Genomic DNA, 72,089 nt, shown 5'->3' with positions numbered 1-72,089 from the left:
AACTACAGAACCGATTAAAATGAAATTTGGTACTCAGATATTCCAGAACCTGAGAAAGGACATAGGCTACTTTTTAATGCGAAAAAAGTGTTGTAAGAGCTTGAAAAGGGGGGATGAAAAGTTGTTTGGAAGTATCGTCATTTTTAGAGCTAGAAGCTTGAAACTTATTTTTTAGGCTGTTGATTCGATATAAATAAATATAACATTCAAAGTTTGTAAATGTTTTACCCTCAAGGGTGTAAAATAACAATAGGGAATATGGGATGAAAGTTTGTATGGAAATATGTAAGGTTTATGTGAATGTTTTATAAGTTTGCGACAAGAGACAAAATGTTAGAGCTATTCTGATGTAACATTTACGGAGTCATTACAAAATGTAAAACTGAAGTTAACGCGAGTAAGAAACTTGCCAAGCACCGTGCCGTACACAATGAGCGCTGTGCAGCCGCCCGGGAGGGGGGGGGGGCGGATCTTGGTGTGGTACGGCGCGGTGTAGGTGGGGAAATATGCCTAAGTGTGCTTACCCGAACGGGCAGACACGTGAGAGCAGACGATTGTGCCACACGCATGCGAATACTGATTTTTTCCGCTGCAAATTCATTATTATTCACTGCAAATTGATTACATTTAGATTTATTTAAAAAAAAAAATGTTTTTCCCATGGGCAATTCTGTGGCATGCTCACGTGTATCAAATCCGTAAAATCTTTATGTCTTGGCAAAAGATGGGAAAACAAAAAACGTAGTTTATAAAAATATACTTAAATAAAATCATATTAATACTTTATACCTTATGTACGTACTTATATACTTAAATATTTTAATAAGCTCTTTGCAGTGAAAAACTGCAAATAGCTCATAAAAGTATTTATACGTATGTGTCTTATTTGTAAAATAATTAGCATAAATAATTAAAAATGTTACCCAAAGACACAATTCCACGCGGATGAAGTCGCGGGCACAGCTAGTGGTCTATAAAACAAGATGCCTGACATGATATACTACAATATGGCTGAAAGTTCTAGTATTCAAGATGGTGGATGCGAAATGATGGACATGATTTAACTCCGATGGAGCTTTTGAGTATAATTGCCCTTCTCTGAGGAAATTTGCCCCATTTGAATATTTTGAGAGGAAAAATGGGAATTTGTCTCTCTAAGAGAAATTTTTTTTAAGACTATCTGACAGACCCGGCTTCGCACGGCTATACTAATGGAAAAAAAATTAAGCCACATCTCCCATTTACAGTAATTATAATAAAAAATTCAGTGAAAATTTATTACAATGCTGTATAATGTACCGGAGAGAAAATGAATAGCACCGATGGTTTCCCGACTCGTGCACGCAACGTACAACTGGTGTACTCGTACTTCGCTACGGCAGTCTACAGGCAGATCACTCCTGCGCCGCTCATTATACATGCCCCTCCTTGTGGGTACGCCACTGCCGCGCGATGCCCGTTGCCATGGAGACGCAGAAGGCATGAACAATGCAAAATCCTGTTCTCATGCAGACACATTACCCACTGTTGCCTGGTTTTAACCACCCATGGGATCTAATTTTCGGAAAATGTCATCCTGCGTAGCATAAGGAACATTACTGTGAAGTTTCAAGTCTGTAAAATATATATATATATGTACTTGAAAAAAAAAGGGCAATTTAAAAAGGTAGGCCTATATTTAAAGTACCCGCAAAATTTCAACGGTGATGAGGACTGCACTAACAATGAAATAGTCGTTGCCATAGAGACGAATGAAGCATCAACAAAGCAACAGCCGTTGCCATGGTGATTTCCTACCAAAAACTGGAAATTTTTATATATTACGCCCCCGAAACTCCCCTTGGTATCGGATTTCCACAGAATCCGTTCTTAGTTAGCGTCTACATCACAAAATGAGTATGCTAAATTTCAAGTCAATCGGGTATATAGTTTTAGAGATCTTGTGATGAGTGAGTCAGTGAGTGGTATTTCGCTTATATATAGGTGTATATATATATATATATATATATATATATATACACACACACACACACACACACACACTAGTCCTTGTCAGAATTGTAACGGGAGAGAAAAATTATTGATGGTCCGAAAAATGAAAATTAATTAAAAATAATAAAAATAATTATAGTAAAAAAATTAATTAAACACAGAGATAGGAAAAAAAACAATAGTTTAGGTTTGCGATTTAAAGTGATAAAAAGTATTTAAATACTAATTGAATTCTTATGAGGGTACTGATTGCTTCGTTGTTAATATCACACGGGTGGTTTTTACTTGTATGGGAAAAATTAAAAATGATAAGGCATCTAGTGAGTGGCAACAATGTTAATAGGCAATAGGAAATAAACTTCTAGCACCTGCGGCATTGTCAACACACACTTCGTACGTGTACTGCATGTAGTATCTAACCCCCTCCAACGCATTTGATTCTAAATTGGACTTTTAGTAAGGATTCCTAATGTTATTGATAATATTATATAGCCTATAGCCTTCCTCGACAAATGTACTATCAAACACTGAAAGAATATTTCAAATCGGACCAGTGGTTCCTGAGATTAGCGCGTTCAATCAAATAAACTCTTCAGCTTTATAACATTAGTATAGATTTTTTTTTTTTTAGGATTTCGGCCGAATATTTTTTCTAAATTATTAACATTGTGGCAAATTTTGACGATTATTAGACCAATTTCTTCAAAATTCTGTATATTTTTGAAGGTAAATTCAAAGGTCAAGTTCATCCAAGATGCCGCTGTGACTTCACAATTCAAGATGATCGACACCGACACCACACTGCGAAACCTGCGCCAGCTCCGGCTAATTCAAACTACATTTTCACATTCAATATTGTTTACATATTTTGTTTCCAAAGTTATCTTGTTCACGTTATTTATAATTTAGGAATAAGGATGATTGAATGTACTTTGGAACTGAATACTTTTATTCTTAAAAGAAATTATTTTGGTAGTTCAATGAATTTGATAAAATATTTTGCAAAAAACGATTATTAGGCCTATAAATTTTCGAGAGTTTAAAAGCGTGTATAATAATAAAAAATCTTAATGAAGTTTTATCCAATTTGTGAAGTAACAAGCGGCATCGCAAATAACTCCAAACAGTTAGGTTCTATATTCCAATTAATACTTCTTATTTTTACGTCCCAAAAAAGTTAAAAATCCCATTTTGGTAGCTAATCATGCAGAAAGTATGCTAAATGTTGACTATTTCATTTTTTATAGTTTACGCTTCTCAAAGGGGATACAAATGTAACTGTATTTAATGAAAATATAAACTAATGACCTTCAATTGAACAGAAATTAGTTTTAAAAAATTTTATTTACCTGCATTTTGAAGCACTTCGGTTTTAGAATAAGTAAGAAACTCATTGCACAAAAGAACGGGTCGCTTGTCGTTTGCGTGTTCGAAAGTCTAAGTAACAACCTTGTTCAAATGGTGGTGGCGCAACAGAAATGGTGGTGGCGCAACAGATCCGCTCGGGATAACGGCCCATTAAAATTATTAAAATACTCTTTCTTCAAATAAACTTAAAAGCTTATATGTGTTTTACCTTATCAGCAACCTAATTGACCTACCCCTTACTACTGCGTGTTAGGTTGCTCGGTTCCGATGTGGGTAGGCCTATATGCTTAATAGGTTCAGTTAACTGTAGGTATTATAGAACTCAAACTCTTTGGAATTATTTGCGATGTGTTATTTTTACTTTAAGTAGACCCAATTTAATTCAGAATTTTTCAATATTATTATATGTTTTTAATCACTCAACTTTTTGACGATTTTGACAGAAAAGTATAATAAAAAAATTGCATTAAAATTTAGTAATTACATTTATGCATAAATTCCGAGTAGTTGAATCGATTCATTCACGTCGATTTTCGTGCATGAACATGTAGTCTACCCAGATGATTATAAGTGAAAATAACTTAAAGGAACAATGTTAAGTCTTCGTTATTCCGTAATTGCGGAATGTTACACGCATATAACCGGATTAATTGAAGAAAATATTTCGATTAAGTTTGGGATTTAAATAGGTTCGTTATGATCAGAATCGATTCATATTGTTACGAACTTATGTGGGGAGTAATGGGTTCGTAAGGGATAGCCCAATTGAGTTTTATTAATTAGTAATATTTACATTACTAATAAATAATTGTACTTAAAAATGTCTGATCCCCAATAATTTGCACTAAAAAAAATGATTTTTCGCCCCTTACCACGCGTCTGTTCTCACACACAGTCTTGCACCACTCAGTCGCACTCTATTGATCTCGTCGCTCCTCGTTGCGCCGCTGTCGAGGGGGTCTCTCGCCCTCTTCGCCGATGTCGCACTCCCCTTCACTAGCGGAATTCTCCCAACCCTCGAAACTCCCGCGGAGGCCGGTGTCGCTGCTCAAGTACCTGAGGCGCTCTTCTCGAACCGACGAGAGCGACTGTGACATGTCGCGTCATCCCGGGCCAATCCAATGCCCGAAAAGTCCAGAAATGCGGTGTTTATTCTCGTCACTTGCGCGGCGGCTTCGGGAAACCCGCAGGATTCCCAGGCAGCTAAACGTGTCAGTGAAAATAGTCCGAGGCGTCGGTGAGCGGGGAGTGGAGAGGAATGGTTAGCCAGACCCTTGTAATCTGGCCGGGCATGCGTGGCATGTGTGACGTAGCGCCCGTTCGGGGCCACTGGCCAGACTCGCTGGAAGGCCTGCTCAGGTACCTAGCACACGTCGCGGCCTTGCCTCCTAGCACGCATGTAACAACATGTTGTTCAGGTGCCATAAATAACGCCGGTTAATGAATCGTTAAGATATCGTAGCTATTGAATATAAATAACACTGGAGTCTTGGGTGGACATGACATCCACCTCATCGCGTCCATGCAGCGGTGGTTGAGGGTTCGATTCAACCCACAGAATGATTTGAAATTTACGATCACCGAGTTCGGAGCTCACCATAATAATGGAGGTCACGTCGCTTGACGACCATGCGTTGTACGACTGTCAGTATAACTTGGAAAATCATGTGTTACTAGCAAGTAGTTGGCACATTAGTGAGGTTCTTGGGATAGCTAGGCCTCTCATTTTCAATGCGGAAAACGTATGGTAGTTCAAGACAAGAAGGGCCTACATTACAATGTTCTTTATGCCATAAAAGATAGGGTGTGTTGGAATAACAAATGCTTTTCTCCTTAAAACTAAATTTTCAAGCTATCCTGGATCTTAGATTTAGAGTAGGGGGAGCGATCTGGTTCTGGGGCACAGTAAACAATCAAACAGGTGGGTGTGGCACTCCAACAGGTGGGTGTGGCACCACGTGTCCGGGTGGGCGTAGCATCAGGTGGGTGTGGCACCACATGGCTGAGTGGGGCGTGGCCGGGAGCCATGTGGAGGGAATCCTCAGGTGGTTGTTGACATCAAGTGGGGCATCGTCTGCTCGGGCGACGGCATCTTGGTTCTAATTTAGGAAGCTAGGGAGTGCTAGTGTTGTGTGCCGCATTTATTTTTACAAGTACAAAAATGAAAGATATTGTGGTGGCAGGGTTCGATCTGTTAACCTTTGTATTGGTAGTCAGCAATGCTAACCACACAGCCACGAGGTCAGTTGGAAAGAATAATTTAAATATTTTATATATGAATATAAATAATTTTTTTATGTTGTGGAAGTTTAAAAAAACATATGTAGTCCACCATGTTAATTTTTTTTAAAGTACTAGGCGGGAAATTTGAACAAGCCGCATCGGCTGCTAGGCGGCAGCCATGTTAATCTTTTTAAAGTACAAGGTGGGAAATTTAAAATATATTGTCGGCTGCTAGGCGGCTGGCATCTTTTTTTCGTCAATATTTGAAAAAAAAGATAATTTCGGCTGCTAGGAAGTATCCAGAACAGCCAACTTTGAAAAAAAATTAATTGTATATATGACAAATTATTTCTGTAAGCCGCCATATTGTAGAATAGCATACCAGGCCGACATCTTGTAGCAGAGCATACCAGGCCACCATCTTTTTTCCCTATATAGTTAATGGTTTACAAGTTTCAATATAAAAAAAATATTTCTGCAGCCATTACTCTATGACTATAGTAGTAGGCGCCAAATTCAAAACACACACTATAGGGCAGCCATGTTTTTTTTTTATAATACTAGGTGCCAAATTCAAAATTTATTTTTTTGTAGTACTATACCAGTGTAGTCATATTATGCTTAATATGATATGTAGCATGTCTGCCATCTTGTATACCACTATAATGAAGAAACTATAGGCATTACCTATGCTTATATCAATATTTATGACTTAATAAATTACTTTTGGTATATGTAGTACTAGACAGCGAATTCAAACACCATTTTTTTTATGTGTTAAAGATGTATGTTCTTTGTAGTGATACATTTATTTTGTTTTCCAGTAATTAAATATACAGTGGCATTTACTAAAAAAAAAAGTAATATTATTCATAAAATATCATCCATTTTATTAGAAATATTCTTATTACATCACACACAGTTGTCATTATTCATTACTAAAAGAATTTTTTTAAAGGAATGTCTTGTGCATACATAGAGAGTATTATCTCTTATAGTCATTATATTAAATTTTTATATTGCCAATGCTGTGTAGGTTATCCAAGAGAGCTCTCGCTGTGTCGCGAGCCTTGCATACACGTGGCGGCGGCGGCCCCTCCTGTTTAAATAATAACTCAGACGGCCTGCCGCGTAGGGACCGCCAGTCAGCAGCGCTCGGAGCCTGTTAGCAAAGCCTTCAATTAATATTATTTAGATTAACCTCAAGTTCAAATACTTTTTCCACACTTAAAATATTACGTGTACCTGTATACAAATGTAATTTCTCCCAAGTTAAAATATTTATTCACCCGTTTAAATATTACGTGTGTATGCATTATTTCAGTTAATTTTAAAATAGTATTTCAATTTAAAAATAAAATATTATGTGTAACAAAGTTTTTTTTCACTCCATTTTAGTGGCAGGAAGTTGTGTGTGTGTTTTATTAACAGAGTTACCTGTACCGGCCATTTGTTTATTACCAGGCAAAAGTAACTTGTAATAATAATTTATTCTTTTGCGATAGTCTCGTTTACATAATGTTTCTTTTAAAAATAAAATAATGTACATATGTTTATTTCTCACATCAGTTTTTATATCTCTTACGAGTAGCGCATTATTACAAATTAGATTAAATAGTATGTGTGTTTTCCAGACAAATGTAACTTACACCAGATTTGTATCATCTAATAATCTTGTCAACACATCGATATTAGATTGTTAAAACATGCAAGACTGTTTAAAAAAAGAACAGACATGTATCCATAATGCTGCCGCCATGCTGTTTTAATTTTAAAAACAGACTTCCGTCTGCTGCCTGTCTCCGCATCTTTCGGCAACACCACCCCACCACAACGACTATGTTCTAAAAAAACCCTAAGGGTGTCTGTGGGGACCCGCGCAGCCCCTTCACACACATGAACATCTGCATTGTAGGATCTACCACATGTCACACCCAATTCCAAGGGTGTCCAGACAGCCACTTTAGAGTTTGTTAAGGCTGGTTCACTCCAAAACCACTCTATCAGTCTTCCACATCGGTTATAGATATCCATGTTTTTATTGATTCTGGGAATCCCTTCCAGCTGACTAGAAGACGTGTAGGAAGTCGCTTGTGGATTTTATTAATTAAATAAGTGTCTATATACTTCATCACTTGAATTTCTTGAGAATAATAACCACCCTTAACTTTGCAGTGTGGTGGTTATGAGATGCACCACCTTACAAACTTGCGCACGAAGACACAAAATTAAATTGAATGATTCCAGCTGGATGGAACACACAGTAGCTTCTGAGGTTGAGTTGAATCAGATCATAGGCACATTTAACACAATTATTATAGATATTTATTTCTTTAAATAAGTTAGGTAGAGTGACTTTAACGTCTTTTTAATGGCAATCACAAAACAAACAGCAGGTACATAAGTGTCCTGAAACACGCATTGCGAACTCCAAGTATTTCATTAGTATACATGTATATATACACAATTACGCTTGCTAGCTTTGTTACTCCAAAAATTATACATTAGTTTCATAGGTAAGTTACAAGCACACGCAGGTGCTGCAAATATAAAATGGCCTATTAAAACAAGTTAATTAATACAGAAAACATACAGAAAGGCGTTTCATTAAACACGACGTCGTGAGTCTACGCATTCACACATGCCTGGTCGGTTGGGCTTTGGCATATGAGACGGTGATACAAGAGCAAACATAGTTAAACTAGAAAAAATTACTTTAGAACGTCTCATACTTGCAAGACGACAAACAACAGGGATAGTACAGGGGCCGTTGCACTCTTGCAAGTTTAACTTGGCACGTTGCAAAAGGAAATCATAAGCATAGAGATTATTCAAACATGGCTAATCTCAACAAGAAAAACGCCAAGCCACGGGAAGGCAATCCCGCAGGGCCACATTGAAAAACTAATATCAGCAAATTTTATAGTCGGCAAGGTATTGGGTAGTTCCCAACGCAAGACAATGTAAAAGGTTAATCGTTAGCTCTAGAAATGGACGCACCTACAAAAATACCAAATTTACTGGGAACAGAGCCCGTTACGTTAAGTTCGCCATGCACGGCTACAACATGCAAAAATCAACGATATTTCAAATACTGACCATGACGGAGCCCAGGCGACCAGCACCCGCAGGCAGGGCAGGCGAAAGCAAAGCGACAGACCCAAGGCCTAGTGCCTCGCACCCTTATATAAAAAACATAGATGGCGCTTCAGTCGCGGCTCTGTGAAATCAGGTGGGAGAGCGCCGACATCACACAACCTGGGGGAGGGTAAATCCGAGGGGGAAGTGGGAAATCGGTGCACACGACCTAAAGAAGATGGCGCAGCCTCTTCAACTTCATTACCAGCAGATCAGACAAGTAGTATGTTCTAGGGTTAGTGTTGCATATTTTTATCACCTTAAAAATATCGTGGAACCAATTTACAGAATAACCTTTTGCAAATAAATTCTTATTTCTTGAGACCCGTACATCATCACCTACACGAGCTTTAAGTCGCCTGTGAACTATCTTTTTCACAACATTGTAAACTGTTATAAGAAGAGAATTATCTTTCACCTCGTAGGGGCTCATGCCGATAAGTAGATATATAAAGTATGTATGAGGACAGGGGAGGAGGGAGGGGGATTCGGGGATTATGTCACTTCCTTCGACCATGCACACACGAAAAAGTGTCCCGTTACGTTCATCAGCCATGTACGCACGAAAAAATGTCCCGTTACAGTAGTAGGAAAATACCGGTTCTGAGACAGGCGCAGGATCCAGGAGCCGACCTTGAAATTCGACCTTGACCTTTAACTATGACCTTGAACATTTACCTTGACCTTGAAATTATACCTTGACCTTGAAATTTGACCTTGACCTTGAAAATTGACCCTGACATTGAAATTCGACCCTGACCTTTAACCTTGCGACCCTCGATGTTGCCAACCTGATGACGTCATCTAATCCGTATGCTAATCCATATGCTAACCTAACCTAACCTAACCTAACCTAATCCATATGCTAATCTATGCTAACCTAACCTAACCTAACCTAACCTAATCCATATGCTAATCTATGCTAACCTAACCTAACCTAACCTAACCTAATCCATATGCTAATCTATGCTAACCTAACCTAACCTAACCTAATCCATATGCTAATCTATGCTAACCTAACCTAACCTAACCTAACCGTCATGTCCGCCATCTTGAAAATCAATAATTTTTATGTTAGAAAAACGGGAAAAAAATTAAAAATCATAAAAAAATAACTAATCGAATTAAATAATAAAAATTAAATAAATTATTATTTAAAACCACTGTTGAACATATCGTTATGGTCGCCATCTTGGATTATATTTAATTGTTGCTTGTTTCGTTATGCCCACCATCTCGGTTGAGTACGATGTTATCGTTACACTTTACATTATGACCGCCATATTGGATCCTATTAATGTTGCATGTTTCGTTATGGCAGCCATCTTGGAATCGTGTAATTATTTAGCTAGAAATTCGGGAAAAAATCCATAATGAATTAAATAAATCACTCATTAATTTACATATTGATTCGATCAGTTCCTGTCCTTGGTTCGATACTCGATCGATGCAATAATGTTTAATTTTATGTAAAAAATAATTTCAATAAACCATGTTCAAAATTCTTAAAGAGGCTTAAAATCCTCTACTACCATCATCTTATAAGCCATCATGTACGCCATCTTGGAAATTCGTAATTCCAATGCTAGAAATTCGTAATTTCAATGCTATAAATTCAGGAAAAAGTTCAAAACTCATTAAATAAATTTTGCAACCAATAAAATGATTAATTAGATCGACTTAGGTCCTTGGTACGATTCTGGATGCTGAAGAAAAAATAAATATAACAACAATTTAACATAATAGTGACAGGTTCGTAAATAAAACATCACAAATTCTTTCACAAAATAAATTTTATTACAAAATCTATATTTTACTACAGGATCACTTACGAAAGCCCTGCATAGGCGTGAAATGGCTAATTCTTAGCTCCAATCGGTTTATACTAGACAGAGACCAACCAGAACCTTTACAGACATAGTCCTCCTCTTCTTGACAGAGTTTCTGGATACCGTTTTTAACAGTTTGCTTCACATCGTCAGAACTGTAAATTACTGCAGCCGATGTCTTGAATGCACACTTCCTCACTTCGTCTTCGAATGGATACGGCTTTCCATATATACAGTCCAACCACAAGTTATATTTTGATGGACCGTTTGTTGCTACATCATCAGTAAGCTGATTGATTATGTCCTCTCTGATATCATCAAGAAAATTACAAATGTCTTTTGACTCACCTAACGTATTTTAGATAATAGTAATCTTTCAATTTTCCACGAAATGCAGACTGCGCCAAGTAGAACCCATTATCATTCACTTGTAATGCACCCAACACAGTATTAGGTTTATTTTCATGTCCAGACGTTATAGCAATCGGTTGCTGCACATTGGTTTTCTTGCTTGTACGCTTACGAGTCTCCAATCTAAAGCGAGGAGTCGAAATTTCTACAGGTAGTTCTTCAGTAGACACACGGACTTTACCGTTGCATTTTTTCACATGCCGTCGCAAACTATCAATACGTGTAAACCATTCATGACACTCATCACAGCGGAACTTCATGCGAGATGGATTCTTCTTGCATTTACTCCTCTCATGTCTTCGTGCTACATGAGAAAAGTGAACGACATATCGCAGTAGCTGCAAGGATACCTTGCTGATGAAGACGAGCCTTTCAGACCCGATCCAGATACTGACGTTGCCGCAGTTGCGACATCTCCAGGCATACTCTTATGAACATCGATGCATCACTGTTGCACCGAAACCTTTACTTTCTGCCGAACAGCAGGACCTTTGCATGTCTTCATGTGCGTTTTCATATTATCTTTTCTGGCAAACTGCTTATGACATTTCTCACAAACAATCATTTTACGATATAGGTTTTTGGCACATTCTCTCTTCTCATGCCGTCGAGCATTGCTGCTGTTTGAGAAAATCTTGTCACAGTAACAGCACCGATGTTCGTTAGTTGTTGTCGATTCGGCATCCATTGAAGTCTCCATTGAGGCTGAAACGAAGTTCGTCGAGTTTTCCTGCACAGCCAACACTACCGGCATTAAAGTCTCTTCTGCTGGTGGTATCGAGCCTGATGAAGTCTCCTCCAGTGTTGTCGCCGTGGTTGTCAACGGAATCTGCTCCTTCTCCGTCGTAGCTGTCGTCAAGGTTCCCGTAGACGATGGTACAACCTCCATCGAGTTCGTCGTTAAAGTCGGTAAAGATGCCATCGAGTTCGCAATAACAGGTAATTACATGATGAATGCACCAGAAGAAACAAACTAGGTGATCCTTACACCGATAACGTCAGTAAAAAACTGAGCGACCCGCTGTATAGGACTCGCTTATATACATGCACCGTATGGAATAATACGCTAGTCAAATCAAGAACCAATTACTATAATACTCGAGTCAAAACTACATTAAAAAAAGAAGCCCACTCAACGAAAAAGGCAGCACATTTGGAAGCAAATTCGACATATGAAATAGACACGCAATGCACGCACTTGCAGATTTCATCACAAAGTTAACATTTAAATTTCATTCAAGCGAAGTAGCAAGCCAATGTCACACCATCATATTAACATCCTATTGGTCATACTATCCTCAAAATTTCTCAGTATTATAAATCACACCAGTTATAGACGGACTTATGGTTTCTAACACACACAACATTTTAGTCATTTTTCTTTAATAAATTCATATTTTAAAATGCAAAATATACATGGTAAACGAAGAACCAGGTACGTAAATATTTTATATATTTATGTACACTGTAGACGTCAAGAGCTTGAAAGTACATATGTAAGAAAGATATTTAATAAAACTCATATTAAAATGTATATTTATTCCCATTAATACACATCAAATCAAAAAAGTAGGTTTTAATATATAAACCTAGAATTTCTTAGTTCATGTTTCTTTGAGGACGTATAAATTTTCAGCATTTCGCGAACCAAGTAGAAGTTTTAGTCTATTCTTCAATCATTTGGATTGTCTCTCGATGAACAATTGGCCTCATGTGCTACGGCTTCCATCTTCTTTACATATTTGTTATTATTAGTCTTAAAATCCACGCATCTGTGTCACTATCACAGACGCAAAGTTATCATCATCATCATCGTAGCTGTCATCAATATTATCATGAGCTGCATCAATATCACTCATTTTATGATATCGTTTCCGCATTTCAGTTGTCAGAGATTTACCACCATCTATGATCTTGTGAGCTTCACATTATTCTCTATTGTTTTGTAGACATGGTTAGTTCCATTCTCGTTTTCTTTATATGCCTGTGTGTCCAGTTTTATTATTTTATCCTTCAACCCATCATCTCAAACACAATTAAATCATCGTAGTATACAGAAAAAAAAAATCAACAAAGTTCCTTTCATTTAATCTTAGGAACCGCATCATCCTTTCCACCTATAGTATATATAGTTTCTTGAGCCCAAGAGTCTTTCATTATATACCATGCAGTGTTCTTCAAGAGATGTGGTATACTTCTAGTTCTACATACAAATCCATCCTATCATTGATTTGTTGACACATTAGAAAAAAAAAACCTTAAAGTTAATTTTTACGTGTTTTATTAAATTATCAATTCGGCTAAAAATAATTACCACACATAGTATGTTATTACATTTCCTTCTTCATCTGCAATGCTAAGTTCCTTGATAATAAATCCATACTGACTAGAGAAGCCTTGGAGGTTTACACATTTAGTCATGGTGTTCGAGACGAGACTAAGCCGGTAATGTACTGTCAGGTCTTAGATAATAGACGACACAATCTACCTTGTTGCAGGATGTCTCGATGATGTCCGGAGCCTCCTCGTCACAATCATTAGTGCAGTGATGACCGAAGTTGCAGACCTCTAGTTGGAAGTAACCATCCTCGGTGACGTAGTGCACACGGCGGAATCCGGGCGTTACTTCCGCGTACTTTGCAGTTGGAACGAACAGCATTTGCTTGAATTTGTAGCAGCAGCTCTATACCCACACGACTATGTGTTGACTGCTGTGTCTAGGGTGTTGACCTCAATTTATTCCGCTAGGACCACCCTCCAGTCCAGTCACATGTACCGCTGCTTCCGTTGTTGTCCCCCGCCTTGCTGGCGACCTCCAACATCCCAACACGGTGATCAACCATCCAAGCCCTAAGCATGCTAGCATTGTGTCTTGAGATCGGACCTGGACATCCAAGTTACAAAGAGTATAATATACTCTGAAATACATAATAAAGCGAAAATTGATATAAATAACATTATACTTTGCTTAATAGTTCCAGATGTAATGAACGCACTGCTTGACAAGTGACAGGTGTAACTAAATATTTAATATATTTAATATTTTATTTTCCATTACCTTTCGTGGTATTTATTAATCATTCACTCTACGAAAAACAACTCAAGACTATAAACCTGACCAACGAATTAAATACAGAACCGCTATGCCTTACATGAAAGTATAATTTTTCGATAATCTGAATAACCTATAAATCGTTCATGTACAAAGCCACACATACAGGCCAATTGTCTATGGACCATGAGACCAAGTCATGACAATATCAGACGTATAGGCTAGTCATTTCAGGACCGCAGGACCTTCTTCGTCTTTAGATAATAACAGTCATTTAGACCATCATGAAATTTTTATACATACTAAAGGACCAAGTGACCTTGAAATATATTTTAGTAACACCAAGAGGTTTTCAACTAGTAAATATTCAGTCACTACATATTTTACTACGCGAAATCAACAAAAAGGAAGCACCATCAACGAAAATGCAGCACAATCAAAAAAGGCAGCACGTTTGGAAACACCATCAACAAAATGGAAGCACATTTTGGAAGCACCATCAACGTAAAGGCAGCACATTTTGGAAGCACAATCAATAAAGGCAGCACATTTGGAAGCACCATCAACAAAAAGGAAGCACATTTGGAAACACCATCAACAAAAAGGAAGCACATTTTGAAAGCACCATCAACGTAAAGGCAGCACATTTTGGAAGCACAATCAATAAAGGCAGCACATTTGGAAGCACCATCAACAAAAAGGAAGCACATTTTGGAAGCACCATCAAACAGGCAGCACATTTGGAAACACAAGTTACGAGAACTAAGTCTTAGTTAGAAATCAGAATGCAAGAAATAAAAACATTAAATTTTTACTTTTAATATTTAATTTATTTCTTAACATTATACAAATAGAAGTAAAATAAGTCATTATTGTATGTAGCCAGCTTTCCTCAGTTCTTCGAGTATGAAGGATATTTATTTTATGCACGAAAATTTTCCTGCACAAAGCGAGCCATGTAGAAGTCTTAGCCGGTCAACCAATAAGTTTGGATCTTTCCACGATGTGTAATCAATCTCTTCTACCACCATCTCACTTGCTTGTTTATTATAAATACTTTTAATATCACAATCGTCCCAGTGATCATAATAAGCGTTTCCAGATTTATTTATTATAACACGTCGTTTCCATCGTTTTGCGGTCTCGGGTCACCGTAACATTCTTCGATCTTGTCAGCTTTAGGTGCTTCATCACAGTCTATGCTTTTGTCAACAGCCTCAGAGTCACTGTAACAATCACTGTAGAAGACATCCTCTTCACCCAGATTACCATATGAATTCGATATCGATGATGTCGAAGTGCCATTATCTTCTTCATGCTTCATTTTTAGGAGTCCATCATTTTTACAAAGTAAGAAAGATCTACTTGAATTCGGCTGGAATGTATTCTCACTTTTCACGTTAATGATTCTTTCATTGTCTTCATTCTTCCATAAATCATCATCATCCTTCAATTTAAGTTCTTCGTCGAGATCGGAAGAGCCACGAACATAACCTCTCTCAAGACAAGGAAAATTATTGTCGTAATACAGATCACTATTCCTTAGTCTAGTAGATCCATCGTTGTCCTCTGGCTTGTACGCAGGCTTAACGTTACAAGTTCAGTCATGTCTTTTTAAGCTCTCTCTCCGCGTAAACGACTTGCTACATCGAACGCAAATTATCATATTGCGTAGTGGATTTTTAACACAGTCATTCTTCTGGTGTTGTCTCCCATTCTTTCTCAAGATAAATTCTTTGCTGCAAAACTTACACCTGTGTCCTTTCGATACAGCAACAGACACCGAATCAGGATTCATATTAGTTACTGTGACTAATGTTAGATACAAACAGACAGTTTTCCAATTGGAACCATTACTTAAATATAATTTTTTTAAATATTTCTTAAGCGAGAGTTAAGTTATCTCATGCAAAGGTACTTGTTGTAAGTAGTTCTGCTTTTCAACAACAGATGACACCACATATTGCTTGCAGGTAAATATTATTTCTTTTTTTCATGCGGGATGCAGGATTCTCACTAACGATCGCAATAGAGGGATGGCATCGCTTGACTCCAAGGAGAAGGTAGTTTGTTCTTCCAGTTAGTGTTTCTCAGGGTATATATTATTATTTGACTGAATAATGATTTTTTTTTTTAAATTCCACCTAATAAAAATAAAATAGAAGCACTCAGAGAAAACCATTAGGGATGATGTCGTTTATAAACATCATAAATTACCAATTTTTTTTTAAAAATTCCAAATTTAATCCTACTTAAGCAAAGAGTTCTAGTACAAGCCCCGCTTGTGAACTCTTTGCTTAAGCAACATGAGAGTTCTAGCACAAGCCCGCTTGTGAACTCTTTGCTTAAGCAACATGAGAGTTCTAGCACAAGCCCGCTTGTGAACTCTTTGCTGAAGCAACATGAGAGTTCTAGCACAAGCCCGCTTGTGAACTCTTTGCTTAAGCAACATGAGAGTTCTAGCACAAAATATATATATATACATATATATATATAATATATACAATACATGAAACTTTTAACTGACTCTCTATGCAGATGTTCTTGGAGATTTTTGCTGGAAAAAAAAGAAGAAAAAACAATTATTTTTAACTTGTTTCAGGTCAATTATGACATGTATGTGAGATTTTTAAACATGTAGACACTAACTTGTTACATTATTTATTTTTAAATTACCATGCAAACAGAAAAAAAAAGTTGGTAAATATTTACAATCGCGGTAGATGCCAAAAAAAAAGCTAAAAATCCGAAAATACTTTTATTCTATGCTCTTTCACTTCCTCTTTTTAAATCAACCGGCGGAGATAAGAAATTCCAAATACTTTAGGAGATATGGAATTTTTAAATTTTGAACATGTAGAGTAGCGGTATTTGCGAAAAATAATTCTAAAAATCTTAAATTACTTTTATTATATGCTCTTTCACTTCCTCTTTACATTAAAACCGGCGGAGATAAGAAATTCCAAATACTTTAGGAGATATCGAATTTTTAGATTTTCATCACAATACCTGTGAATTCAGGCGGCCACCATTGTTTCTTGTTTGTCATGTTTCTGGAATATTTCATCAACATTTCATTGGACACATTGTACTCATGTCTATAAATGAAGTTTCAGATACATTTCAGCAAGATTCGTTTGGCAATATTACATTGTGGTTGATTCTGAAATGTATCTGAGACATTATATTGAAACTTCCCATCATGCTTGTTGGCACTGAAGTTTAGACATCTTTGTCTTTGTGTATTATTTCTTGTTTTGGCGCAGTATTTTGGTACTTGGATTTTTATATGTGGTGAATAAATTGTAAGTTTTAACATTATTTATTTCATGTTAGTTTACTTTTTTTTTTGTTTTTACTTTCGCACTTAAGCAAGTACTGGTATAGAAACATTCTTTTATGCGTCTTCGAAATGTGTAAAGCTGTAGGTTAAGGAATGTCTTTTTTTTGTCTGTATGCTTAACATTCCCGTGCCATATTTATATGTGCGCTGTTTTCAGTCTGATTTTTTAATTTATGTGATGCATTAACAGGATATTCGCGATTTAATAAAATTGCTAAAGCATCTAACAAGTTTTCTACTTACTGTAGCTATATATGGTCGTTGACTGTAGAACACGAATGCTAATGTGTGGGTTATTTATTATCTTTAGTTAAAAATCACACAAATATATGCTTATAGGTTCCTAAATATTTTGGTTTATATAGCATTTGATTAAACCAATTTATTTTATTCAGTTATCACCTTCGGGCTTTTATAATATACTTAAGTAAATATATTTCATAACTTATAATATGTAGTTAAGGGTAATTAATGTTTATTTACTGTGCACAACACATAAATTAATTATGTTGTGTTTATATTAATATAAATATTGAAGTGTTTAATTTGAAATAATTTACAATTCTACTGGTTAAGTAATTATTTTTATTATGTTCCACACTCTGTAGTACTTACATCGTATGTTGTAGGCCTACGTATTACTATTAACGGAAATTTAATAAAGCCTGCTATTATATCTGGCTTGTCATAAATGTAATTTATTGTAAGTGAATGCACTAGGCCTACACATATAATTAGACAGCGGTTTCATTAATTGCCATTTCGCTTAACAAAGTTATTTCTGCAATCTGGCCTTCATTTTATTGGTGGGCTGGAATTGCAGCGCAAAATAATTGAAATAAATCTTGTCCTTTACCGCAGAGAAGGTACAAGTCTTCGAGTTGTGTTGTACTAAGCATAAGTATCATTGGTTTTTCTATTTAAATTAGTTTATCTTATGCTAAATTATGGTAGTAACCAAGTATGTTTGATTTGGAGAGTTTGACATAACCTAATTCCATCCATTATATGACAATAAAGGAAACACATTAAATGATGATTTATTAGATTACATGTGTATAGTTATGTAGTGGTAGCAATTTAAATAATGAAAATAAACATTAAATGTGCACTACAAAGGATAATATTGAAAATCTGCTCAAAAAATTACAAGAAATTTTAGAGTATTATTGCACAAAAATATGGGCTGAATTGTAATGATGTAACATCACAGGCACTGTTCACACAGACACTTATTAGGAAATCATTAGGATTTAAATTTAAGTTTTCTTTTAAAACTTTGCTTAAAATGTGTTATTATACAATGTCATGGGCCTCTTTGCATTAACCAGACACCATTAAATTGATTATTAGGAATGTAAATAGCATGTTAAGAAATTCCCAGTGAAGAAGTATTCCTGCTTAATAAGTTTGAAAATAAAAAATGCATAGGTTGCAATACCAATTTGTCCATTTTAAGATGCTTTCAGTTTTGAAATTTATCATTGGCATCAGAAACTTTTTTTTTCTGTTTGCATGGTAATTTAAAAATAAATAATGTAACAACTTAGTGTCTACATGTATAAAAATCTCACATACATGTCATAATTGACCTGAAACAAGTTAAAAATAATTGTTTTTTCTTCTTTTTTTTCCAGCAAAAATCTCCAAGAACATCTGCATAGAGAGTCGGTTAAAAATTTCATGTATTGTATATATATAAATATATATATAGTTTTTTTTATTAAAGTCTACTTCTCAGACTATGTTGTTATTTGTTATTGAAAATACCCCTTTGCATCTTTGCCTCTATTGTTAAGTATTCAAATGGAAAGAACCTGGTTTGACCTGGTGTGGCTTTCTGATTATGGTTATACATGGTTCTTAACTTACTTCAGGTGCATTCTTGGCTGGTTTCATAACATAGATCATAGAAGTTACAATCCAAAACCCTATTGTCTGTTTGAATAAGTTTCTCTATCTCTAATGACTTCATTGTTGACGAGTTAGGCCAAACTAGCTACCTTCTATTTTTTACAAAGTATAACTCGCCATGCATATTATTTTAAAATTTTGTACTGCATATTACAAAATTATTTATATTATTTGTTTACAATAAATTTGTGATCTCATTTGAATATAGTTTGTGTGGAAGTACTGTTGTGTTAATATTATTTTGTGTATTTACTTTGAAAATTTGGATTTTAGACCCCCTATATACTATTGCCATATTGTATTTGTTGTTTTATCCTTAGGCTATTTAGTCAATTTGGTAGTATTAAAATACAAATATAAAACCTAGCTTAATCCACAAACTTTAGGTAGATTAACATGCTATCTATAGAAAAAATTAAGGAAACCAGATTATTTATGGACTGCCACTATTGTATCTTCAGCAAGTCACTGGCCACTCAATGTTAGTGAAGCTGGATCAATTTGAGCTCTTGTCTGATACAATAAGTCTTTCAATTAGGGAAAGTGACATTGCAATGTTAAAGAGTATTTCTCAATGCACATTTGTTTTATTCCCATTTATATTCCACTACTACACCACCATCTCACTTCATTTAGGCTGGTCAGACAAGTTTTTTGTTTAGTGAGGACAGCCGATTCTAGTCCAGTCTCATTTATGTTGAGCTTGTGTGAAATGGAAAACAATATGTCGATTATAAAGCTATATGATGAAATTGTATTAAGACTGCATTGTTTCATATTTAGACCCTCTGTAAATTAGTATATGTGTGTTTAAGAAGAAAAAGACATTAATTATAACATAAAATTGTTACATGTCTTTTGAGGGTTTTCAAGCGCACATTTTTTTCTTGCAAATGTCCAAAAAATAAGCACCAGCCATATATACTTACTATAGCATTAAATAAGGAGAAAAGTACATCACAATACGAGCACAGGTCAAGTCTCATGGCTGTTCATTATGTTAATAACGGTTTCCTGTGCAACATACAAGTAGGAATTTTCTATTATAATATGTTAGTGTATTGTATATAGGTATATTATTTTTTTATTTCTATAACATTTGTTTGAGGTTGAATGCGATTTTTTTTCTTGTGTGTATCAAGTATTTTAAGTTAATGTAATACCACATGATTATCTAGACCACTGATACCGTACACAATAATAGTGTCGTGATTTTTGAGAATGTCAACATCTCAAATGCAATAGAAAACAATACCCAAATTCTCAAGACATTGTTCAAATACAGATAAAGACATCGATGGACAAGTGCTCATTTATGATAGGTACTCAAAAACAAACTTGAAGTGGCCATAACACATTGGGTTGTGAAAATTATATTTTAAAATGCTCAGTAATCATGTCTCCTATGCAAGTGGGGTTTGGTTGTTATGGATTAAGTAAATATTAGCATACTTTCTGTGCTGAGCATAAGGAGATCACATCCAGATAGCTTGGGGAGCCTCAATTTAATTTATTCATTACAAGATGACATTGTCATTGTATTTAATAATGGAACCTTTGTGCATTAGCTTGTCCCTTTTTCCCCATGTACTGATGTAGATGCATGCCTGCCTGCCACTATATCACATTCAAATTCCCCATTAAAATAAAATGCAATGGACAGGAACCATGGACACCAATGCTGGGCTACCTATTACATTCATGTAAGTTTCATTCACTTTGCAAGCATACTGAAGACTTATTTAAATTTTACTTTTATAACCATAATTTGTTTTTAGAATAATAAAATAGTTTGTAAAATTAATGTTAGGCAAGTCTGGTACGCTGACCTGGGAAAACATCTGATGTCTTTATTAATTAAATTATTTCTTTAACTTGGTTCATATATATATATAAATTATAAATTAAGCTCAGTAGGGTGGAGAATATGGTTTCATTAATTTACCTGAATTGTTGGATTTTGTCGGCAGGCCTTTTTAATCTTACATTAGAAATTATAAGTAAATTTTTAATTATTGTACAAGCCAAATTATTAAGTAATATAATCAATTATCATTACATTAAAAACGACAAAAATTTACATTCTATGCCCTACCAGAGCACATCTTTAAAATAATTTCAAACAAAATAATATAACAATATCTATTTTTTTATATAATCAAAAAATGACACATTACTATGGACAAGCAAAACTTGACGAAAACAAGAAGATACGAACAAGATCATATCAATCCACCGATTAACACTTTCTAAGGGTGTGGTCAAGGTGCATTATGCAAAAAGTGATCAAGAGGAAGTGTACGAGGGAATGCTGTGATGAATTGGAACACAGTCACTGCACTTTACTGCAACTAGCTGACCAATGCAGCTGTAACATTATGGTATCTGTTAAAGTGCAATACTCTTTTAAATTATAAATATACCCTCAGTCATCCTAATTTCCAGAGGTATTTTGGGTCACATGATACATTTTATATGTATTTCAGAACATTTATGGAAATATTTCGGTTAAATGTTTCAGAAATATTGATGGGACATTAGTGGAAACATTTCAGAAACATTACCATTTGATGTTGCAGGGAGGTTTCATTGAAACATTTCAGAAACATTACCATTTGATGTTGCAGGGAGGTTTCATTGAAATATTTCACAGGACGGACATTTTCACGTTTCTGAAATATATCCGAGATGTTTCAGGTAGGTTGCGAAATGTTTCAAACATGTTACAATGTTTCAAAAGTTATATTTCTGAAACATATCTGTAACATTTTGTGCTGTATGGGTGCCTTTTCGTTGATGGTGCTTCCATTTTGTTGATTTCGCGTAGTAAAATATGTAGTGACTGAATATTTACTAGTTGAAAACCTCTTGGTGTTACTAAAATATATTTCAAGGTCACTTGGTCCTTTAGTATGTATAAAAATTTCATGATGGTCTAAATGACTGTTATTATCTAAAGACGAAGAAGGTCCTGCGGTCCTGAAATGACTAGCCTATACGTCTGATATTGTCATGACTCGGTCTCATGGTCCATAGACAATTGGCCTGTATGTGTGGCTTTGTACATGAACGATTTATAGGTTATTCAGATTATCGAAAAATTATACTTTCATGTAAGGCATAGCGGTTCTGTATTTAATTCTTTGGTCAGGTTTATTGTCTTGAGTTGTTTTCGTAGAGTGAATGATTAATAAATACCACGAAAGGTAATGGAAAATAAAATATTAAATATATTTAATATTTAGTTACACCGATCACTGGTCAAGCAGTGCGTTCATTACATCTGGAACTATTAAGCAAAGTATAATGTTTTTTATATCAATTTTCTCTTTATTATGTATTTCAGAGTATATTATACTCTTTGTAACTTGGATGTCTAGGTCCGATCTCATGACACAATGCTAGCATGCTAAGGGCTTGAATGGTTGATCACCGTGTTGGGATGTTGGAGGTCGCCAGCAAGGCGGGGGACAACAATGGAAGCAGCGGTACATGTGACTGGACTGGAGGGTGGTCCTAGCGGAATAAATTGAGGTCAACACCCTAGACACAGCAGTCAACACATAGTCGTGTGGGTATAGAGCTGCTGCTACAAATTCAAGCAAATGCTGTTCGTTCCAACTGCAAAGTACGCGGAAGTAACGCCCGGATTCCGCCGTGTGCACTACGTCACCGAGGATGGTTACTTCCAACTAGAGGTCTGCAACTTCGGTCATCACTGCACTAGTGATTGTGACGAGGAGGCTCCGGACATCATCGAGACATCCTGCAACAAGGTAGATTGTGTCGTCTATTATCTAAGACCTGACAGTACATTACCGGCTTAGTCTCGTCTCGAACACCATGACTAAATGTGTAAACCTCCAAGGCTTCTCTAGTCAGTATGGATTTATTATCAAGGAACTTAGCATTGCAGATGAAGAAGGAAATGTAATAACACACTATGTGTGGTAATTATTTTTAGCCGAATTGATAATTTAATAAAACACGTAAAAATTAACTTTAAGGTTTTTTTTTTCTAATGTGTCAACAAATCAATGATAGGATGGATTTGTATGTAGAACTAGAAGTATACCACATCTCTTGAAGAACACTGCATGGTATATAATAAAAGACTCTTGGGCTCAAGAAACTATATATACTATAGGTGGAAAGGATGATGCGGTTCCTAAGATTAAATGAAAGGAACTTTGTTGATTTTTTTTTTCTGTATACTACGATGATTTAATTGTGTTTGAGATGATGGGTTGAAGGATTAAATAATAAAACTGGAAACACAGGCATTTAAAGAAAACGAGAATGGAACTAACCATGTCTACAAAACAATAGAGAATAATGTGAAGCTCACAAGATCATAGATTGTGGTAAATCTCTGACAACTGAAATGCGGAAACGATATCATAAAATGAGTGATATTGATGCAGCTCATGATAATATTGATGACAGCTACGATGATGATGATGATAACTTTGCGTCTGTGATAGTGACACAGATGCGTGGATTTTAAGACTAATAATAACAAATATGTAAAGAAGATGGAAGCCGTAGCACATGAGGCCAATTGTTCATCGAGAGACAATCCAAATGATTGAAGAATAGACTAAAACTTCTACTTGGTTCGCGAAATGCTGAAAATTTATACGTCCTCAAAGAAACATGAACTAAGAAATTCTAGGTTTATATATTAAAACCTACTTTTTTTGATCTGATGTGTATTAATGGGAATAAATATACAATTTAATATGAGTTTTATTAAATATCTTTCTTACATATGTACTTTCAAGCTCTTGACGTCTACAGTGTACATAAAGTATATAAAATATTTACGTACCTGGTTCTTCGTTTACCATGTATATTTTGCATTTTAAAATATGAATTTATTAAAGAAAAATGACTGAAATGTTGTGTGTGTTAGAAACCATAAGTCCGTCTATAACTGGTGTGATTTATAATACTGAGAAATTTTGAGGATAGTATGACCAATAGGATGTTAATATGATGGTGTGACATTGGCTTGCTACTTCGCTTGAATGAAATTTAAATGTTAACTTTGTGATGAAATCTGCAAGTGCGTGCATTGCGTGTCTATTTCATATGTCGAATTTGCTTCCAAATGTGTTGCCTTTTTCGTTGAGTGGGCTTCTTTTTTTAATGTAGTTTTGACTCGAGTATTATAGTAATTGGTTCTTGATTTGACTAGCGTATTATTCCATACGGTGCATGTATATAAGCGAGTCCTATACAGCGGGTCGCTCAGTTTGTTACTGACGTTATCGGTGTAAGGATCACCTAGTTTGTTTCTTCTGGTGCATTCATCATGTAATTACCTGTTATTGCGAACTCGATGGCATCTTTACCGACTTTAACGACGAACTCGATGGAGGTTGTACCATCGTCTACGGGAACCTTGACGACAGCTACGACGGAGAAGGAGCAGATTCCGTTGACAACCACGGCGACAACACTGGAGGAGACTTCATCAGGCTCGATACCACCAGCAGAAGAGACTTTAATGCCGGTAGTGTTGGCTGTGCAGGAAAACTCGACGAACTTCGTTTCAGCCTCAATGGAGACTTCAATGGATGCCGAATCGACAACAACTAACGAACATCGGTGCTGTTACTGTGACAAGATTTTCTCAAACAGCAGCAATGCTCGACGGCATGAGAAGAGAGAATGTGCCAAAAACCTATATCGTAAAATGATTGTTTGTGAGAAATGTCATAAGCAGTTTGCCAGAAAAGATAATATGAAAACGCACATGAAGACATGCAAAGGTCCTGCTGTTCGGCAGAAAGTAAAGGTTTCGGTGCAACAGTGATGCATCGATGTTCATAAGAGTATGCCTGGAGATGTCGCAACTGCGGCAACGTCAGTATCTGGATCGGGTCTGAAAGGCTCGTCTTCATCAGCAAGGTATCCTTGTAGCTACTGCGATATGTCGTTCACTTTTCTCATGTAGCACGAAGACATGAGAGGAGTAAATGCAAGAAGAATCCATCTCGCATGAAGTTCCGCTGTGATGAGTGTCATGAATGGTTTACACGTATTGATAGTTTGCGACGGCATGTGAAAAAATGCAACGGTAAAGTCCGTGTGTCTACTGAAGAACTACCTGTAGAAATTTCGACTCCTCGCTTAAGATTGGAGACTCGTAAGCGTACAAGCAAGAAAACCAATGTGCAGCAACCGATTGCTATAACGTCTGGACATGAAAATAAACCTAATACTGTGTTCGGTGCATTACAAGTGAATGATAATGGGTTCTACTTGGCGCAGTCTGCATTTCGTGGAAAATTGAAAGATTACTATAATCTAAAATACGTTAGGTGAGTTAAAAGACATTTGTAATTTTCTTGATGATATCAGAGAGGACATAATCAATCAGCTTACTGATGATGTAGCAACAAACGGTCCATCAAAATATAACTTGTGGTTGGACTGTATATATGGAAAGCCGTATCCATTCGAAGACGAAGTGAGGAAGTGTGCATTCAAGACATCGGCTGCAGTAATTTACAGTTCTGACGATGTGAAGCAAACTGTTAAAAACGGTATCCAGAAACTCTGTCAAGAAGAGGAGGACTATGTCTGTAAAGGTTCTGGTTGGTCTCTGTCTAGTATAAACCGATTGGAGCTAAGAATTAGCCATTTCACGCCTATGCAGGGCTTTCGTAAGTGATCCTGTAGTAAAATATAGATTTTGTAATAAAATTTATTTTGTGAAAGAATTTGTGATGTTTTATTTACGAACCTGTCACTATTATGTTAAATTGTTGTTATATTTATTTTTTCTTCAGCATCCAGAATCGTACCAAGGACCTAAGTCGATCTAATTAATCATTTTATTGGTTGCAAAATTTATTTAATGAGTTTTGAACTTTTTCCTGAATTTATAGCATTGAAATTACGAATTTCTAGCATTGGAATTACGAATTTCCAAGATGGCGTACATGATGGCTTATAAGATGATGGTAGTAGAGGATTTTAAGCCTCTTTAAGAATTTTGAACATGGTTTATTGAAATTATTTTTTACATAAAATTAAACATTATTGCATCGATCGAGTATCGAACCAAGGACAGGAACTGATCGAATCAATATGTAAATTAATGAGTGATTTATTTAATTAGTTATGGATTTTTCCCGAATTTCTAGCTAAATAATTACACGATTCCAAGATGGCGGCCATAACGAAACATGCAACATTAATAGGATACAATATGGCGGTCATAATGTAAAGTGTAACGATAACATCGTACTCAACCGAGATGGTGGGCATAACGAAACAAGCAACAATTAAATGTAATCCAAGATGGCGACCATAACGATATGTTCAACAGTGATTTTAAATAATAATTTATTTAATTTTTATTATTTAATTCGATTAGTTATTTTTTTATGATTTTTAATTTTTTTCCCGTTTTTCTAACATAAAAATTATTGATTTTCAAGATGGCGGACATGATGGTTAGGTTAGGTTAGGTTAGGTTAGGTTAGCATAGATTAGCATATGGATTAGGTTAGGTTAGGTTAGGTTAGGTTAGCATAGATTAGCATATGGATTAGGTTAGGTTAGGTTAGGTTAGGTTAGCATAGATTAGCATATGGATTAGGTTAGGTTAGGTTAGGTTAGGTTAGCATATGGATTAGCATACGGATTAGATGACGTCATCAGGTTGGTAACATCGAGGGTCGCAAGGTTAAAGGTCAGGGTCGAATTTCAATGTCAGGGTCAATTTTCAAGGTCAAGGTCAAATTTCAAGGTCAAGGTATAATTTCAAGGTCAAGGTCAATGTTCAAGGTCATAGTTAAAGGTCAAGGTCGAATTTCAAGGTCGGCTCCTGGATCCTGCGCCTGTTTTAGAACCGTTATTTTCCTACTACTGTAACGGGACATTTTTTCGTGCGTACATGGCTGATGAACGTAACGGGACACTTTTTCGTGTGTGCATGGTCGAAGGAAGTGACATAATCCCCGAATCCCCCTCCCTCCTCCCCTGTCCTCATACATAATTTATATATCTACTCCGATAGTCCTATGAAATCTGCCATTGTATATTGCCATAACTTTTTGTAAGAGCAGTAGCCATTTGTATTTTCCCTAAGCGGACATTTCCATAAACAAAAGCAATTTTAAACTTCTAATGAAGCGTTCAACGATTGAGGCCTTCAGCTCGCTGTTGGTTAAATAATGGTTAATTCCATGTTCTTTCATCAATGTCTGAAATATTCTGTTATAAAATTCGGTACCGCGGTCTGAGTTCACTTGAGTGAAACCTCCAGAGACCTTTAGAATAAGTTTCATAGCTAAAGCCACAAGATCCGTAGTTTTCTTCAATACCGGAGCCGTGTAAGCCCGCTTGGAGTAAACGTCAATCGCAACCAATATATATCTTAATCCTTTATTCGCACGGTGATAAGGCTGCATTTCCACCAAATCAATTTGTAAAAGATCGCTGAGTGATTACATGTCTCTGAGGAAAAACTTTGCGTGTGCTTTTGTGTAGTTCAAGCGCAATACCGCATCGGGCTGTCATTTTTTAATTTTTTCTTTACTTATTTTGAATGTTGCCAGATTCTAAGAGTTTTTCTAGTATGGCCAATTCTTCATTTGATAGTCTCATGTTCCCGGATTGTTGCGATGTAAGTAATAATCTAAGCCGATCACATAATTCATTTACCGAGTTCCAGTAGACATATTCTTTCGACGATTTAAATCTAGTTTTTCAACTAAACCATTGCCTTCATGGGACATGGCAGGACAAAGATCCTTAATAAAACCCGAACTTTTCATGATCAGTGTTTTTATAACGTTTGGATGACGCATCGTTTCTTTTAAAACATGCGCTAGTAGACTGCAGCAAGCGTGTGTATTGATGCAATGCAGCTTCTGAATACACCTTAGGTTCTTTCAAAAACAATAGCTCATATAATCCAGGCGAAGGTTGTATTAGTTAATCTATGCGAAGTCAATTATTAGGTAGGAAATAAACTTCCTTATTTCCCAAGAACCAGCGATCGTTTCTTTTGTAAATTCCGTAGGTTATATCATTTATCTTAGAATTGAATTCGGTTAGGTAGGACCGGGCCTCCTCGCTCAATGGCTCACGTGACGCAGCCGAGCGTTTACCGGAACGAGCAATCAGTGGTAAATCATCTTCTTCACCTTTGCTAGAGAAAGCCTTAATCTGAGGTTAAGCGATAGGTGTAGTGGATTATTTTTTCACCTCAACTGATAAATTATCTGCGGTAGCAGAAGTACCCTCGAGACGCGACATGATCGGTTTGAATACCTGTTCATTAAATGCATCCCACGCCAGGCTCTCGCGTTTGGAGAGCAAATTTTTTCACGAATGTTTTGTATGAAGTGATTGAGCTTTCTTGCTTCTGAAGCCATGACTGACTCATGCGAGCATAAATAGAGGCTTTTATACATTAAGAGTGCCTTTTAAGCGCAGTAGTGGTACTGGGTATAACGGGAAGCTGCACCGGTACGGTAATGCTCGGGAGCGGAGCTGCAGGTGGCCTTACACCCAACAAATTCACTGATGGACCTCTTAAAACCGGAAGCGATACAGATGGTGACTGTGCTGGCTGGTTCTCAGGTCTGGCCGCTAGCTTCGTTCCCAACAGGTTATACAATAGGTCTAGACGATTTCTCATTCCATTCAAGCTTTTATTAATGGTATGTGTTAACTGAGAACATGAAGTAGCTCCACCAACGAGACTAGCATTATCTTAGCGTAGAGAACTCGTCAAAGTATTAAGCTGAAATTCCATACCGGACACTATTTCCTTACTTACAAGCTTCGGTTGCTCGCCCATGAGTGTTAAAAGCTCTGTAAATGTCACACGATCCGTGGCATCAACCTGCCTTAGATATGCAGTCGTATCAGAGTGTTTGTTTGCTTCCAAGTGTTGTTTGTGTATATATAAAGTCTCGTTGTGTTTAGTCAGAAAAATATTCTTTAGCTCGCTAAAGTTCCTATTGCAACTGCCAGTTGACAGAGATTTTAACAGCTCTAGAATCTTGGTCAATGACTCGTGCGTATCACTATCCGCCTTACGCAAGTAACTTCCCAAACTCTGTTGCAAGTCGCGTGACAAGCTAACGAGATCCTTCACATCCATAAAAATCACTTTCAGCTCAACACTACTGACAGATACCAGATTTTTCAACTCATGTAAAACTTCCTTCTCGGGTAAATTGTCCCGAAATTTATCGAAAACATCTATATTATTCTTGTCAAAATGACGTAGATATGTTACCAAATTGTTATAAAGATCCTGTACGTAGGAGAGGCTGTTTTTTAGTAGACCCAAGTCTTTTTCTAAATTATTCGCCATTGTACTAATTGCATTGCGGAGGCACCGGAATCTACATATACGTAATTCTTTTTGGCAGCATCCGCCGCGTCACGAGAAGCACCTACACTGCGCAAACAATTCCCGCCAACCTGACAGTGTCCATCTTCCATTAGAGTAAGACATGACTGTTGCTGATGTTTACTCCCGCCGCTCCCAAATTTGGAGATGCCCAAGTTCATTCTTCACGGAGGTAACACTATGAAGTTATCGAAGCCACAGCAATAACGACCTTTTTGTAGAGGAAAATCCTTACCTATTACTAGGAAGCTGTAACCATCATTGCTATTCCAACTGTGAGCACAAACATCTTTAAATTTATCGAATGACATGTCGGTTGTGACGTGCTCGTTGTAAACACTTTAAAGATTTAGAAGATCAATTTTAAATAAAATTATCAAATTAGCATTATCCCGAACCAACTGTTTTCGGGTTTGACTATATGTTTGAATTAAATAAAAACAGTCACACGAGACATGCCGCCCCATGGAAAAATACTGTTGAACTATTGCCTGTTTTTCACATCTGATGTCATCGAAAATTATAATCGAATTTGTAGCACTTTACTCGGTGTAATCACATCGTCATTGTCGCGAAATTGAAAAATTTTAATACCTTGCACATGAGACAACACCTGCACCAAACATTTATATTTTGGTTGTTCTAGGCTCTTGCTATACAAATAAATATTCTCGAAACGCACTCTGTTAGGATGTTGTATAAGCTAAAGTAAAATACATGTTTTCCCGCTATTTGAAGGTCTGGCAATTACACATCTTATGGTATTCGACAACAGATGTCCGTGGCGTTGTTCTCGTTTGCTTATAAAATCATCATGAATAATTTATTTCGGAAGACTGGCATGTTGAGGGATTACTTCCATCATTACAACTGAAGCGCAAAAAATATAAAACCGTCTTATTTATACCCCCCAAAGTGATTATGCTGATATGCATCGTGCTGGAAGGAGGGTGAAGGGTAAAGGACTTATTAACTCTGCCATAAAAATTTACCTTTCGAGCGACATTTGCCAACTTATCAGTACTGTGGGCCCAGTACAAAACTTGATAAACATTTAGCACATGGAGACCCAGGCAAAAATCAATTAGATAGAGTGTGCAAAGAGCACGATATTTCATACACAAAGAGTAACGATTTGGAGAACAGACATCAAGCAGACCACATTTTGCAACTTAAAGCTAAACAAATTGCACAGAGCCCTCAAACTAAGCTAGGTAAAACGATCGCGGCTTGGAGTGTAAGTAAAATAATGGGTGTTAAGCTTAAACAAGGGGCCGGCATGAGATTCACAAAGAAAAAAAAATTAGAAAAATAAACGTGATAAAAAGGGCGGTGTTCTACCATTTCTATTTCCAGCTCTGGCAGCACTCGGTTCTCTGATCGGAGGCGCAGCCGGAATCGCAAAGAGCGTGACAACTGCTAATAATCAGACAAAGCTTTTGCAACAAAATGCACAGCATCATAAACTTATTTATGATGCTGTGCATTTTGTTGCAAAAGCCTTAGAAAACCATTCAAAAAACGGGCAGGGACTATTTTAAAGGCCCTACAAAGCCATGGGAGGGGTTCTCCTACGACGAAGAAAGGAGGTGAGGAGAAGGAGGGGACGCTCTTAACCCTGCCACACAGACCGCTAATGACAACGGATTTAGAAAGCACTGCATTCGATTTGAAAATCAATAATTTCGAGGCATTTTCATGGGAGATAACTTACCTTTAAAACCAAAACTTTGCGATTGCGGGATCATTAATCTAGACGTATCTACAGTAAAAGGAACGCACTGGGTTGCATATAAAAAGTCTGGAAGCACTGTGCTATATTATGACAGCTATGGTGACCTCCGTCCACCTCCTGAAGTAAGAAAATACCTGAAAGGCACAAGTTTAAGTTACAATTACGATAGACAACAGACAATCAAATCGAGGAATTGTGGTCATCTATGTTTAAGATTTCTAGTGTCCGTGTATAAGAAGCAAAATATATAATTTTAAACATCACAGATACACTAGCCATTAATGCGTCCAGTCTATACCAGAGTGCAACCTACGCTGGTGGTCCATACTGTAGTGCAAGCTAACCTGAAATGTCAATTTCACTTGAGCAGGTGAGTTGCAAAACTGCCCTTTTCCAGAAATTGAATAAATCCAGATTCCATTGAATTTGTAAACTATGAGTTCCCCTTCATGTATAGACAGAATTGTTGTGTGTCTAAAGTCTTCTTTTCCTTTGATATTTGTGAGTTGAAAAATTGTGTTCGTTGCAAAACTCTCCTTTTCCAAGTGCCAGTAAGTTACAGAACTGTCCTTTTCCAGTGTGTTACAATTTGTTTCAAATCTGTCTTTATCCTACATGTTTTACCATGAATTATTAAAACCATCTGTAACACTGCCTATATGTTTATATGACAAATATTATGCATAAATTTATTAGTCTTTCTTTTTACTATTTTTAATCTTGCAGTAATTATAATGTTTGTTTTAATATGATGCAGTTGGTTACCCTTTATGTCCATATCTCTGGAAATAATCACTTACTTTGATGTTTACATTGTAACCATTTTTTTTTTTGTTTTGTGGGAATAACTAAACGAATCATTGTTATTGCCTGTGATAGATAACACAGAAAATTTTAGTAATGTGACTGAAGTTACTACAGAAAGTGGCAGGAAACGAACACGGCGAAAGGGAACATGGACTCGAGAAAAATCGAAACGAGAAAGGTAACAGCAATATAACCTCTCCTATTAATGAAATATATAGGTTGTGAAATTAGAATGTAAAATATTTTTATACTGTGATAATGAACAAACTACTCATGCTATTTTGTTAGTTCTGGTTTCCATTGTGACATACTGTCCTTAACAAAATTTTCATAATTTTAAATTAATTACCGTATGACTTTGTGGCAAGCAAATCTTTCTACATGCAGTAGGACTCCTGCATTTTTGCAATAATAATGTGTTGCATACATGCAATAATACCAAGATTACTCAAACCAGTAACTTATAATTTTTTTATGATTTCGTATTGTTTCAGGTATACATCAAAATCACTGCCAAGAAAGCCGCAGTGCGGACATGATACGAATACCTTTAAATGTGCAACTCTAGCCATGCAAGATATTAGACTTTTCCATCAGGCCTTTTATGCTACCTCTCGTAAAGTGTCTCAGGATAGCTTTATTTTGAAGTATGCTTCCTAGATGGCTCCAAAGAGGACTTCTCGGGCAAAGGTAGCAAACAGTTCCAGGAGAATACAATGACATTTTCAAGTTATTCGGAACAGTCAAGAGACTTGGAAAGGAAGTACCTGTTTTTGACTGGAAAACTTCTGTGCAAATTGTACTCAAGCCTACATCACAGTGGCACTTTCGGTTATCTATGTGCAAGAGGATAATTCTAACAAGAATTAAAAATGGTGCAGTCCGTGTTAGAGGCGAAATCAACTATGAAGTAGATTGTGCAACTGTTTCATCTATCATCAGAAGGGGCATGGCTGTGGCCAATATTAATCCAGAACCATTGTTACACTCAGTTCCTGTAAAAAAAGGCAAAACTGAAGGATGTCAATAATCTTCTTTCTAAACATTTTGCTAAGAACTGGCGAGACTTGGAACATCTAGAATACTACCGAAATGTTATTGATGCTCAAAAAGAAGTCGAGCATACAGGTGGAAACACATTCGAAGAGTGCATCAATGTGGATGAAGCATATGATCCAGTGGTGTAGACTTTTATTCTTTCCAGATGAAAATTTCCGCTTTATGTGTAAAATTATGTACATAGTGCTAAAGTTTGTAAAGCTAAAAAAAAAAAAGCTCAACTACCCCATTACAACGTGTTTTTTTAATACCAAAACTGTCGTTTTTCGCTAGTTTGCTGCAAAACTGTCCTTTTCAATATTACAATCTCAAATAACTCAGGGCGTTTTTTTTTATAAAAAGCTCAACTACCGCATTGAAACGTGTGTTTTTAATACCAAAACTGTCGTTTTTCGCTAGTTTGCTGCAAAACTGTCCTTTTCCATATTACAATCTCGAATAACTCAGGGCGGTTTATCTGGATTTTTAAAATATTTCATTAATCATCTAATATTATTGTACTCTTACTCCAGAAAAATGAAGTTGCATAGAATATGAAAAATTACTTAAGTTATGAGTTTTTCCTATTTCCTGAAAAATCACTTCTGGTGGATAAGGATAGTTCTGCAACTCACCTGCTCACTTATATTAATGTGAAAAAATATCCGAATTGCGTTCCATATAATTCCCACCCCTGGACCTTACAAATGGAGAGTGGCAGATAGGGCTCATCGACTTTCAGACATACCATTCCATTCCGAACGTTGACGAAGAGAACAACAAATTCCGTTTTTCAAAACACAACGGTCCAGTGTCTCAAATTATTCTTCCTGTCGGAAGGTATGGAATTTCAGATTGGGAAAGTTACATCGGATAACTGTTGCCACACAATGCGACATTTATTTTGAGAGTTAACCCTAATACCTTGCAATGTAATATGCATTGTAATTACGATATCAATTTTACAGAAAGCAATACGATCAGAAAAATGCTCGGTTTTGAACTTAAAATTTACGTGACAGGTCGAATGCATGAGTCATACAACCGGTCAATATTTTCCCTGTATCGGTCATACGAATTGATACAAATATCGTAGGCTCCAGCTATTTAAACAGACAACCTAGCTTGAGTATACACGAGTTTTATCCCAGTGTCCCGCCTGGTTATAAGGTCATCAAAATACAACATCTGTCATATACATTCCGGTGTTCGTTAAACGAATACAAGAGTTGTCTGTGAGGATAGTCGACCAAAATGGGAAGCTCATAGAATTTAGAGGCGAAGAAATAATGTTACATCTGCATTTAAAAATAATATGGGAGTGAAATACTTTGGCATTCATAAAGTTTCCGGCAGTGTCGAAGGCAGGCCCAGTAGTCAGCGAGACGCCAAGAGGTTAACACGTAAAAATATACGTTTTCTCAAGAAACTAGGATTCAAGGAATTCCAAAATCTATTTCAGCATTCTTCAAGTCTACCAGCCAATTCAGTTTGAAAATGATATCACGAATACGGAAATCCATAGCTACCACCTATGAATTTCGGGTCCTTATGATTTAAATTCCGAGATACGTATTGCAATCCAGAATTCTGATATTTATTGTCTGACCTGCGAAAGTCTGTTAAGAATCCGCGTACATTCGTTAAACCAGATGGTCAGGCAGCTACATATGCAAAAATTGTTAGAAAATGAATTTTACACATGTTTAACAGAATTGCATATGAGGTAAATAATTTACAGATAGATGAATGTCGCGATATTGGATTAGTGAATACAATTAAAAACTATCTTTCACTAACGCCCAGTGAAAAGTCTGTTTCCAAGCAGGCCGGCTGGGGCTTGTCTGCCGACTATAGTGTACCCATTAATGCAAACGGCGAGTTTGAAATGTGTGTTTCTTTGAGTCATCTCATGGAATTTTTTGAAGACTATAAAAATGTTTTAGTTAATGTTCGACAAGAATTAGTTTTACTGGTATCAAACTCTCAAAACAATGGGGTGTTAGACACGGCAGCGCAACCATTGCCTGTGAAACTAACACTCATGAGCATCGACTAGCTAATGCCTCATGTAACCGTTTCCACCCCACAGAGGATTCGCTTGCTTAAAATGGTTGAGAAAGGAAAAAACATAGACGTTGCTTTCCGATCCTGGAGCCTTTAAACATATCCGGCCCTGCCACAATCTCAATCGGTGAATTGGTCCGTGAAAACGTCCTTTAATAGATATATAATAGTCGCATTTCATACAGGTAGGCAGAACGGGTACCAGTCACAAGACCGAAAGTCATAAGACCGAAATTTCGGTCTTATGCCTTTCGGTCTTGTGCCTTTCGGTCTTGTGCCTTTCGGTCTAGTGCCTTTCGGTCTAGTGCCTGACGCCAGATTTAAGACATATTCTTAGCGAGAGAAATTATACATTTTTCGGTCTTGTGCCTTTCGGTCTTGTGCCTTTCGGTCTTGTGCCTTTCGGTCTTGTGCCTTTCGGTCTAGTGCATTTCGGTCTAGTGCCTAACGCCAGAGTTAAGACATATTCCTAGCGAGAGAAATATTCTATTTTTCGGTCTTGTGCCTTTCGGTCTTGTGCCTTTCGGTCTTGTGCCTTTCGGTCTTGTGCCTTTCGGTCTTGTGCCTTTCGGTATAGTGCCTTTCGGTCTTGTGCCTTTCGGTCTTGTGCCTTTCGGTCTTGTGCCTTTCGGTATAGTGCCTTTCGGTCTAGTGCTTGTCGCCAGAGTTAAGACATTTTTTCAACGAGATATTTTACAAGTGTTCGATATAATTCCTGTTGGGTGCTTGGAATTTAAACACAGGCAATCGAGTTTGGTTGCCTTGTTCGTTTTTTCACACACAGATGGTGCTCGTGAAGCTTTTAGGTGATATAATACTTGTTCAGAAAACATTGCTTATTGAGATCACTTCAAAATAAGTCCTTAGAAATAATTTAATATTTAAGTAATTATTGTTATAATGTAATATTATAATATTTATTTATTTTTATTTGTTGCTGGTGATTTTCAGTAGTTAGTTACAGTTTAACTGTGTTTAAATAAATATAATAGACACATCTATTAATAACTAGCTAATAACCCGTGACTTCGCTCGCGCATTTTCTGACTATTAATAAAATCTTGCCTTTAAAAAACTTACATCTAACATTATTTGCTATAGAGATATAACGTTTTATGATGAAAAACAACTTTTTTTTCTAACGCTTAAAAGACGAACCATAAAATAAATTAAATAAATTTTGTAATTCTATGTGCTTGTTTTCATTCTTAACTTTTTTTTCTTAAATCCAGAAGATTATAAATTATACATATTTTTACACTAAACCTTAGGTCAAATATTTTTTAGGGATGAATCTTAAAATAAACTGAAATAAAAAAATTTAGTTTATTATTTCTATAAATTTAAATCTTATTTAGGTCGTTTCAGAGATAAATTTTTTAAAAAATAAAAGCATTAACTGCCCCATTTGAAACCAATTAAAAGGATAATTTTAAAATATCTAAAATAAGCTTAATCTAAATTTAAATGCAAGTTTTTTATTATCTTTCTTCTAGTTCAAATTAATTTGGAATTGTAACAATTCGAAATTAAAAATATTTATTTTTAAACTTGGTTCAACAGTTATTCACGCCTTTGGTCTGAAATATCACGAAATAATGCAATCAAAGTTGGTAGTATATGTGTGTCTATTTTTTTCTCCAATAATATTTTAAAATGTTGGGTTTCTTTCTGAAATGCAACTAAAAACATTTAAACCACAATTATCTTACTTTTCGCCCTTTGTATTTGATCTTTACATAATATAAAATTTTTGTCGATAATTTTGTATTTTTTTATAGCTTCAAACAACTGTCATACTGTTTAATTAAATTCACATATATTATCTATACTAATATTTAAAACAAACAAAACAGTTTTAATCTTAGAGGTAAAGTTTCACAACAAAATAATAATTGATGAATTAAGATTTTGTATGTTTATTGTTGATACCAAAAAATCATTCAAAACTCTTAATTTTATTTGCAGATATAATTATTCAAACAGCATAATTTGATATGTCTTTAAACAACACAACCTTTTTTCCATTTATGTGTTGAATTTCGCAAAACATTAAAATTATTTATGTTCTTTCCATATGATTATTATTGTTAACCGAATTCATTTTTTGCTCTGCATTTAATCCATACATATAATTATGAATATTTATAACTAACTTGCCCCTTTTTCACCCATTAGGAGATGCAATTCGCAAAAAATAAATATTTTTGTTCATAGATTTAATAGTTGCATTATTGTTACAAAAATCAATCAAAACATTGAAATTAATTCGGATATAATATTTTTTTAAATCATTCTTATACTCTTTTCACCCCTTAGCGTTTTAACTTTGCAAAATATAAAAACTGCGGTTCATAATTTTGGTATGTTTTTATAGCTACTTAATATATTTTCCTATACTTAATTGGTTTCAGATATATAATTATCTTAAAACCATATACCTCTTTCTTCACTCCTTAGGGGTGGAACATTATAAAGGTATATTTTTTTTTGCTTTAAAACATACTTACCCCTTTTCATCCCTTAAAGTTTTAAAATCGCAACAAAAAAAAGGAGTTTATTGGTATCCATATGTTTATTATTTGTACCAAAATTCATTAATTTCGCTTCATACAATTTAGGAATATAAATATTAATACTTAAAACATAAGTAACCTCTTTCCCACCCCTTAGGGGATAAAACTCGCAAAAATATTATAACTGTTGTTTGCTTTATAATATAAATTATTGTTACAAAAATTAATTCAAAATATTTAATATATTCGGAGTCATAATATTTTTTTTATATCATACTTACCCAATTTCCACCTATAATGGGTTGAACTTCGCAAAATATAAAATTTGTGATTGCTAGTTTTAATATTTTTACTATTGCTACTTGATATCTTTTACAATTCTTGATAAGTTTGAGAAAAATTATCATTTTAACTCCATTTTACCCCTTTTTCGCGTCTCAGGGATTGAACTTCAAGAAAAAAATTAAAAAATTTGTTGTTGGTATACATATGATTATTATTGGTACCAAAATTCGTTTACTGCACTCAGTAAAAAAAAAAAAAAGATATATAATTATTAAAATTTAGTACATACTTATACCTTTAACACCCCTTAGGGGATGAAATTTGCAAAAAAATAAAAATTGTTGTTCGATTTAATATGTTCAACATTGTTTCCCAAAATTATTCAAAACACTTTATTTAATTCAGAGATATAATTATTTGTCTTTAAAACATACTTACCCCCTTTTCACACCTTAGGGGGTTGATCTTCTCAAAAATAATTAATTTTTGTTGTTCGTATACATAAGTTTATTATTGGTACTACCATTCGTTCACTGCGCTTGTTAAAATTCATAGATATAATTATTCATGTTAACAACCCTTAGGGGATGAAATTCGCAAAAAATAAAATAAAAATTGTTGTTAGATTTAATATGTTAGACATTGTTCCCCCAAATCATTCAAAACACTTTATTTAATTCGGAGATATAATTAATTATTTGTCTTTAAACATACTTACCCCCTTTTAACCCCTTTTTTTGATAGAATTTTATAAAATCATGTCTTCCTTACTTGATTCTTGGTTATAATATATCTGTGGGCCAAATTTTATTCAAATCCGTTTGGTAGTTTTTTCTGGAAAGAGTAACAAACATCCATACATACATCCATCCATCCATCCATCCTCAAAAACATTCGCGTTTATATATTAGTAAAAATATAAAACCCCTGACTTTTATGTGGCAGTTGTGTTTAATTAGTATGGGACCAAAGTAGTAGAAAGAACATTACTTTTATACTATTTTTTACTAATTATTATTTTTCTAAAAATCATTTGTACAAAGGTTTGGTTTATTCGAAATTTCAAAAATGTATTCAACATTGTATTTTTTCCTTATCAATTGAGGATTTTCCACTGATATGAATATATTCATATATTAGTTGTAATTGTGGCGTAGTATTTAATTTTTTATATAGGTTTATTCAACTTGAATACATGTACAGTGTTTCAGTTCCAACTTCAAAACATTTGCACAGCACTTTGACAATTAGTCATATGAATATTTTCAATTATTTCTTGGTTGTAAACTGGCAGCCAAGGTTTGGGAGTCAAATTAAAACATAATCTTTATAAAACGTTTAATTTACTTTATCTAACGCTGTCAGTCTAGTTTAATTGGTCAACTGGATAGTTGTAGAATAACATTTTGTATAGTAAAATTATTACAGTGTTAAAATTTTAATTAACATATAATGATATTTAGAAATAAACTCCAATTTAGAATATTTTCTTTTTATAAATACATATTTTTTTAGTGAGAGATCTATAGCTTGCAAGTTATTGCGGTTTTTTTTATTTAATGGGCTAAGTGGACGACGTGTGGATAGTGTTTGTAAACTACCTTCAACCAAATATACAAAAGACAAATGTGAAAACTTAAAACGTCTTGTTATAAATTTCCACTAGACTACAAAAAACGGAAGATAGGTTAATTGGGAGAAAGACACATACACGCTTAATGAAGCTTAGGTGCCTATTCTAGGTGTTTGTCTTCAGCCATGGTTCCATGGGCGAAACAGACACAACCAGAAAGACAGTTCCAAGGAACGCTACTTAAGACAATCCAATCAAAGAGCATATCAAACCAAAAGCGCCATGGTGACTAAATGAAATGCCGTTGGAATCAAGGCAGTTTTCAGAGTGAGCAGGTCTGGTTTCGAGTCCCGAGTAAGGCTTGGGTGTGAATTTGTAATTTTCGTCGTAATAAATCACCAGCATTTATTTTGAAGAGTTGGTTCGTTGGTGATGAAAACTTACGAATCATTTTATTCAAACGTTTTTTATAATTACACTAATAATAACCTATGTTAACCAAACTTACGTGCCATCGTTTACTAGGTCATAACAAAGATAAACCCATTGTAAATATCCGACTGCATTCAGAAATATCGCAAGAAAATGTGTGTGTGATATTTTTAGTACTTGATACAAATGTTACATTTTGTACCACTTTAAAAGTGCCAAGCTAAAGTTTGGAACGCTGTGGAAATAGTTTGTTAGTAAATTATTAGGCAACATCATTTCACTGGGAACTATGATAACACTTTATTTTACTGACTGAAAACAGCAATAGGGATGCAAAACCAAATTTTGATCCCCTACAACCATTCTCGACTGTAATGCCTGTACTTCGTCCACCAGAAAGAAATGTTGGTACTTTAGCTCCTTAACAATGTAATACATATGTTTATAAAAATTAGTTTAATAATGTAATGTGTGTTACCCAGCTGTAGAAAAACAGACAATAAACATTTGAGTGCCAACAACGCAATTAGTTATGAAAATTATTTGATTACAAACATTTGCCTTGAATTATATATCATTGATTTCTATACTAAGCTCCGAAAAGGCGATTAACCATAATTAAATAAAGTGTATTAACTTTGCAGGTTTAGACTTTACCAAAAATTCAATCAAATGTGTTTTAGTGAGACTCGAGGAATTAGTTTGAGTAATTCAGTACTGTAAATCTCTCAAGGTAAGTTTTTTAGATATGGATTAATGTGAAAACAGTTCCATGTAATTTTACAGTGTTCATTACAGCGTCAAGGAGGAGATGAGCTGACATGGTCATCGAAGTCAGTCAAATGCACGACGAGCTACTTCACGTGCAAATCGTACATATGATCAGCGATCGAAGGATACTGAAAATAGTCGTACTGGCTTGTCCAAATTAAGTTCGGGAGTGACTCAAAATGTACGACAAAAAATATATTCAGAATGCAACGAGCTCTTGCTCATCAAACACAACGCCAGCAAGCACGACACAATGAACATGGCCAATTGCGCCGACGTGGTGCTCCTGTGAACCTGAAACAATCGGAATTCCGTTACTATCCGGAACTCAATTACAGTGCGGACAGATCAGTTACGATTGTAGACATTTCAGTCGTTTGTCCGTTTTGTAAGGCGTTTAAATTCAGCGGTGAACCTCCTGGATTGTGTTGTGTGGGTGTTAAAGCGAAATTGCCAGGATTTGTTCCGCCACCAGAGCTATTAAACTTAGTTTCTGGAACTGGAAATGATTAAACTCATTTCCTGGCCAACATCCAAAAATACAACAGTTATTTCGAAATGACGTTGTTTGGCAAAACCTATACTGTACGGGACAAATTCATGCCCACTTTAGAATTTAAGGGCAAGTATGTTATTTAGTAGGGGCGCTGTTACCACCACTGGATGCGAACCATCAATTCTTACAAATTTATTTGAATAGACAATTCGGATACGGAAGTTAATCACCATTGGGCTCACAATGCGATAACGAAGCTATCCATTATCAGATAATTGCAAACTGTTCTTCATCAGAACAATGAATTAAACTGTTCAAAATTGCTTTGAATCGGATGCCATCCGACATTCATTATATCGTCACCAGAGCTAACCAAACTCCTGCTGGTAAGGATGCAAAAAGGTTAAATTTGCCGATAATCGACGAAGTGGCTGTTTTTATTATCAGAGAAAATTTGCAGTCTTCAGGTATTGCGCTTCATCGTTGGAACAATGAACTTACCCAGGCCCGAAATGCACAGGAGCTACGATGCGAGTAGTATAGGATAGCCGGTCCGAGGACTGGCGCTGGCGCGTGGAGCCGGAGCAGGTGTCCGCCATATTGGATTGTGACGTCACGGCGGCCATCTTGGATGGTTGTGACCTTGACCTTTGACCTTGACCTTGACCCCGGCGGCCATTTTGGATCCGCCATCTTGGATCCGCCATTTAGGATGACGTCATTGTGTTCTCGAAAATTCCGGCGGTGTGTTTTCCGCCATTTTGGATGACGTCACCGTTGCAATTTGGACGCCATCTTTAACTTTTTTATTTATTATCCGATTTTAATGAATTTTTTTTTAAAAATTATAAAAAAAATTCAAATAATAAAATTATAATAAAATACTTATAAAAAATATACTTTTACGACACGGAGTTTGGAGTCCTCGGTTCGAACCCGGTGAGGGCAAAAAATTAAAAATGGCGACCGATCCTTCCCCCTAGGTGACTGCAGGCAGACTGACTCCCACCACTTTTTTTCAAAGCATATATATCGTCACCTAGTATGACGTCATGTCCGCCATCTTGTCTTCGATGCTGGAGACCACCATCTTGTTTTCGGCCGCTAGAGTACGCTGACGCCATGTTAGTTTAACTCTTACCCGCTAGAGTGCAGTAATCATTTATTATTGCTGTGACACCCGCCATCTTGTCATTCGGCCGCCATCTTGAAAATCCGTAATTATTTAGCTAGAAATTCGGGAAAAGTTCCAAAATTCATTAAATAAATCACTCATTAATTTACATATTGATTCGATGGATTCCTGTCCTCGGTTCGATACCCGATCGATGCAATAATGTTTAATTTTATGAAAAAAAAACAATAACTTCAATAAACCATGTTCAACATTCTTAAAGAGACTTTAAATCCTCTACTACCATCATCCTATAAGCCATCAAGACCAACATATTGGAAATTCGTTATTTTAATGCTAGAGATTCGGGAAAAAGTTCAAAATTCATTAAATAAATTTGTAATCTATATACTGACTGATTAGATCGACTAAGCTCCTTGGTTCGATCCCTGGATGACACAAAACAACTTTAATTTTAAAAAAGTACCACTAATGTGTAAGGTTTGAGAAAATAAAAAACACTGCAAGTTCTTTTAAAAAAAAACTTTTATTACATACATACTACACTACTACAAGTACAAAAAAATACACAGACAAATTACTTAAGCCTTGTGGATTTCTCGACGTCTGCATCAGCCACCCACGAATTGAAGCGAGGTGGAAAGCCCCACCACTTGACGTAGGACAGTCCATTTCTTCGTTTTATAATCTTCTCCACCAAGTACGTATCGGGATACAACGTAGGCTGAATCTCTTCGGCATAGAAGCCGCCATGTATAGGTTTGTGGTCCAAATCTTCGAGGTAGTAGGTCCTAGGCTCTGATTCACGAACATGTGTCACACGGAAAAGTTCGGGACTCCAGTTCGCAGTGAAACCTTTCTCGAAGATACCTTTCTGCTTGGAGATTCGCATAATGTCGCCGACGTTAGCTTTACGCTTTCGTGGATCTTTCTTCTTCGTGTTGGGAAAAACTGTTTGAAGCAGGCGATTATCCTTTACGTCCTTTGGCTTCATTTTCGTGGTAGAATGCACAGTGGAATTATACTCGCTTATTAGTTCGGCAAGATGTCAAGCCACTTGTAATTTCCGTTAGCCGTGAACTGCCGCCACATCTTGGAACGCAAAGTTCTGTTAAACCTTTCGACAACGGAGGCTTTGACGTTACTAAATGTAGAGTAGTGTTTGATGCCATACTTCTTCATCAAAGCCTTGAAGGTCGCATTGTAGAATTCTTTCCCGAGGTCCGTTTGCAGGTGCGACGGTACACGTCCATCACGCAAAATATTGTTCATGGCCTTGGCTACGTCAGTTGCAGTCTTTGATTTGACAGGTCTAGCCCAAGCGAACTTGCTATAAACATCGATGACTGTCAACATGTACTTGAAACCTTTATTCAATCGGGAATACGGTATCATCTCAACAAGGTCCGCCTGGAATAAATCATCAATTCCACGAACTATGACTTTGCGACGAAGGTATTTCCGTCTAGCAGGAGCATGAAGTTCGCGAGCGATTCCGGTTCGGCTCATTGTATGTAGCCGGCTTCCTTCAGTTCTTCAAGTATGGAGACTATTTCGTTGATGTGCGAATAGTTTCCTACACTAAGCGATGCATGTAGAATTCTAAGGCGATCAACTAATTCATTAGGGTCGTCCCAATATACATAGTCAAATGTCTGACCACTTTCTAGCTTTTTTAAACCTTCGCCATGTATTGTTAGTTCACTGAAGAGATTAGCGAGAATGTCGATTTTTTCATGATCTACGTCTTTATATACACCACTATCTGGATCGTTATCGCGAAAATGTGCATTGGTTAGCTCTAGCAGTTTTTTGTGCTCTTGTAAGTCGTTGTGAGAATATCCTTTAGGCTCCCTGCGAAACAGCAATTCGTACAGACCCGGAGTCCCGCGCGTTTTGAACTCTGCTACGCGCACGATATTTCCTGGTAGAAAGTCTATTTCTTTAGCACCGAGGAACCATTTATTATGTTTTCTGTACACTCCGTAGGTCGTGTCATTATTCCGGCTCGTAAACGATATCAGGTATGGTCGGACCATTGCATTAACTTGATGTCCCTTTTTCGGTATTTTTTTCTTGTGCATGGACTCTGTACTTGTTAAGTCCTCTTCTTCTCGATCTGGTTCATACTTTCTCTTCTTTACAGTCGGCATTTCATCTTCAACTTCTGTCTTCACAATGAAGGCTGGTTCTTCCTTGTTTTTAAGTTCGTCGAGGCGACTAGTGATTGGTTTAAATATCTCCTCATTTTCCATCTCACGTGCAAGTCTGGTTCGTCTAGCAAGTAAATATTTTTCGCGAACAGACTGTATAGCTCGATGAAGGTCACTGGCCAGGTCCGACATTGTACTGGCTGAAAACTTATTGCAAGACCTCCTTTTATACTTTTCTATTCGTTCGCAGAAACTTCTTTCTTGTGTTTGGCCAAATCTGAATTTGTTGACGATTGAGATAGTGATGCTTTCAGACTACTTTGAAAAGTCCTCAGATCGTCCCGTCTTTGTGCATTCGAAACTTCGATCATGTCGCGAATGCGAGAATCCGAAGCTTCCACGCGCTGGTCTATGGCTACGAGGTACTCAAGTAATTCCTTTTTCACCCCGTCTATTTTTTGAGCCAGTAGCGAAATGTATTTGCGGATAACGTCGTCATGAGACTTGAGAGCAGTACGTAAGTCTCGACTGCTACGACCGAATTTCGAAATGCTATGACTCATGTTTGGTGATAAACTGATCGAAACCTCGTCTGTACCTGCCCTTATATAGAGGCCAGTCTTTGACTATGACTAGGAATCCGTGTTCTTCTTTCCAACACAAGGAGCACATATCTTTGAATTCCTGGAATGTCATGTCGGTGTTTACGTGATCATCATAAGCGTGGCGTAAATTAAGTTCGTCCATGCGAAACAAAACTATGACATTTGCGTTGTCTCGTAGGAGATGTTTTGGAATACGACTGTACGTCTGACACAGGTAAACGCAGTCTACCTTGGCGTGTCTGCCCATGGAAAAGTACTCTTGTATTATGCCTTGTTTCTCGCACATTACATCGTCGAAAACAAACACGGAATTGGCTTTTGCTTCGCTTGGAGGTACAACATCGGTATTATCGCTAAACGGAAAATACTCCAGACCATCCACAGATCGTAGAACAGTTGCTAGGCGCTGGTACTTTGGCTGTTGCAACGACTTGGAATACAAGTAAACGTTCTCGAACCGAAGACCGTTTGGCTCCTCCAGTAAACTCAGTAAAACACACGTTTTACCGCAGTTGGACGGACCCGCCATTATGCAACGTACGGCAGAAGGCAACAGTAAGCCATGTCGTGATTCACGCGCACTAAATACATCGTCTTGCGTAATGCGCACGGGCAAACAAACATCTTGCTTGACGACCTGCATTGTACTAAAGTAATTGTATAAAATCAAACACATTTATACTTTCTGGTCAGTTGTGCGTAATGACTCGAAGAGGTAAGAACAAAAAACACATCGGCGCAGGACTCGTGAACTCTCTGATAAACAATCTACCATTCGAGCTACACATTCCCGGCTACAGATTTTGCGGCCCCGGCACGAAACTAGCGAAAAGGTTAGCTCGTGGTGACGTGGGCATTAATTCTCTCGACGAAAAGTGCAAGCAGCACGATATCGCATATTCATTAAGCAAGGATCTGGAATCCAGGCACCGGGCCGACGAGATATTGGCACAGGAAGCCGAAGATATAAGTAAATCGCCGAACGCGGGACTAGGAGAGAAAATCGCAGCGTGGGGCGTATCTAAGATCATGAAGGCAAAGACGAAATTAGGACTGGGTGCTCGTCGAACCAGCTACATCAAGTCAAAGACTAACTCACGCAAGACCAAGAAGCGCAAGATCGGTGCAGGCGTGCAAAAAGCCAAGCAAAAACTACAGACTCTCGACAAGAAGATTATAGGAGGATTTCTTCCTTTGCTTTTGCCTGCATTGGGTGCTCTCGGAGGCCTTATCGGTGCAACGAGCGGTATAGTGCGGGCAGTCAACACTTCGAAGAATGAGCGCAAGCAGTTAAAAGAAGCACAGCGACACAATGCCAGCATGGAAGCCATTGCCATCGGTAAAAAAAACGGCGCAGGACTGTACTTGCATCCTCACAAGACAGGACGAGGCATGAGAAAGAAACGTGTAAAGAGAAAATCCTAAGTTCCCTACCGAAACGACCGCTCACCAACGTAGATTTAATAAAGTACGCACGCAAACTGAAAATACCAAATTTCCGCGGCGTGTTTATGCGAGACACTTTGCCCAGCAAGCCAAAGACACGTGAGTGCGCCATAATTAATTTAGACACGTCGGCGGGTCGCGGCACGCACTGGGTGGCGTACATAATGTCTGGAAAAAAAGCTACTTACTACGACAGTTTCGGTAATTTACGCCCTCCGCCCGAACTGCGACAGTACCTGGGCCGGTCCACTACGTTGTTTTACAATTACGAAACGGAACAGAAGCCTAATCAAACAAACTGCGGACACTTGTGTCTTCGCTTTTTAACAAACAAAAATTAGCTGACAAATAAAAATTGCTACTTAAAGGTTGTGCAGTGATGTTAATTTATTAGTCATGTCGATAACACTTACCCTGACAGGTCACGCATCTGAGCTGCGGGCGGTTCATTTCCCGCCTCTGGATTTAGACGGAGAATGGTGTATCGGACTCGTAGATTTTCAAACGTATAATGCCATACCTAATATCGACGAAGAAAATTGCAAGATCTGCTTCCTGAAAAGTGATGGGACCGCTCATGAAATACGGTTACCTGTTGGCTCTTACGAAATTGACGACATTGCAAATTACATCAGGGATATGTTACCACAGGATGTAGACTTTCAACTGCGTGGAAATCCAAACACTCAAAAAAGCATTCTAACATGCAGTGAAAATGTCGACTTTACGAAACCTGGCACCATAGGTACGATGCTCGGATTCGAATCAAAGGTTTATGATACGGGAAGAACGTACGAATCTACACGCGCAGTAAACATTTTGCCTGTGAATGTCATAAGAATAAACTGTAATTTGGCAAGTGGAACGTATCTCAACGGAAGACTAAGCAACATGCTGCACGAGTTTTCGCCGATGGTCCCGCCAGGATATAAACTGGTCGAAGTACCGCAAAGTATCATTTACGTTCCAGTCGTCGTGAAGTGCGCACACGAAGTCGTCGTCCGAATCGTTGACCAGCGAGGACGATTGGTGAATTTTCAAGACGAAGAAATTACATTACGTCTGCACTTGAAGCGATGGGCATAAAGTTCGTAACACCGAACAGTTATAAAAGAAATCGTATTGGCGTGAACAAGAACAGTTCTCTACCAGACATCGGTGCATTAACACCTGACAACATAAAGTATCTTCTCAGTATTGGACAAGTGCCGAATAAATATGGAAGACGAAATCCTCAATGTGGAAGATCCAGTCATTTTTGATGACAGCATTACGAAAATGGAATTGCACGAGTACCAGCCTTTCCTGCTCGGACCGTAGGCCTACGCACTACCATCGGAAGTACGCATTGCTGTACAGCACCAAGATATTTGTACTTTACCTTCGCAGTCATTTCTACGTATAAGAGGCACGCTTACAAAAGCGGATGGTACGCATCCGACAACGACGTCAATATCCTGCAATGGTATTCTTCACCTAATCGAGCGCATTACTTATGTACTCAATGGTGTCGAGGTAGACCAGACGAGAGATGTAGGCATAACATCTGCTATGAAAAATTACCTTTCGCTCACGCCAAATGAACTGTCTGCTGCAAAGATGGCCGGTTGGGCTCTCGAGGATGAATATAAGCTTCCGGTTTATGCCGAAGGGAAGTTCGAAGTTTGTGTTCCTCTGTCCATGCTTCTTGGATTCGCTGAGGACTACAAGCATATAATCATTAATTCGAAACAAGAGCTCGTACTGCTTCTAGCCAACACGCACATTAATGCAATTGTCGCCGCTGCAGAAAACCCTCAAGATGTCTCGCTAACACTACAGTCTATCGAGTGGATGCTGCCCCACATCCAAGTGAGCACCGTTGAACGAGTCAAGATGTTGAAGAACATAGAAAATGGCAAGAATTTCGATGTGCCATTCCGATCCTGGAGCCTGGAAACTTATCCTGGCTTGCCTCATAGTCAGCGTATCAATTGGATAGTAAATTCCAGCTTCGCTACGGAAAAACCAAGATACATCATCGTCGGGCTTCAGACCGGAAGACAGCTCAATGCAGGAGTAAGTCGCTCCGTATTCGATAACTGTCAAATACGCAATGTAAAAAAATTTTTAAACAGCGAAAGTTATCCGTACGTTGACATGAACATGGACTTTGAAAGTGGAAGATTTCTTCTAGCATATCAAATGTATGCCAAGTTTCAGCAAGCTTACTATGGGCAGAGACAGTCACCGATACTGAGTCCTGACAGTTTCAAGAACAAGGCACCGTTAATGGTGTTTGACGTTTCCAAACAGGATGATCGAATAAATTCAAACATCATCGACTGTAGGATCGAGATAACGACTAGCGGAAATATTCCGCCAAACACCTATGCTTTTTGTCTGATACTTCACGATCGGCTTGCATCGTACAATTGTCGAGACAAACTTGTGAAAATTCTGACATAAATACTGTTTCGTTTTCGATGATAATTTAGTTACGACCGAGCATTGCTAGCGACAAGATGTACTGCAACCTGCAAGGTTTCCAGAGTCAAAATGGATTCGTGCTCAAGGAAATTAGCGTCACCTCTGGAGACAAGACTCGAACCCGCAGCTTCCGACCTCCGTATCCGTGGAAACTACTAGACGAAAAAAGTAAACGGTCGAACGAATGGCTATGTAAATATTATCACGGACTAGAGTGGGACGAAGGAAAAATTCCGTACCACCAAGTGAAAAACACACTTCAAGATTTACTAGTTCAAAACGAAATAATCTACGTTGCCGGACCCGAACAGAAGAAATGGCTACGAGAACTGTGCGACGTTGGAGCAGCTGAAATCGTAGATATACAGACCGACTACGGCTGTCCTTCCCTGCACAAGCTTAGTGCAATATACGACATGCAGCCATTTGACAAGTTTGAACGTGTCTCTGCCTGTACAAACTCGCAGCTAATGCAGAAATGGCACACACAATGTTAGTAGGAGCCTGCATATATAAATGGCGTACATACGTACGTGCCTTCAGTTGACGTTCGACCTGCAAGAAGATGTTTACGTTTCATCCTGCTAACGTGTACGTGAGCGCAAGACCTAGCTTCAGCAGTGTCGAGTACAGCTACTGGGATTCCGGATATCTGCGTACATATACAGAAACCTGTGATGGAGGTGCTCAGCATTGGCGGTTTGCGCACTTTCCTGTGTCCTACGAACCGACTCAGCAGCTGGTAGCTTGTTGCGAACCTGGAAACTGTGCCGTCTATCACATGAGACCACACACAATCCTTCCTGCTAGCATCGCTGAGGTAGTCGCCTCGTCTGCATGTGCAACACCAAACATGAGCATGTTGCAACCTGTTGCGACCTGTGATGCTTCTACGCAGACGCCCAAACAGTGTGTGTCTCGTCGTCGCAGTTCAGGCAGTGAATCTGTCCCAACTAGCACTGAGCCAAAGCCCAGGCGTAGACGTGGTCACAGACGTCATCGACCATGTCTTGTCGGAGTTGTCAACGTCACAGAAGATGACCAGCTGGAAACCTGTGTTCCTGATCCTGTGGCCTGCGAACCAGTTGGAACCGGAGTCAACGAACCAGTTGGGACCGGAGTCGACGTGTCAGTTCGTGCGGCATTAAAGACTTTGCTTGTGAAAATGCTTGATTCCTTAACCTAATATGTATTTGTGTAATTTTTATAAATAAATGTGTAAAACTTGAACTCGTATGCTTTTTATTTCTACAATTTTTAGGTACCTAATAGGAAAAAAACATAATTTTAAATACAGACATTATTTTGACTCATGAGGCATACCAGTAGACCACGGGTATATAAGCGAGGTTCAGACGACTGGACCCGCAGTTCACCTCTGGTCGCGGTGCAGTACGGACGTGCTCTCTCCATTAAGTTTCGTGAGATTTAGTTATGTCGACCGGAATAGAATGTTTACCGACAGCAGCCGGGGCCTCGATGGCAGCAACGATGATGGAGTCGGAGATCCCGATACCGACTGCAGAGGAGACCACGGCGGCGGTGGAGATTCCGAAACCTGCTGCAGAGGAGACAACGATACGTGCTGTTCCATCATCAGCTGAAGTTTCACCATCTGCATTCCAGACTTCAATTCATGAAGAGCATACATCGCATCAATGCAAATATTGTGACGCATCATTTACTTTCACTTCAAATGCGCGCAGACATGAAAGAAGCAGCTGTCAGAATAATGCTCAAAGAATACTGTTTCAGTGCAAAAAGTGCAATAAACTAATTTCACGTCTCGATAGCTTACATCGTCATTATAAAAAATGCTCCGAGACGTATAATGAACATGGTTATTGATTTGACTCATGTGTTGTACCAGCTAATGAGACTATATAAGTGAGACCCCAGGTGATATGGACTTCAGTCCGTCTCTGGCTGCGGTGATGAACGGCTCGGATAGTTAGACTTGTATAACATAATGGACCAGTATCTATCTATTCTTGAGAACTCGATGGCATCATTACCAGTATCAACACCAACCTGGATCGAAGGTCTACCATCATCAGTGCAGAGCACGATGAGAACGACGTCTACAGCTACACCTACTCTCTCAGCACAGCAGGAGATTTCGACGCGTGCAACATCTTCCGCAGAGCAGACCTCAACGGCTTCAGAAGTTAACATGCCAGCAGTGTTACAATGGTTGTCAACAGTTCCAGTGGCATTGATGAAGGAAGGTGCATCCAACGGTGTTCCATCATCCGGCTGCACGTACTGCGAGAAGATCAAAAACTTGAAATTACGTGATTATGTAATACACAATTGTAGTGATAACTCTGAACGCATTAAATATCAGTGCAACAGTTGTTTAAGCAAGTTTGTACAATATGGAAGATTAAAACGGCACCTCAGGAATTGTGATAGACTGGCTGTACATTCATCGGAATCAAGCTGTATATTTTGTAACAAAACATTGGCAAATATTCAAAGTGCACAACGACACGAAATATATCACTGTCCTTTTAATGAAGTGGATAATTCTGCTTTGTGTGCAAATTGTGGTGTACCATTATGTCGACCTGATAAACTGAATAGACATTCAAAGTCATGTAAAAGGCTTAGTCCGTACAATAAGAAGACTGTTTCAATCGAGAAATCCACAAGGCTTTAGTAATTTGTCTGTGTATTTTTTTGTACTTGTAGTAGTGTAGTATGTATGTAATAAAAGTTTTTTTTTAAAAGAACTTGCAGTGTTTTTTATTTTCTCAAACCTTACACATTAGTGGTACTTTTTTAAAATTAAAGTTGTTTTGTGTCATCCAGGGATCGAACCAAGGAGCTTAGTCGATCTAATCAGTCAGTATATAGATTACAAATTTATTTAATGAATTTTGAACTTTTTCCCGAATCTCTAGCATTAAAATAACGAATTTCCAATATGTTGGTCTTGATGGCTTATAGGATGATGGTAGTAGAGGATTTAAAGTCTCTTTAAGAATGTTGAACATGGTTTATTGAAGTTATTGTTTTTTTTTTCATAAAATTAAACATTATTGCATCGATCGGGTATCGAACCGAGGACAGGAATCCATCGAATCAATATGTAAATTAATGAGTGATTTATTTAATGAATTTTGGAACTTTTCCCGAATTTCTAGCTAAATAATTACGGATTTTCAAGATGGCGGCCGAATGACAAGATGGCGGGTGTCACAGCAATAATAAATGATTACTGCACTCTAGCGGGTAAGAGTTAAACTAACATGGCGTCAGCGTACTCTAGCGGCCGAAAACAAGATGGTGGTCTCCAGCATCGAAGACAAGATGGCGGACATGACGTCATACTAGGTGACGATATATATGCTTTGAAAAAAAGTGGTGGGAGTCAGTCTGCCTGCAGTCACCTAGGGGGAAGGATCGGTCGCCATTTTTAATTTTTTGCCCTCACCGGGTTCGAACCGAGGACTCCAAACTCCGTGTCGTAAAAGTATATTTTTTATAAGTATTTTATTATAATTTTATTATTTGAATTTTTTTTATAATTTTTAAAAAAAATTTCATTAAAATCGGATAATAAATAAAAAAGTTAAAGATGGCGTCCAAATTGCAACGGTGACGTCATCCAAAATGGCGGAAAACACATCGCCGGAATTTTCGAGAACACAATGACGTCATCCAAAATGGCGGATCCAAGATGGCGGATCCAAAATGGCCGCCGGGGTCAAGGTCAAGGTCAAAGGTCAAGGTCACAACCATCCAAGATGGCCGCCGTGACGTCACAATCCAATATGGCGGACACCTGCTCCGGCTCCACGCGCCAGCGCCAGTCCTCGGACCGGCTATCCTATACTACTGATGCGCTACAATATCCATTGATATTTTGGCAGTACGAGGACGGATACCATTTCAACATCAAAATGGTTAGTCAAAATGTGATAAAACCAATAATAAAGTAAGTGCTATTAATTTTTATTTATGAAAACTTACGATCAAGAAGTATCGCTCTCTTTTCCATTAGTTCGTGGTTGACATGGATGCCAACATTGAGACTGAGCGATTGACATATATTGTTTGACCCAAAAGTAGCTCCGATCTGAAAAATAAATTCCTTTACGCGATTTTGTTAAGAGTGGTATATACCCCTTTGTAAAACCAGTTATACATGCGTCCACTACTAGCCTATTTTCTCGAGAATTATGATGGCTACAGCTTCCAGATTATTAATCTGACGAGAAAAGTAATGCAGTTTTTCCAATATAGTTTTATATTTTGGAAATCGTGACGCAAAATATATTTTAAAAAATGGTGAAAACAAGCAATTCGTTGACGAATTTCTAGTTATTCGATGAGAAAAATGAAAATTTGAATCTATATTGGTAAAGATTATATTTTTCTGAACAAAGTGGTATATTAAAAGTATAAGGTCACAGCATTAAATATCAGTGTATTTGGTTAGGATAACTGGCTAATTTGGCATATTTTTAGTGTCTGCCTTATGCTGCTCGACGTGAAAGTTGACGCCAAGCTCCGGGAAGACGAGCAGGGTGGGGATAGCAGTGACATGCCTCAACGTCGCCCGCTGTAGGGGAAGTGCTGATCTGTAACGGTGATAAACCTCCCTCCTCCCTCCTCCCACAACCCTCCTCCCACAACACAGCAACACCGTTTCTCTGAAGGATTCATGGGACAGACGATTTCCTTGGCGAGTAGCTTGATAGTCCAGGCATTTTATGAGAAAAAGGGGTCGATTTATGGACAAATTGCAAGAAAAGGTTTTATTATATCAAAATTTGCAGAAAAATCCGTAGAATAACATATCCAAAATCCACCGAAATCCACTTTATTTTGGCAACGTTTTATTCCGGGAATTTTCCCGGAAAAATGCGGAATAAATTAATAACTGAAAAACGGTGCTTTCTACGAAGAAAGGTATATGCACTAAAATTAAAGAGAGCCAAATTTACCATAACATATCAAAAATGTACAAAAATCCACCAATAACTACTATTTTGTTTTTTGGAATTCGTCCCGGAAAAACCTAAAATAATGAAATAAATTGAAAATGGCGCATTTTATAGCAAAATGTTTCAGGGCAAAGTTAAAGTACACCACGATTTTCATAATATATTACAAATTCACAAAAATCAACACTAAATAGGTTTTTGGTTTTTCAGAAAATTTCCTGAAAAAAAAAAAAGACAAAACGAAAACGTTGTATCGTACGTCAAAGAAAGTCGTGACTTAAATTAATGACTTTTTTGTATTAAATATAATTTCAATTCACCAAAATCTGCTCATATATATATATATATATATATATATATATATATATATATATATATTTACATATGTATATAGTTTTTTTTGTGACTCGTACTGGAAAATCTTTAAAAATTCAATAAAACGAAAACGGAACATCGTATTGAAAAAGTTTCGGTGGGACAAACAGAAGCACGCAAGATTTATTATAGTAGATCCTAAATTCACTGAAATCTGGTCAATAGATTTTATTTTGTGATCGGCCACGGAAAAAGTATTGAATATGTAGACTAAATAACAGAAAGCATTTTATCCCATGTCAAATTATGTCAGATCCGAGCTATATTCATTTTCCATCATATATTTTAAAGTAACTTAACTTATATTAATTTTTCAGTTAGTGACGTGTTAAAACGTTTTTGAAATTTACCAAAATTATTTTCCAGAAAAAAAAATCACTCATTTCAACTGCTTATCGTTTGAAAGAAAAATTCGACACGTCCATTCTCACAAAACATACCTACATACAATTAAATTTACACAAGATTTCCAGTGACCTGTTTCGAGAAGAAATAGAAAAATATACACATATTGGGATGCACTCTGCAACAAACAATACTGAATAAACATGCATGGATATGTAGGAACACCCTACCTTAAAAGCCATGACAGTAATTGCAGTCGTCGGGAGGTAATTCACGCCGGTTTTACAGGTTGATCCATGACAGTTTCCACAAGCTGAAGAACATGAGATGCCATGTTTCCTACAACTGCAGTTGGATGCACCGCAACCATCTTCCTTGCAAGTGCACCTGATTACCTTCAAAAGGCATTCCGGAGCTGTTGGTTTGTCTGTCGAAATTGCCAAGAGAAGGTGGCCACATTTTCTCCATCCCCATTCTTATGGATTCATTTTAATTCCCTTCCATTCTTGTATCTGATAGGAAACCCTTAAGAAATGGAAACGAGCTGAAGCACTAGTTGGAGGTAACTGTTCTGGTTGTACACATTTGAAACTAGTAGCTGCTTTCTCACTAAACACTTTAAAACTAAAAGTATCAAGTGTGTCACTTCTCGACCCACTGTACAGGCGTACTAGCAGCTGTTCTCCCGATTTTACAATGTCTTATTTTGACACACTGGGAATACTATCTGAAAAAACTTTCGCAAGTTGCCTGAAGGCACAGTCATTCTGGATCAGATCAAATACTCCCCCCTATCCTATACCATAGATGTGTGATGTTGTGTCACATCCCATGAATGCATGGCAGAAAAGCATATTACTACAAATTTCATCACCGAGCTTGCAGAGTTATAACACATGGATACATAAAATCACTCAGTACAAGGGAATGGGAATTCAATCGTTTTAATAGTAACTATACCAGGACAATAGTACATAAATTTTAAGCAAATTTTGATAAAGGTCAATTATATAATGAAATTTTTTTGCCCTTAATTTAATTCACGATTGATTTTGAAGTACGGTGCACAGTTTCCTTTATTTATAATTTTTTTCCGGGACATTTCCTGGAAAACAAAAAAAATATATAAGTTGATTTGTGTGAAATTCAAATATATTATGAAAAACATTGTTTACTTTATATTTTTCCTAAACCATTCTGCTGTAAAGTGCATAATTTTCCATTTATTTCATTTTAAATATTTTCCGGGACTAATCCCAGAAGAGAAGCAGAAGTTATAAGCGGATTTTCTTGAACTTTGAATATGTTATGGAAAAGTTAATGTTCTTTAATTTTGGTCTCTACAGGTTTTGTCGTGAGATGCACTGTTTTTGAGGTATTTTTTCTCGAATTTTTTCGGGTCAAAACCCGGAAAAAAGTTACCAAAAGAAAGTGGATTTCGATGGATTTTGGATATGTATTGTACGAATTTTTCTGCTAATTTTGATGTAAAAAAAACTTTTTCTTGCAATTTTTCCATGTTTTTTTCATATCTTTCCTGGACTATGAAAAGAATCTTCACTCGGTAGCAACCTACATTGTACAAGATTTTTAAGTTCGTTGAATGGTTCGTTAATGCTGTTTGTGAGCTTTCGCATAATATAAAAGACGCAATTGTCTGTTATTCGGTACGCATGTAAAAAAAAAGCAAGACAAATGAATCGGTAAGTTATGGCGACTTTATTTAAGTGCGAAACGGAAGAAAAGAAGTGCAACGGCTCTGATTGAGTACCAGAAACCAAGGTAAGATATAGCGATACCGATATTAATTTTTCTTTTATTAATGTAAAAGAACACCGGAGAATTCCAAACCCGGCTAAAAACTATTTTAAGAAACATATTTACAACTTAGTTTGTACAATGCATTTAATTTTTTAGAAAAATCCGAAGAGTTGAAGAATATGGTGCAGTTCAAGAGGAAGTCAACAGCACAGTAACTGATCCCCAAACGGCTAACTTGACAGCTCATTTTTCTTTACCAGGATCAAGCAACGCAGGGAATGAAAATATGGTTCTGAATCCTGATGAGTAAGTAGCCAGTGCTTTATATTACACAAACTGCGAACTGTATTTAACGATAACATTTAGAATTAGCATTTTATTACGTTCGGAGTCTAATGAAAGGCTTAAAATTTTCATATAAATAATTTTCAGTCCAGTAATTGAACTTCTATGGGTTTGTTCTTGGAAAAATATATTTAGTGTTACGGACAGATTAAAGAAAAGTTAGATACTCGTTATTACTGTTGTATGTAAGTCATAGGAAGTTATTATGGCTTGAAGACCATACATACGTCATCGATTATCAATTTCAATTAGTAATTTTAAAAAGTGAACTAATAGCACATTAAATTAGTCCTAGAAGAGTCCATGTGATGTGAAAAATACTAGTGTTATTATAAAACAAGCCAAAAGATAGTTACATAAATCAGTATGGGCGAAGTTATGAGGGTGGGGGAATAATTGCGAGAATGGAAGGCAAGCTAGTGATGACTCACTGTGTTCTGTTCCAAAATACAGTTTCTTCATCCCCCACCTCATTTCCCTTGTTTGAGCGTGTCTTAGTTTACAAATGCGTTCGACTATCAACAAATTATTGTGTTACTTGTGGTAGCCGCTTGGCTGGAAAAACGCCAGGAATCCTTACTGCTGTATGTTGTAATATTCAAGTGCGTCATTGGGTGTTTGTCCATGATTTCTTATAATAAATATTGAGTGCGAAAAAGGAAGGTGAAATTAATTATGTCCCAGAACTTTCAAAAAGTGGTCTGTATTCTCAAATCAAAAATGCTGCTGTCTACTTGTCTACACAGGCACGTAGCTTGATATTTGATGTTGATAATAATGCTGCAGAACACTTCAATTCGGTCATTGCTAAGTTTTCTGGTGGTAAGCGTATAAACTATACCACCAGAAGGTCATACCAGGGAAGATGTGCTGCTGCTGTGGTAGCACACAATACGAGAATGCCACATTACATTCTTCACAAGACAATGCAGGATGGCATCAGCCCTAACAAAGTTGCAAAAAAATTGTAACTTAAGCGCAAAGCTAGAATTAAGAAAATACGAAATAATAAAAAGTGCAGAAGAATCGATTTTAGGAAATCTCTAGCCCAAGCAATCAGTGACAAAGATTATGGGCCTCAGTGCCAGAAACCAGACATGCCAGTGGATGTATACCAACAAGAAGAAACCAGAATATTACAGTCCATCCAGAAAACTGATGAAGAACGCCGTCAAATAGAAAGAGAAAAGATACTACAAGCAGGAAGTGGAGAATGGCTGGAAATGAGACGGAAACTATTGACAGCTTCAAAATTCGGGAGGGTGATATGTATGAAGCCAACAACAAGCTGCAAGAACCTAGTAAGAGCCATAATATACTCTCATGACATACTTAATGTTCCAGCAGTACAACATGGCAGGCAGTCCGAAGAAATAGCCATCAAACAGCTAGAAGACCAGGAAAAAATTAATTTAAGTAAAGCTGGTCTTTTTATTGACCAAAATCACCCATTTCTTGCCGCAACATCCGATGGCCTTGTTGGCGAAGACCTTTTCGTAGAAATAAAGTGTCCTGCTTCGGCATATGGAATGGACATAAATGAAGCCATGCGAGAAGGCAAAATAAAGTATTTGAAATATTCTGAAGAAAGTCCTACTGTCATTTCGTTAAAAAAAAGATCATGAATATTTCTACCAAGTCCAGGGTCAGCTTCACATAACCAGAAGAGATATTTGCTTGTTTGGCATCTGGACTTCGATCCAAAAGAAAGTAAAAGTACGGTATTGGAAATTTTCAGAGACGACACATTCTGGAAAGAAAAAATGAAGCCAAAACTCGTTTCATTTTACACAAAATGCGTTCTTCCTGAATTAGTTGATCCTAGACATACAAGAAATATGGAAATTCGGGATCCATCGCACATAACAGAGGCTATCAGAAGCCATAAGATAAAATGCATGGGAAAACGAAGATCGTCCAAAACAAAACCGAATATTACATCCTGATTACATTAAACGTGAACATTTTTCAAGCTTTTGCAGAAATTTCAAGAAAATGTTGGTCTTGGATAATCATTCAAACAAATTTTTATAGTGACCTGTGATTTATCAGTCTACGTCGCCTGCTCACTTAGCTTCATAGACTATCACCTTTCATACTGGAAATTATTCTTGCTCATTGTTTCCAGAACGTTTAACCATAACAAGCATTTTCATGAACCTTCATTTTAAGTATGCCAGCACCTACATGTACATAAGAAAGTATAGCCCGTGTGGTCACGTTCAGTGCCTAGGTACCTAGAGAATCATTACCGTAATTATTTTGGATATGTAAAAAAAAAAAATGTCTTACCTATAATGTAAATTTTAAAGCTGAGTTAACCTTTCCAGAATGGTTCAATGCTAAAGTGAGCAATGGTGCTTTAAAATTATAGAAGTAATTGCTTGTTTAGGTGAATAAATACTGAGGTGGTCTTAACTGTTACTTAGTTTGAAAGAAATTAATTCATTTGGCAGCCAATTGAGAAATTTTGTAAAATTTGTAAATGAGAAAAAAGAGAATTTCCTAAAAAGAGTGTTCGGTGTGCATAAACTTCTTGTCTTGTATGTCCTAACAAAAAGGAACGAAATAAATTTCGTTAAATAATGTATAATAGCGACCATAAAAATATTTTGCTTCAGTGGTAAGCTGAACTAAATTCAGTGCTTTGTTGTTTTGAAATTGTGTGTGCATTAAATCAAATAGTATACATGCCTGTCTAGTTAAAAATATAAAGCTTATGTACATTTTTTGTGCGTCACAGGTAAAACCAATTTGAGTGTTATTCTACTAAACTTGTTTAAATAATCTGTTGTCTTTTCCTGTATCGGATTTGTAAAACTATTTCTATTAAAGCATTTGTTTCTCTTAAATAACTCTCTAAAGGCCATCTACATACTTTTAAGATTGTTGGACTTTTCAGCAAACTGTTTTGAAAAAGGATTTTGTTATGTAAAAATATTTATGTTTGAAATGTCTATTATACCGTACAGTTTTTTTTTTAATTTGACTTTCTTGGAAGTAACTCGTGCGCACGTTGGTTTAATTTATAGTGCTATTTTTAAAATTCTTTGTCTTTTATAAAGTAATGAACATTGTCTATTGGTGTGAAACAAAATGTATGAACTACATGTGAAATAAATACATGTTTTTAATGTGGAATTATGTAACGATTTTTTGTACAGTACATTTTTCTACCACGTCCAAATAAAATATATGCTACTTGCATGATAACTCATTGCCATGACACAAGTTAAACAATTACAAAGGAAATTATTCCATCTTATAAAAACTCGAACACTTTTTTTTTTAAACATAATACATAATATTTATGTATTTCGAAACGCTTTTACAATTATCATTGACAGATGCGAGTTACATAAAATACATAACATCGATTCGGAAAATATATTTAACTTCGGCAAGATTTGTTTTCAGAATAAGGTAATTTCATGTTCCTTGGAGAAAATGTAACGTTTAATATCCACATGACTTCGAAAATTATGATGTAATGTCACTTTTCCCATTTCATGTAAAAGTTTGTGTTTTTAGCAAAAACATAGTAATACATTTATCTTTTTTTTACTTATGAACTACTACACACGCGTAAAAAAATGCTACCATTACGATAAACATACTTTTCGCGTTATTTGACATTTGAGTTGAATGAAACGTTGTGTGTAGCCACTGTTAGCTCGCGCGGCGCTCCGCTCGTACGGGGAAGGCAGGCAGGCAGGCAGGTAGCAATGCTGTCGAGACATCCCGACCCGTACCGCGCCGTCATGAGGAGGGAATGACCATGGAGTGAGGGAGGGTAAACCGAGTCTATCCCCTCCACCGACATCATTTCGCCAGGACGCGCTCCTAGTAGGCCACTCCTCCAAGGCTAAACTCCGCCCAAGCTTGAAGTATTTTGTGCTGCTCGCGCCGGATTCTGAGTAGCCGCTTCCCTATATACCACTCTGCAAACAACGTGGGACAATTTTGTCGGCCATTTACATTCGATGCCTGTGTTACATGCACGAGTGCATGCTAGATGCGATGTTGTAAGTTAGACTATATGGTCATCCATACTTATTCATAACATTGTCATATTGGTGGTGAGAAGCAAAGATGTCGATAATCCCAATGTTCCATTCAAAATTTCATTCCGGGAAGGTTGTTTTCCTTAAACTCAATGGACACAGTTATCAACTAGGATAAGGTAGTCAACTATCTCACAGGATTTTTTAATTCGCTGAAATTGGCTGGATTACCACCTCAAAATTTGCACTGGAACGAGACTGGTAATGAAAAAGATTATGAACAACGTCATTCAGGTGGTGATGATCTAGGTAAAGTACACAGGATAGGATGTTTTGATTCCACGCATACCGATGATTCCAACAAACTTGCCATTTGATTTTAAAACCCTGCAATTCCCCGTGCGTCTGGTCTTCGCGATGACTACCAACAAATCACAAGGCCAGTCATTGGAAGTTTGTAAAAGTGAATTGAAGTTGCCGTGTTTCGCACATGGACAAATGTATGTCGAGTGTTCGCGTATCAGAAGGGCCATCATCTTTGTATATTTACGCGCCGGAAATAAAACTAAAAACATAGTTTACCAGAAAGCATTGCACTGAATTTTTACTGCATTTATCTTTCATGTAAATAAAAGACTTTGAATTAATTTCAATTACAAACGAGTTTAATCTAATAACTCACTAAAACTCAGACCGTACCCGATGCTGTGAATATAATAGATTTTAATGAATTGGGGTTATAAGGTTGTTAAGGGTAGATAATTGCTTATGGAGAGTAACAATAAAATCAATTTTATGTGTTATGAAGTTCACCGGGTCATCTAGTACATAAATAGAAATGGCACGTTGACTTACACCGCTCCTTATCGTAAGAGGTTGTAGTTTGTTTTTGTAATTCATAAATTTTGCTTTGTTATCACTTTTACTTACTACATAATCCAGTGAAACCGTAATAATGAAAGCTCAGCCAACAGCCTTGTTAAACAAATTATCCAAGTAATAGTGGAACACATTGGTGATGAATTATAACCTAAAACATGTATATATCTTATGTATGGGCATTTCTCCACTAAATGGAAAATCGCTATCCCAAGCTAATTTTATGTAAAAAATCTTAAAATTTCTCAATTTTTTGTATCGATACCGACATAGTATTAGGTATTCTTGGCATGTAACAGCTTATACAGTAATTTAATAATGTAATATTCGAATAAATGAACCTCAAACGTCTTAAAACACAATCCGCTGGTACGTCCCTTTTCCAGAATTACACATCTTGTTAAAAATATTTTTTTTGCCGTTGATAATTGAATAAAAAATGTCCAAATACATTAACCAAAACGATACGCATCTGTATACATCACAGTTACATTTTTACAATAGAATTTTAATCAATATATATAGGGTAAAACAGGGTTAGTTGGCGCACATTTCGTAGTAAATGCTATAGAAATTTTATTTTTGATAATACGCTGTATGTTAATGGATATATATTAACTCTAACTCTTAATTTTTGCTTCAAAACCTCGATACTAATAAAATATATTTTTTTTTATAAAAAATGGCCCCATTTTTCTAAGTGTTGCTTTGCGCCATCTCTCCTTGAACATCAAGGTGAGATGGCGCAGGAGTATGGGACAGTTGACGCAGTGCGGGACAGATGGCGCAGACATTAAAAGTAGTAACAAAAGTATCCAAATAATTTTATTTAGACAAAGTACTATTTAAAACACATCCCTTAACAACACTTACTAACATTATTAATGCTGCAAAAATTATCCACTTTAAAATGACATAACATGCAAGTCAAGTTTCCTATAATTTGTAGTGGTAGTTAAGTAGACCTATGCTAATAATTTTGAAAGAATATATTCCTTATATACCTTTAAACTTATTCTCAGGCATTCATTTATGTAAAATTAAAGATATTGAATTCAAAAAAATAAGTGATCAGTTCGTTTTGAAGTTATCACTTCTTTTGAAATTGAAGCACAGAATTCTTATCTATCTACTTCTGTTTCTTGAGATTTGTCTTCCTTGCCGAAGCCCTTCCACAATCGTTGCACAAATTTTTGTAAACTGAGCATGTTTCATGCAACCAATTCCCGCACTTACAGCATTTGATCCAGTCTACATTTTTTTGAGTAACAAAATAGTTTTCCCAACACTCCGCACAACGATTTGTATCATATGAAACAGGATCATCAACTTCGCTTGATTCGTCGCTGTAGGTAGGAACATTGTCTCTTGGTTTAGGAATACTCTTACGGTTGACTGATTTTTTTCTTTTTTGATCCACAGATTCATTCTTCATTTTCTGTCTTGTTGCCTTCTTCTTCTTTTCAATGTTTTTCCGAGCGGTGAGCTCCACAGCAGATTGTTTTCTTCTAATTTGTTTTGGCTTTACCATCTGGGGTAATGGACTGATATCATTCAAAATTTTAGTGGGTGTAGAGTGGTTACTTAAAGCTTTGTCACATTTTGAAAGAGGGCATGAGACACATGGAAGAGAAGAGGGGCCTGGCTGAGCTGGCGCAACATTGTCTGATGTTAATTGAGTCGAAGTCGTAGGAAGGGAATCAGGCAGATTTGTCTTGGGAAGCTCTACAGTTTGAGCAGCATCTGAAATGGAAAACATGTAGTCTGGTATTGCATTTGGGTTAAATGGATATATGCCACATGCCTTAAATCCACTAACTGCATTTTCTACCGATGCTGCTTTTTTCCATGCTGTTCCTAGTAAATGGCCTACTCTTGATTTGGTGAGACCCTCTTTACCTTTTGACTTCATAGCAGCCTGTGTTTCTCGGTTATAATATTTTTTAAGTGGGCCAAAAAAAGACCTGTCAAGTGGCTGCAAGGCATGTGTAGTATGACTTGGCAGACATAGCAACACTACATTATTTTCATCAGCCAGCTCTAACAGTTCTACTGAATTACAGTGTGAGGCATGCCCATCCAAAATCAACAAATTAGTGCCAGGAGGTTTCTTGGAACAAAACATTTCTCTGAACCATTTCAAGAACAACTCCGAATTCATATAGGCTTTTTTTGAATTCATATAAACCTCTGAACCTGGAGGAAGCCCATCACTAAATTCTCTCTTCTTGTAAACCCCTTTGACAATGATTGTAGGCGGCAAAAACCTACCTTCTGCATTAACGCAAGCAACCACTGTGATAGTCTCCCCCTTCTCACCAGACGTCAGACTAAAAACATCTTTTGAACCTTTAGCAGCCAAAACTTTGCCCGGTTTATTGATCAGTTGAATGCCTGATTCATCTACGTTGAAGATGTTACCTGGCTTGTCAAATAAACTGTGCGTTATCGTTATTTCCTCCAACAATGCAAAATACTCGTCAACTTCCTCCCGGCACAACCCGTGCGCCCGTGCTACAGACAAGCCCTGTGATTGCCTTAAACTGATGTCTGGGTTTCGCTCCATAAATGATTGGAACCAATCATAACCAGCTTCTGCTTTTACCTTGTTGAAACGGTGGTTAACGTTAAGCCTTTCAGCAAAGTTAAATGCTAACTGACGGACTGTACGTTGGGTAGGTCCAAAACCCAATGAGGCAAGTCGTTTAATGTGTGATACCAAACGCCTTTCATTTTCAGCTCCCAAACTAGCTTGTGGACCGAGAGAAAGTTTTTTTACGTTACCAGAACTTTTTCTTCGACGTAAAGTGCTCTCTGGGATGTTGTAGTACCTCGCCGCTTCTCTTATTCTAATGTCTCCAGCCTTGATACGAGCCACTGCTTCGCAGAGATTTTCTTCTGACCACTGCCCTCTAGAATGTGTTCCAACTTTTCTTATGTATATTCTGCCCATTTCATTCCTGAAAGAACAAATATGCCATTTTGTTAAAAACTACAGCACATGAATGTGCACACTACTCTCTAAAATTTTAACTAAAGAATGGCGTGAACACGAAAACTTTGGTTTTAATATACACTTTCTTAAATGTTGACTATCACAACTTTATGCCACTTTTTTATCTGGGAAAATTTATTTACAAGAATTTTTCATGCTAAACATGTAACAATTAAACATTCGAATATATTTTTATGAGTTTTTTTACATACAATATACGAATATATGTATAATATTTAAGCCAATTTTACGATGAATGGTCAACTCGTCAAACAACAAAGCATGCGTGCTCAAATAAACAAAAAGAAAATGTTCATGGTTTAATACAATATGCGCCATCTCACCCGCAAACTGAGTGAGCCATCTGTACCAAAACTCAAGGTGAGATGGCGCAGTGAGGCACTTAGAGAACCAGGAAACCAATATGTCTGAAAACGTACATAACTATCCACTGAGGTATAAATGAACATATACGGTTGCGTTTAAGAACAAATATTAAAACCATTTCATCAATTATGATTTTAATCTCACATGACACGAAAATTCAACGCTAAAACTAAGTACTCACCAAGAAAATCCTTAGATTTCAACGAAATCGAACAGTCTGCCGCAGCTTAAACAAGCGCACATTACAACTGCGTTACGCAAGAACAATCCAAGGTACCTAGAGCTGCGATCTAGCGAGCACCGTGCCAACTACAGCCACTGCGCCGTCTCCCCCGGTGCGCCATCACACCCGGTTTTACCCTATATATATATATATATATAGGTATATGTGTAAATACTGTCCTCAAATTATTAAAACAGTCCCCTGTTAACATTTTAAAACGGCGCTGAAGTCAAATTTAATTTTGGCGCGAAGCATTTAGATCGTGAAACGGAACGCAATCGGTGTGAAGTTCGTTTGGTTGTGTAGCTAAGCGGGCAACCGCCATTTTGTTTATTGCTACTACTGCGTCAACTGGTGAACCACGCGTCTCGGCCGTTATTGAAAAAAGTCCACTGGTAAGCAATTTTTGTTTTACTATTTTAAGAGTTTTAATAACGACAATTTGTTTAAAATAATTGATCATCTAGTTTGTAGCCACATCTGTTTCGTTTATCTGAATGTTTTTAAATGATATTGTTTTATTAAGTATTCATGTAAATATGACAGTCACCTGGCCAACAGTCCCCGGTCATTTAATAGCATAGGGGACTGTTCATAGCACAGGGGACTGTTTTCTTAGGTTTTGACTATTAAACGTATCGTCTCCTTCGCAGGTATTATCTCAAAATGCCACCGAAAAAGAAGCCACCAAAACAAAAGAAGAAATACTAGAACAAAAACGTATAGCTGAGCGTTTGAGATACAAGAACTGCACAAGGAATTGGATGCGTATTATAATCACGAAAGAAACCTATTGCATCAGTACAAAGCCTTTAGGGAGTTAAAAGAAAATCTTAATAACGACACTGCAATACTTATGAACTTTTCAGAGAATTACTGTACCAAGTATAATGAAGAAATACAGGCATGTCATTTTGGAGTGTCTAGGCTTCAGCTCAGTCTTTACAGTGTAGTAGTTCACACGAAATCCTATTGTACTGTTTCGCAAAACACCGCACTTTCACCAGGTTCTAAATGGGAACAATTGGAAGCCAATTTTCAAAACTTTATCGACGCATATTACCTGCATCCATTTTATAAGCGACGGACCCGTAAACAGTATCGGAACAAAACCATGTTCCATATATTGGCTACAAGGCTTCATAGAGAGGTTCCAAATATATAAAGGATTTCCTGAACTTTTCTGAGAGTGGCCATGGAAAGGTTGCCGCAGATGGTGTTGGAGCTACGTGCAAGAGGACCGCAGATGCCATCGTTGCTGCAGGAGGTGACATTGACAGTTTGGAATCTTTTATTGAATCTGTGCAACAAATATGTCCTGCAATTACAATGTTTGCGACTGACTATGATGCAAATAATAATATGTCTAACGGTATTCAGAAAGACGCTAATAATTTGAAAAGTTTCAATGGTACCCTCAAAATACATCAGATTATAGGCCCTTTGGGATTACCGAAAGGTGCTGAGAAGCTTATAATAAAAAGTTTAAGCTGCTCTTGTGAAGAAAGGTGTCACATTTTAATCTAGGGGTTATGAACTACCAAGTGACGAAACTTCACTTAAGGACGTTTATATAGACTCACAATCCGAAAGCGAAACCAGGCTAGCCCATAACCCGCCGGATAGTAACATTATTACAGAAACTGAAATTTCACGACCCTGTGACAGTATAAATACTGATTTTGAGAATAGTGCAGGGCCCAGTACATTCAACCAACAGCAGTACAACAGTTGTGATTACGTTCTAGTCAAGTTTAACGTTAGAAACACAGAATATTGTTGTGCTGCTGTTATCACTCAAGTTCATAATGAGGAAGGCGAACTTACATTATCTTTTATGAAAATTTGTGATAATAAGGGTCGCAAGTTAAGAATGGACGAAAATGATATTTCTGATGTCAGTTTTGACCAAATTTTTCAGAAGTTACCAGATCTAGATCTACGTCTGAAAGGGAGAACATTATTTTATTATGTTCCTGTATCTGTACCAGTCTTAGAGAAAAATAAGTAGATTTAGATATTTTTCACTAAAGTACAACGTTAAGACTGATTTGTTTGTAAGGGGCTGTACAAGGAATGTTAAGAATCTTAGTTACTTCAAAAGTACAAATGTTTCAAATTATTATGTCAACATAAAATATCGGTTTTGATAATTAATTAGCAGTAGTAATGTTTTTTTCTGTTCGCAGGACACTATATTTTCATTATTATAAAGACTGACTTTAGTGTCATACAATTTAGTCTTAAAAATACTGTTAAACTAAGAAATTGATTTTGTTAAGTTCAATGAAACTGTTATTAGGCATAAGAAAAGTCACTATAATAAGCTCAATTTGTTTTAATACTCTTGATTTGTTTCAAAAAGTTAAATATTTTAAGAATGGTAAAGAAAATTAGATACTTAAAATACATTAAATATTTACAATTAAATAATTAAAATTAAATACTTAAGTACTTAAAAGTACTAATTGTTTTTGTACATAAAACATTCCCTTGGATGGATACAACAGTCCCCTGTCACGGCTATGCAAATAAACAACAGTTTAAAAAAATTAAAAACACGCTTTTTATAGAAATCCGAACTAAAAAAGAAAATAAATTTAATAAATTTTAATTCAGAATAAGGTTTAAAATTTTGATAAATATAAATTAATAATAACGTAAATAAGAAAATATATCTATTTTATTTTTAAAAAAGCGCGGGGTGCATGGTGTCAATAGTTATATACATTACACACCTAGGACAGTAAAGTAAGAAATGTCTCAAATCACAGGTAATTGTTGGCCGAGGTGAAACCGAGGTCAACAAACATGTGATCTGTGGCTTTCTTATTTGCTGCCCATGGTGGGTATACTATTTTTCTCCTCGACGCAGACGGAAAGCGGCAACATCGTTTAGCGCAGCGGGGATAAAGTTGACGCTTTACGCCCGGAGGGGAGAAAAATATTTTATTGACAGATATGAGTAGGATTATCATTTGGATAATATCTTAAAAAGCACCCCACACTTTTTTAAATAAGATATATTTTTTCTTAATTACACTATTTTAATTCATATTTATCAAAAATTTTAACACTATTCTTAATTTAAATTTATGGAAATTTACTTTCTATTTTTATTTCGGTTTTCTATAAAAAGCGTGCTTTTAAGTTTTTTAAACTATTATTTATTTTCTATTTTTTAGTTCGGCTAGCTACAAATGCGTCTTTTTATTTATTTTAAACTATTATTTATTATACTATGATTTATTTGTTAAAGGTTTCTTAGGCTCTCTCTCCGGACTTTTGAGACCATGGAGTATAGTCTCTATACTCGGGACTAAAAAAAGTCGATACATTCGTAATATATATTACCAGTCTTCATGTTTTGCTATCCTGCCGATCCTGACCAGTATCCTGCACGGATTTATGAAATTATTGCATTGTCATCGGTTATTGATAAGTCTACAAAATTTCTAATTAATCCGACGTTTTAAAGTGAATAAAAAGGATATGTAAGAAAATCATTAATTCTGACGATCCTAATTAAGATAATGAGATGATCTTATCAAATTATTTTAATTGTCATCGGTCCTCCACAAGTCTAAAAAGTTAAAGTGAAATCTGACCGTTTGAAGTGGGTCAAAATCAAGTCCAAGTATCTGTGAGAAAATCATTAATCCTGACGATCCTTATTAGGATAATGAGATTATCTTATTAAAATATTGTATTGGCAACGGTCCTCGATAAGTTTACTAAGTTTAAATTAAATCTGACCGTTTGAAGTGAGTTAATATCTAGTCCAAGGATTTGTGAGAAAATCATTAATCCTGACGATCATAATTCGGAAAAAGAGATAATATTATCAAATTAGTGTATTGTCATCAGTCCTCGATCAATCTACAAAGTTTGAACAAAATCTGGCCGTTTAAAGTGGTTCAAAATCGCGCTCAAAGGAGTCGGTTACAAACATACAAACATACAAACAAACAAACAAACAGACAGGTGAAGCTAATAAAAAGCGTGTAAAAAAAAGCAACCCACCCTTTTTTAATTAAATTTTTTTTAATATATTTACACTATTGTTAATTTATATTTATTAAAATTTTTACACAATTCTTAATTCAAATTTATTATTTTTTTCTATTTTTTAGTTTGGTTTTCTTTAAAAGCATTTTTTTTTTAATTATTGCATGTTATGTTGATTTAAAATGCTCTTGGTATTGAAAAATTTGTTAATATAAGATAAACAGGTTTAAGACAATGATTAGAAATTATTATTAGAATCGATTCCTGCCTTATCGACTATAGATGAAATTTATATAAAATAATAAATTTCATTTCGAAAATTGAAAAATGGAATAATCTTTCCACTACACACTTATCGCTGCCTAGCAGCCACGGTACGTCTTATCTCTGCGAGAATCTCAACATGACTGCCAATTTGTCCGGTCTCAAGCGTGTAAAAAAGCATACAGGTGAAGCTTATAATAATATAAAAAGCATGTATAAAATCATTATTCTTGACGATCCTTTTCAGGATAATGACTTTTTTCCAATCATTTTCAATTGATCATTCTCTAAAAGTTAATAACTAAGACATGCAAAATATACACAAAACTTTGTAACTTAAAAGTGTAAGTATAAATATTTTTATCATAGTGACATAAATGCATAAACGTTTTCTAAAGAGATACCAATATTTTCAAATATGTTTTATAAAAATTGCGGTGTCAAACTGAACCTTGAGAAATCATTCATCACTTATAACAAGAAATAAACTGCACAATGTTATTGACTTGGTTATAGTAGCTCGAGAAAACACGGCTGCCATCTCTCGGTAAATAAAATTAACAATTCTCAATATCGATTTTTCAGTCGACTGCCTGTTTCCAGAGAGAGGAGATATTCCATTCGAGATAATTTTTCGGTCTAGTGCCTTTCGGTCTTGTGCCTTTCGGTCTTGTGCCTTTCGGTCTTGTGCCTTTCGGTCTTGTGCCTTTCGGTGTTGTGCCTTTTCGGTCTAGTGCCTTTCGGTGTAGTGCCTGACGCCAGAGTTAAGATATATTCCTAGCTAGAGAAATATTCCATTTTTCGGTCTTGTGCCTTTCGGTCTTGTGCCTTTCGGTCTTGTGCCTTTCGGTCTTGTGACTTTCGGTCTTGTGCCTTTCGGTCTAGTAATTTTCGGTCTACTGCCGCGTCCCCATCTGCTAGCGTATAATATGTACGCGGAATTTCAAGAATCATATTACAGCCGTCAATCATCACCACTTCTCGATCCGGAGAAATTTCAAGCTATGGCTCCTCTCTTTGTGTTTGATGTGTCTAAACGGAATGATAAGATTATTGGAGGAGTCTTGAATTGTAGAATAGAAATTACCACAATGAGAAATATTCCCATTGGCACTCAAGCATTCTCACTAATTCTGCACGATCGATTGGTTTCTTATAACCCAAGAGAAAAATATATTAAAATTTTAATGTAATGTAAGTGATAGTGCAGTCTTCCCTGTGATGTCATGCTGTATGCCAACCTCCAGGACTGCTACTCTCAACACGGTTTCGCCTTAAAAGAGATAAGCCTTGATAATGACGAAGGAGAGATAATTAAGAGAACATTTCAGCCACCATAATCGTGGAAATACCTCCACAGAAATTACCAGAAAACAAATTCTTGGGCAATTCCACGGCATCCATTGGGATGATGGTCTGTTTTCGTGTACTTCGTTGTAAAACATCCTGACAGGACATATTAGCAGAACTGTAATTGTGGCAGGCGTATAGCATAAAAGTTGGCTTGCAAAGTTGTGGAAAAAAACATGTTAATATTAAGGATGCGCAGACTGAGCTCGGATGTCCATCACTGATAGAATTGAATACAATGTATACGCAAGATAATAGCCATGCACCGCCCGTTTCCTCACGTCATAATGCCGCTCAGGGCTTGGGCGTTGGAGCATTGCCAAGCGACGCCAGACCCTGGTGGGTCCTCCGGTGTTATAAATGGAAAGTGTCGCTCATAGGGAGCATAGTCACTCTCCAAGCCACTCTTCAAGCCAGATGCAGTTTAATCTGGCCAAGCTGTATCGGGATGTGTTGCCGGCTACGGTAGAGTAAGTTTCGAGACGGCGCATAGTCGCCAGTGATTGCATGTGTGCACATTGTTGGGACACCTGGTTCGCGACGATGCAGGAGAATATCACCTAGAGCTGCCTTGCACTCAGCAAAACTGTAGTGTAGGCCTCCTACGGCCGGACACACACCTCCCATGCTCCCCAGCAGCTCTGCTCATCGAGGCCGCAGCAGAGGTCGTACAGGTGTTGCCCGGTCAGGAGAACGGTTTTGTTGAGTGCCAGCTGTGTCGTCCCAATGGCATGGTGCTTGCCTAAAGTGAATCATGCGACTCATTCACTCATGCAATATTCCCCGATGGGGGCAACCACTCGTGGAGTGTACCATGTAACACAACCATCTGCGACTTGCATACCGTGGACGACTCCGATGAGGACTCCGACGAGGAGGACCCCGAGGATGCCGATGAGGATGCCGACGAGGTTGCCCACCTGTGGTGCCGCCGTCGCGGCTAAACATCAACCGCCAGCCGCCAGCCGCCAGCAGCCAGCTGCCACCCGCCAGCTGCCACCCGCCAGCCTTCG

General features: G+C 36.8%; 1 protein-coding gene across 1 annotated transcript; it reads right to left on the bottom strand.

The window, feature by feature from the left end:
* Positions 1-41,080: 41,080 nt before the first annotated feature.
* LOC134527480 (uncharacterized) lies at positions 41,081-65,454 on the bottom strand. The gene is made up of 3 exons (XM_063360184.1): positions 65,413-65,454; positions 63,239-64,809; positions 41,081-41,175 (listed from the first exon to the last, which is right to left on the bottom strand). Exons 2-3 carry the CDS (start codon positions 64,800-64,802, stop codon positions 41,081-41,083), a joined length of 1,659 nt encoding a protein of 552 aa, XP_063216254.1. The 5' UTR covers positions 64,803-64,809; positions 65,413-65,454.
* Positions 65,455-72,089: the final 6,635 nt, after the last annotated feature.

This window comes from Bacillus rossius, chromosome 1 (genome assembly GCF_032445375.1).
Source record: "Bacillus rossius redtenbacheri isolate Brsri chromosome 1, Brsri_v3, whole genome shotgun sequence".
In the NCBI taxonomy this organism is placed as follows: domain Eukaryota; kingdom Metazoa; phylum Arthropoda; class Insecta; order Phasmatodea; family Bacillidae; genus Bacillus; species Bacillus rossius.
Note: the sequence above shows the minus strand (reverse complement) of the source record. Positions and strands in the feature narration are given on the sequence as shown.

Bases quoted from the DNA above. Each gene is read 5' to 3' on its own strand.
- LOC134527480 (XM_063360184.1), bottom strand. From the start codon at position 64,802: ATGGGCAGAATATACATAAGAAAAGTTGGAACACATTCTAGAGGGCAG. The intron at 41,176-63,238 runs GTAAGAGTATTC...CGATTGTTTCAG, and splicing joins AAGAAAAAAATCAGTCAACC to GTTCACAGGAGCACCACGTC.